This window comes from Poecilia reticulata, chromosome 3 (genome assembly GCF_904066995.2).
Source record: "Poecilia reticulata chromosome 3, P_reticulata-male-v2, whole genome shotgun sequence".
In the NCBI taxonomy this organism is placed as follows: Eukaryota; Metazoa; Chordata; class Actinopteri; order Cyprinodontiformes; family Poeciliidae; genus Poecilia; species Poecilia reticulata.
The window spans coordinates 33,957,071-34,020,957 of NC_088832.1; the positions used below are offsets into that span (position 1 = coordinate 33,957,071).

Sequence of the window (63,887 nt, forward strand, 5' to 3'; positions counted from 1 at the left end):
CGAGCGGCTGCACACCGGAGAGAGACCCCATCGCTGCTCAATCTGTGGCAAAGGTGAAGATGTCACTCTGAACACGATCAAACAAATTCTGCATGCAGACAAAAATCATCTCATATCTTCTTCCTTGTTTTTCTGAGGCCAGATTGATTTTCCTTCCTCTTTCAGAAAGAACAGTTTTTTTATTTTTTTATTCTGGTTGTCATGACTCCAAACTAAAAGTAAAGAGAGTTTCAAGCTTTTGAAAAAAATAAGAGATTTCCAACAGAAGCTAAAAAACGATCCACATTGTTGCTGTAGCTTCATTGTTGAGGTGAATATTGATTATCAGCAGGAATCTTTGAAGATCTAGGAGTTTAAGATGACATGAATCCAGCAAAAGAACATTTAAATGTGACTATCAGACGCCTCTGATGAATTTAAACCTTCAGTTAATGTTCATCCTGCATCCATCATCTGTTTCCACCCAGCCTGAAACACAGCAGCCAGGAGGATGAATAGTTTTGAGCTCAACTGCATTTCAGTTTTAATACTGAGGATTAACAGTGGATTAACACACTCCTGCTAATCTGCTAATCCATTAACAGCAAAACTAATTTATCGTTTAGCGCTTTTGCTAACTTTGCTAACATTTGTCGCGCTTAGCTTCCCTGCAATATTTTTAAAAATCCAAAAGCTAATTTACATCATTGCACCGTTCCAGACAGTGGTGGGCACATTTCTGCTAATCCACTAATAGCAGCCATTTTTTGTGTAGCGCTTTTGCTAACTTTGAAAAAGAACACTTAGCTCCCCCAAATAATTTTTTTCCAGATAAATGCTAAACCACAAGTTTACTTGATTGTTTTGTAAACTTTCAGTTGAATAAAGTTCAACATCTGTCTTGAAGTTTTGGTTATCGGCATTTATGTTCATGCTCTTATTTTGAAGTGATTGTTTACGCAGCAGTTCCGCTTCCTCTCCCTGTGGTTTATTTTTAATTTTTTTCAAATTGCACGCCACACTTTCCAGATTTTTCTTTGTAAAAAAAAAAGTTAAAACCACGAATCATTCTTAAGACAACGCTGTAGTTCAATCACATAACCAATAAAATACGATGAAGATTGTGGTTGAAACGTGACGAAATGTACTCAGTGGCGCCCTCTGCAGGTTGTTCTGTGTCATTTAGATTAGTTTTATTACCAAACCATTTGTTTTTGGTTTTCATGACTGCAGGCCTCAGGTTGACGTTTGCACACAGACAACTAGATTTATAAGCACAAAAATATTGTGCTTATAAAAAATGTGTGAAAAGAAAACATGTGAACGACCTTCAGAAAGTTTGCAGCACTACTGATCAGCACTGATTTAGCGTAAAATACAAAGAAATTAGATGCAACTTGAAACTTCCTCACTGTTATTTATTGTAAAGATGTTATGTAGTCTATATCTTAGAGCTTTCAGAGACATTTGCATACATTTTATACCTCAAATTTGTCCTTTCATCACGGAGTTAGAGGAGTTTCAGGGCGGAAAAACTGCAGCTGAGGCGAAGCAGCGATACATGAGTTGATGATAAAGCCAGTTGGGGGCGTGAAGCACAAACCGGCACAATTCCCCGACCTCTTCCTCCTCCAAGCAAGCGCAGCCGTTTATCTCGCCCAGCAGGCTGCAGACGCTCTGTCCTGCATGCATGATTGGAAAGCACAAGCTGCTGATGACGCCGCACATGTTCACAGATTCTGTTCATCAAACGGTCATCAGTAAAAGAAAAACTTGTCTGCTGACTTCACTGGTTTCATTAACAATAAAGTCGGAAGCAAACAAGATATTTTCTGCCTAACGTGCAGAAAAAGCTGGAGAAAATAGATATTTCTGGTCGACTGTGGAGAAATATATATATTTGCTTTTCTTTCCCTCATACGTGCGTTTTTGTCAGTGACGATATCAAGCAATCAAATAAGAATATTGTCCTGTTCAGTATTAGCTGCTGTAGCTAGTAAAAGAAATAAATGGATGAGAAAATGCTTGTAGAGAACAAATCAGTTCCTTTTTTAATAAGATTTTATTACTTAAATACTGGGCTGCGCAGTGGCGCAGTTGGTAGAGATGTTGCCTTGCAGCAAGGAGGTTCTGGGTTCGATTCCCGGTCTTTCTGCATGGAGTCTACATGTTCTCCCTGTGCATGGTGGGCTTTCTCCAGGTACTCCGGTTTCCTCCCACAGTCCAGAAACATGACTGTTAGGTTAATTGGCCTCTCCAAATTGGTGTGAGTGTGTGTGTGCATGGTTGTGTGTCTCTGTGTTGCTCTGCGACAGACTGGCGACCTGTCCAGGTGACCCCTCCCCTCACCCGGCACGTTAGCTGGAGAGGAACCAGCACCTCCTGACCCCACTGAGGGACCAGGGTGCAAAGAAGATGGATGGATACTAAATGATTCAAACAGCAATTTTAGTCTCAAGCTTGAGGTTTAAAAAAAACTTTTCAAGTGCAGAAAACATGAGAAATAACATATTAAACATTTAAAAATTATTAAGGCATTGAGGAATTAGTAAACATTGTCTTTTATATTAAACTAAATTTATTAAGATTAGGTTAGACTAACCAGTTAATCAGTTAATCAAATATTAAAATAATTGTTAGTTGTGGTTCTACATGGCAACAACTTTTTCACCCCACTGCGTTTGTTTCCTCCTCAGGCTACACCATGGCGACCAAACTGAGGAGACACATGAGGTCTTCCCACCTGAAGGAGAAACCGTACAGTTGCTCCTGCGGCGCCTCGTACACCTTGAAGCAGAGTCTGCTTCGGCACGAGGCTCAGCACCGGCCCAAGACAGAGGAACCGAGCAAAGCAGGTCCAGAGGAACCGGTGGCTTCGGGCTGCGGCCACCTGAAACCGGCCCGAGGAAGACCGAGGAAGACTGGGCTTCATCTGGAGACCAGAGGAAAGGATGAGGCACGGGAAAAAGATGAGAACATGGTGAAAACATCAGAGGCTGCAGGCGACGTCCAGCACACCGTCATTTACGTCCACACAGACGAGCTGCCTGCAGGGACGCAGCCGGAGCTGGTGGAGGTGGTGCTGCCTGACGGCGCGGAGCAATGCATTCTGGTCCAGGGGCAGCAGCAGCTGGGGGAGCTGCTGATCCTGCAGGAGCCGGACGGACTCTGCAGCGTGGCGGAGACCGTGGAGATAGACACGGTTTAACCCGAAGCCGACGATCAATCAGGTGATTGATTAATGAGATCCACCTTCCATCAGCCGACCTCGTCTGCATTTAAACTCGCTTATTAGGGAAAATTGTCTTTGAACAACCTTCGTACAACAGATGTGAATGAATTAAAGCCGATTAACTGCTGATAATTCTCAAAAATACTCACAGTTTTCATTAGCCAATGGAACCATCCATTTTCTTTACACCCTTGTCCCTCAGTGGGGTCAGGAGGTGCTGGTGCCTCCAGCTAACATTCTGGGCGAGAGGCGGGGTCACCTGGACAGGTCGCCAGTCTGTCGCAGGGCAACACAGAGACACACAGGACAAACAACCACACACACTCACACCTAGGGAGAATTTGGAGAGGCCAATTAACCTGACAGTCATGTTTTTAGACTGTGGGAGGAAACCGGACAGAACCCAGAGAAAACCCACCATGCACAGGGAGAACATGCAAACCTCATGCAGAAAGACTGGGACCGGGAATCGAACCCAGAACCTTCTTGCTGCAAGGCAACAGCTCTACCAACTGCTCCACTGTGCAGTTCCCAACAAAACCAATAAAAAACAATTTGCTTTCCTGGACTGAGTCTGAAAACGGGTCTTTATGTTTGTAAAGGTTGCAAAGTGTTTTAAAACATCAGACAGTCAACAATTAATAAACCAGCAAAAAACTTTACATGTCGTCAAGTTATCAAATTAATCAATATACATCAAATATATTGATCAGTGTTCCAGTTATTATGAATCACAGGAACTCTATCAGGTGGGGTTTTAGCCTTGATTTCAGCCGGTGTTTCGACTGTTTTGCAGTTTTCTGGAAGTTTGTTCCAGATTAATGGAGCATATCTTGATATTTCCGGGAATCTTTTAATCCTGGAAATGTAGTTCAGGTGGTAAAAGGTCGACTTTGTAGATGAATTTATGTGTTTCTGGAGGTTTAGGTCTGAGTTTTAAAACTTTTATATGTAATTTATTTCTAACTGAAACAAAGTCAGAAGTCCAAACATTTTGTCAGATGTGCCAAATAATAAAAATAGAACATTTTTATTACTTTTAATAATACTTATGTCTATTTTTAACAACAAAACCAGGATTTGGGTGACTGTTTCTTTTTAAAACAATAGTTGTGTTTTGTTGTGGTTTTTATTATTTTATTAATAAAATGCAAATTTCAGTGAACTCTCATCTAAAAGATTATGAAAATTTGTCAAAAAGAGCTAAATGCATGATTATCAATAGATAAAAACTTTTCGTTGTTTCCAAGACTTTTACGTTTTTGTTCATAGATGTTTTCCATCCAATCAGACTGAGTTTGATCTAGTTTGCAAAGAGGAAAAGAATAAAAGCTTCAGTCTGTAGATGTTTGAAGGAGGTGGAGACAAAGTTCAACTGGGCTGAACATAAATATTTGTATAAAATAAAATAAAAATACTCAGACATTTGTGGTTTCATTGTAAAAACTTGGCAGTGAATAGTTTCAATGCTGTATGTTTGGTTTGTTTTTAAATAAACCTTTAATTGCTTTATGTAGCTCTCAGAAACTTTCTGTCAAAAATAAACGGGCCTAAAATAAATGTAAAAAGACATCAGTTCACATCTCCTCACCTCCGAAAAGCCAAGCAGATGAAAATCTTTTATCAGATGTAAATTACACAACTTCTGCATCAAAGTCTTTTCTGTAAATGTGGAAACGGCTCGTCGTGATCTGCAGCCTCTTCCTGCTGCACTACGACAAACACTCAGAGAAATCTCTCCAGCCTGAAGGACTCCTGACTGCAGGGAGAAACCTGTAATTAAATGCCAGTCTCGTTCAGGAGGACCTTGTTTCCAACTGCAATGGATTTCATGTGTTGCATAATAAAGAGTCCAGCGAGTGTTATTCCTGTTGCACAAAAACGCGTGAGTAGGAGTTGAGAAAAGAATCGCTCAAGGATATTGTTCTTTGAAAATAAAACAAGAAATGGAAATCAAAAGAAGATGCACACATTGGGTCTCTGTCGGGTTTCAAGGCATTCGCCGTGTAATTCTGGTTTCTCTGTTTGGAGACTGAAGCTGCAACTCATCTCTCCAGTTTCGGCTCTCGCGGGAAATATCGTCAGTAAAACTAAGCAGCAGCCAGGCAGAACGTAAAATCATTAAAAGGATCATTTCAATTCAAGCCGTTCTGGAACCAACTAATAGAAAACTGCAAAACAGCTGAAACACAGAGTTCCTTTAAATCAGTGGTCCCCAAGCTACGGCCCGTGGGCCAGATCCGGCCCGCCGCCACATTTGATCTGGCCCCCTGAACAATACCAGAGAGCATTCAGATTTTTTTTCATATTCATATTTTCCGGTTTATATGGGGATTTTTCTTCAACCACCAGGGGGCTCTTTAGCAGGAGGTGTGTCCTGTAAACTGTGGGTGTTTTGTTTTGCATGGCGCATTGCTGCCATCTGTTGGACTTTTAGGGAACTGCTTGACTTTTATGTTATTTAATCAGTACGGTTGTTTGCTAGCGGTAGAGCAGATGAACACGTGTTTGTTATGAACGCCGCATTCCAGGTTTCCCTCAATGAAATATAAACTAGTCAGTCCCAGTGACCGTTTCACTAACGGTTTTTGCCGTAAATCAGGGTTCTTAAAAAATTGAAATGTATGAATCTAAAATAAAGGCATAACAATGTTTAAATTTGTTTAAAACATATAAGTTGGCCTTTAATTGCAGGTGTTAAATTGCGATGCAGCAGGAGCATCGAATCTTGTTTGTTGTATTTCTATCGTCATTCAGTCAAAACTCTGAACTTGGTGAATTTTCACTCCTGTGAAAACTGGCAGCTGTCGTACATGTTGAGAAATTTCTTCCTCTCTGTGTTGAATAATTCACTTCCACCAGTTTGGATCTGGCCTTTTAGCAGCGATTCATGTACAAGTGTGTCAAATCCTGCCAACAACGCCAACATCTCTCAGGGGAAAGAAACAAACTTTTTGTTTGAGCTGAAAATGCAAGTTTGCCTGTTTATTTGTTTTTAAAAAAGCATTTTAAGTAGAAATGTCTCTTTCTAACTGTGTCTGAGATGGAGCTCTTGGGTTTTTTGCACGTTGTCTGATGATTTCTTTCTCACAGTTGTGAACAATCTTTAACCTTTTCACCTCCCAGACTGATCAGAAACATTTTTCCGTCGTCTTTCCATCCTGCCATCACAAATGTCTCAGACTTTCCAGCCATGCAATAACGTTTCAGCCTTTAGAGGATGAATGTGAAAAGTTGTATGTCAACAGCAATAATCCAGTGCAGCTCTCATCTAGAAAAAGCTATTCTACAAAACGGCCTTGCTTTTACAGCGGTAACTCCAGCTGTGAGGTTAACAGCTGAATAAAAACTCGTAACCAGTTCTGCATCATCACCTCAGAAAGCAGCCTGACAGAAACCACCGATGGCTGAAGGGCGAATCGTTGGTGCAAAACAAGCAGGTTTCACCGGCTACCAGGTGTCTGACGCACCAGAAAACATTCAGTGTTGTTGTGTTTGTCTAAAGGAAGAAGCATTTCATCCAATCAGGAGGTTTTTAGTCTGATTAGCTCATGGTTCACCTCAACAGAAGGAAATAAAACCCAAAAATATCCTAATTATCACCCTGATTGGGTGATTTACCCACAAAAATTAAATTTTTTCACAAATTACAAAAAATTATAGTTTTATAGTAATCAGTATTTTTGAAATTTATAATGTTTGCTGATGTCAAAATGGTTTAATGTTTTTAATATGGTTGAACTAATATAAACAGTAGAAAAAACTATTAGAAAAAAGTACCTTGACTTTGATAAGTTAAATGAAAAAAATTATATTTTCAGATAGTTGAATCTACAATAACATGAAGTTGCATATAAATGGAGTTGAAAACAAAACAATTATTAAACTAAATTTTTAGGCATAACTTTCACATTGAATATATTAGAAATTTTGCAAAAACAATTGGAATATTGCTTAAAATAAAAGATTTAATAAATGTAAAAAGCTTGACTGTTACATAATTATCCTTTGTTATCCCCTAAATACAAATAAAACAACTATTGAGAGAATAATTAAATTACAAAATAAAGATATTAGGTTTATTAATAAAGTGGAATATGACGTAAAGCACAAATAAAATTTTCCTGACTGAGTCAACTAAAACTTTTTATTCAAGGTGATACTTTAAAATTTAAAAATACTGGAAATAATGTATGAAGCATTGAACAAAGTTTTCCTTCTGGAGTTCAGAAAATATTGAAGATAAGAGAGAATAACATTCATTTTGAACAGCTGATGTTTAGCTTTAAAATCTTAGGAGTTTAGATTTAATGGAAGAATAATTAATTCCGCTTCAACAGTGCAGTGGGCGTTAACAGATTTTTGATGGTTAATTGATTAATTTTCCTTTTATTTCCAAAGTTTTTAACATATTTATCCAACATTTTAGTTAAATAAAATAAACCTTTGCACAGAAAGCAAAGTTTTGCCTCCAGAGTTGCTCTGTAAAAACCTCCTGCGGCTGAAAGCCTTGTGTGGGAGTGGAGGCTGTTAAAGCTGCAAACTAAAAGCTGCAGAGCTTCAAATAGTTGGAGAGCTTCGGTTATTTTCCTCCAATAACCACGCAATCACGTCCTCTCCACAAAGCGGAGGGTCAGTTTGTGAAGGCTGCGGCCGTCACTTTATGCATTTGTAACCACCTGTAATACCTTCATGGAACAAAAGTCCAGAAGAGTCAAGAGGTGTCAGGCTTCACGCCTCGTACTCAGTTTGCCAGCAGAAACATCGTCAGAATGGGACGAGTCCTCCGTTTCTCAGAGGAAATTTGATTCAGGGTTTTAAAGGGGCGTCATGGTTGGCAGCCCTGTTGCTTTTCTGAAAATTAAAGGTTTTACCTTCACTTTTAAATGCATTTTTACTGCAGGTTTTTGAACATTTTTTTCCATTTTTGAGTGTATTTACCATGTTTTCTGCTGATTACTATCAGAAAGACCCAACTGAGTGCAGGTCAGCCAGTGGCAACTCAAATGGGGGACTAAAGAGGGCCGTGGCCCCTCTTGAAAAATGCTGGTCATTCCCAAGAATCATGTTCGGTTCATATCAATCAATCAATCAAATTTTATTTGTATAGCACATTTCAGCAGCAAGGCATTTCAAAGTGCTTCACATAATTAAGATAAAAACAGCATGTGACAGTGCATAAACAGAAAGACAAAGAGAATTTAAAAAAAGAAGTAAAAGAAAGAAAAACATTAAAACCCGCACCCCTTGACTTCAGTTAAACATCTCACACCTCAGAGTTTTAGTTAAAACGCCATTTAACAAGGATTCTCACACCTCAGAGTTTTAGTTAAAACGCCATTTAACAAGGATTCTCACACCCCTAGAAATATATTCGTTTAATTGGGACGCTTTCCGGGGGGGCTTTACATAGACAGTGTGAAAGAGAAATAAAAAGAAGTTAATAACTAGATGAAAAGTAAAGATTAAAAACATCAAAGACATCAAAGTTGTACTCTAATCAATCAATAATTAAAATAAATACAAAGACATACAGAGTAATGTTCTTCAATCAAGACATAAATATAAAACCCAAATAAATACATACATGTGCATGTATAGACACACTGCCTGTCATTGTTTACATACTGAAATTTTGCACATGCACACAACGCATATTATATCATACATCCATTTTATTGAGTAAATGAAACCTGGAGATGTAGGTATTATTAATTTAGCGCAGTGCGCCGCAGCAAAGGGAGGAATACCGCATTGAAGAACAACTCACTTGTATTCTTTTTTCTCGCGCTTTGCGTCGGTTATGCTACACGCAGACTCGTTACCATAGCAACTGACTGACATCAGTTCCACTAACATATCAGGATTCAACACCCTAAAATAACACAAACATTTACCACATAAAGAAAAGAACATTCAGTCCATCACAGTTTTATCTTTTTAGGTTTGATGTTTTATTTTACTATTATTAATTAAGTGGTCGCGGTGGTAGATTAGCTAGCGCTGCTAATAGCCAAGCTAACACAGCGGTGGTTGATTAGCTAATTTAAACCTCTGCTCTACTGACGATCTGTCACAGTTGGTGTGATGGTTATTTTATTTTATTAACTAAACTGAAGCACATCTACATGTTAAGGTTGTCATAGTCAAACTAGCATAAATGATCAACTTCCCTCTTCCTTTCTATTTTTTAAAAACTTCTTCCTGACTTTGTTATATAGTTGTCGTAGTGTTAACAAGTAGTATCAAAGGACTGTTTTTGTTTTATGTGTACATTTAAGATTTAGCGCATTATGTTGATAACTTGACAGCTGAAACCAACGCCAGCCATCATCGGCTAGCAGTTTGTTTTTATTGATCCCCAAGGACAAATTGGGGAAATTTTGCAAATATACAAATATATCCACAAGTGATTTATAACACAAGCGCTGAATATTCTTAGCAATTTTCTCGTATATATATTATTTTGATCTTTGAAATAAAAACGTGTCGGTGTTAATTAATCTCAGTTTTCTGTTTGTTTATAGTCAATGCTGTTTTTTCCAACAGCATTTTCCAAATGCTGTTGGAAAAAAATAGAAAAGCTTTTTAGCAACAACAAAATGGATGTTTGACTTTAGCCTGGATCCTGTACGCTAACTTCCCAACATAATTTGTCTAATTTATTATTTATGACTGGGAGCCAAAAGTCTTTGCGCTCCACTAAAACTTAATATTCTCACAAGATCACATCAGCAACATGTTGCCAAAGAGTTCAGACAATAAGTGCGTGTCATTCCCACCGGCCATGTTCAATCCGCTTTAATCCAACTTCAGTCTGTTTGCCTAATCAAAGTCCAGTTAGGTTGGGGAGGTGTGAATGCAATCGGACTATGGTCCACCTACAGACCTCGGTCTGCGTACATTTGAGGTAAACTTTGATGTGAATGCAATTTTGATTCCAAATAAAACCAAGTTAATCCAGTTAGGTGGGAAAACATCCTGAAACCCCAAGAGACCCAAAGACGGAGCAAAGTGACACAAGGTCAGATTTGACTTAAGGAAAGGTCAGACTTGACTCATGTAAAGGTCAGATTTGACTCATGTAAAGGTCAGATTTGACTCATGTAAAGGTCAGATTTGACATAAGCAAAGGTCAGACTTGACTCAAGTAAAGGTCAGATTTGACTTATGTAAAGGTCAGATTTGACTCATGTAAAGGTCAGATTTGACTCATGTAAAGGTCAGACTTGACTTAAGGAAAGGTCAGACTTGACTCAAGTAAAGGTCAGATTTGACTCATGTAAAGGTCAGATTTGACTCATGTAAAGGTCAGATTTGACTCATGTAAAGGTCAGACTTGACTTAAGGAAAGGTCAGACTTGACTTAAGGAAAGGTCAGACTTGACTCAAGTAAAGGTCAGATTTGACTCATGTAAAGGTCAGATTTGACTCATGTAAAGGTCAGACTTGACTTAAGGAAAGGTCAGACTTGACTTAAGGAAAGGTCAGACTTGACTCAAGTAAAGGTCAGATTTGACTTATGTAAAGGTCAGATTTGACTCATGTAAAGGTCAGATTTGACTCATGTAAAGGTCAGACTTGACTTAAGGAAAGGTCAGACTTGACTCAAGTAAAGGTCAGATTTGACTCATGTAAAGGTCAGATTTGACTCATGTAAAGGTCAGATTTGACTCATGTAAAGGTCAGACTTGACTTAAGGAAAGGTCAGACTTGACTTAAGGAAAGGTCAGACTTGACTTAAGGAAAGGTCAGATTTGACTCATGTAAAGGTCAGACTTGACTCATGTAAAGGTCAGATTTGACTCATGTAAAGGTCAGACTTGACTTAAGGAAAGGTCAGATTTGACTCATGTAAAGGTCAGACTTGACTCATGTAAAGGTCAGATTTGACTCCTGTAAAGGTCAGATTTGACTCATGTAAAGGTCAGATTTGACTCATGTAAAGGTCAGACTTGACTTAAGGAAAGGTCAGACTTGACTTAAGGAAAGGTCAGACTTGACTCAAGTAAAGGTCAGATTTGACTCATGTAAAGGTCAGATTTGACTCATGTAAAGGTCAGACTTGACTTAAGGAAAGGTCAGACTTGACTTAAGGAAAGGTCAGACTTGACTCAAGTAAAGGTCAGATTTGACTTATGTAAAGGTCAGATTTGACTCATGTAAAGGTCAGATTTGACTCATGTAAAGGTCAGACTTGACTTAAGGAAAGGTCAGACTTGACTCAAGTAAAGGTCAGATTTGACTTATGTAAAGGTCAGATTTGACTCATGTAAAGGTCAGATTTGACTCATGTAAAGGTCAGACTTGACTTAAGGAAAGGTCAGACTTGACTTAAGGAAAGGTCAGACTTGACTTAAGGAAAGGTCAGATTTGACTCATGTAAAGGTCAGACTTGACTCATGTAAAGGTCAGATTTGACTCATGTAAAGGTCAGACTTGACTTAAGGAAAGGTCAGATTTGACTCATGTAAAGGTCAGACTTGACTCATGTAAAGGTCAGATTTGACTCCTGTAAAGGTCAGATTTGACTCATGTAAAGGTCAGATTTGACTCATGTAAAGATCAGACTTGACTTAAGGAAAGGTCAGATTTGACTCATGTAAAGGTCAGATTTGACTTAAGGAAAGGCCAGATTAGACTCATGTAAAGGTCAGATTTCACTAACGTAAAGGTCAGATTTGACTTAAGTAAAGGTCAGACTTGACTTAAGGAAAGTCAGACTTGACTTAAGGAAAGGTCAGATTTGACTCATGTAAAGGTCAGATTTGACTCATGTAAAGGTCAGATTTGACTTAAGGAAAGGTCAGATTTGATTCACGTAAAGGTCAGATTTGACTTAAGGAAAGGTCAGACTTGATTTAAGGAAAGGTCAGACTTGACTTAAGGAAAGGTCAGACTTGACTTAAGGAAAGGTCAGATTTGACTCATGTAAAGGTCAGACTTGACTTAAGGAAAGGTCAGATTTGACTCATGTAAAGGTCAGATTTGACTCACGTAAAGGTCAGATTTGACTTAAGGAAAGGTCTGGCTTTACTCAGGGTGTTTTCACACCCAGGTAGAATCAGTTCGATTGGGGACCAAAATTTTAACATCTGTTTCATCTCCAGCTGCTGTGGTTCTCTTTCTCTGCTCTGAGTCAAAACAACCTGTTCCCCTCCTGGCCTGTGGGGGCGCTGCAGCCACAGAACCCCCACATGAAAACCTCTAAAGAAGACACTGAGCACAACTTCCTTTCTTCACAAAATGTAAACAAAAATTGAGTGGCGTCAGACTTTAGTGGTTGGAGGATTTCTCTCTTATCTCTGGTAAAAGACCACGAGTCATTTCTCCAGCTAGTGCTAGCCTAGCATGTTTGTTTTGGTTGCCTTTACCCAGAATGCCCTGCTACATTTCCTACTTTTAGAGCAGTGTCCGGTCTGCTTGGCGTTCACATATGCATTCAAACCAAGACCGAGGTTTGGAGACCAGTTTGATTAGCATTCACCCCTCCCCAACCGATCCGAACTTTCTAAACAAGCGGACTGGAGTTGGATGAAAGCGGACTGAACCGGTTTGGTGTGAATGATCCATCCTCAGTCTGTAAACAGCCTCTGCTGTCGGCTGCATTTAGTGAAGAATGAGTTGAATAAAACTCTTGTTTCCTGCTCCAGGTCGAGACGACCGTCGGCTCCTTTGCTTTTTAATAACCTTTGTTCCCGTTGCAGGATTAGTTTCTCCATCTTTGGCTCCTGGACCCAAAAAAAGCTGCTTCTGTGAGGAGCCTCATTTTCTCAGCTGACAGCTGCAGAGAAACGTTCTTGGCTGTTTTTCTGTTTATCTCGTTAATACTTCCTCTCTTCTGTCAACGTGTTTCCCTGCTTCCCCTCCTCCTCCGTCAGAGTTGGAGAAATGACTCACCCATGGACCCCAACTGCATCTTCCCAGCTTGTTAACTGGATAAAATAAACATCTGTGTTTTGCAGGTTCTCTTTTCAGGTCGACCAGGATTCAGGCTGCAGCTTCGGGGGATTCAGCGGCTCAGACGATGCTTCGCCGCAGACGGAGGGTTTCATTACCGCTGCTGAACACTTCCCTGCAGAGGTGAGGCCAAATGGCCTCTTTAATTCTCACCTCAGCAGTTTCTGCTCCTAATCCTCTCTTCCCACCGATCAGGAGAAACAGCCTGGCGCCTCACAATAATGCATTCAGCCTCCGAATTACTGCAATTTCAGAAAACATCTCCAACAGGACGACCTGGGTTCAGAGTCTCACTGCTGGAAAAACATCAATAATACCTTCACTCTCTGACCGGAGGCCACCAGGGGTGTTCAGAGTGCGGCGCGGGGGCCATTTGTGGTCCTGGACTGATTTTGTGTGGTCCAAGTGCAATTCAGGAAAAACACAAATCTGACCCGACAGAAGTGGAAGTTATGGAGCCTCAATGGGAATATAGGTGATATTCAAATTTTCTTTTGTGATACCTCGTAATAAATTTTGCATTTCCTTGCAAAATTCACTTCAAATTAATGCAGAATTATAATGTCTTAAGACCAGCTTTCACCAACTCAATTTTAATAATTTTTAAGACCCTTTTAAGACAATTGTTAAAGACCTGTGTCTCAACAGAAATGTAAAAAGGAATATTGCAAAATACACGAGTTTTCTGCTGGTTTTACCAACTCAGACATGAAACTTTTAAAACCTTCACTTTCTGGAGATTCTTAGAAATAATTTATTTAAATGTAACAAAAACTTTGGACACAACTAGTTTAAGTTGTTAAGCTGAACTCATTTTCACAACATTTTGTTTTTCCAGCACCTCACTGGTTTAGATCAGTTCAGTTAATTCCTGTTCTGTTTTAATCAATCAATCAATCAATCAATCAATCAATCAATCAATCAATCAATCAATCAATCAATCAATCAATCAATCAATCAATCAATCAATCAATCAATCAATCAATCAATAAAATTTTATTTGTATAGCACATTTCAGCAGCAAGACATTTCAAGGTGCTTTACATAATTAAAAATCAAAATAAAAAAACATGTGGCATTGAATAAACAGTAAGAAAGAGAGAAGAGAAGAAAGGAAAAAGATAAAAACATCGATAAAAACATGGAAGACATCAAAACCGGCACTCTAACCCTAATTTAGCCATAAGCAACCCTAAACAGGTGAGTTTTAAGTTGAGATTTAAAGGCTCTCAGTGTTTCAGCTGTTATACAGTTTTCTGGAAGTTTGTTCCAAATCTGTGGTGCATAGAAACTGAATGCTGCTTCTCCTCGTCTGGTTCTGGTTCTGGGGATGCAGAGCAGAACCAGAACCAGAACCAGAAGATCTGAGGGGTCTGGACGGTTGGTACAGTAATAACAGATCTTTAATGTATTGTGGTGCTAAACCGTTCAGTGATTTATAAACTAACATCAGTATTTTAAAGTCTATTCTCTGAGCTACAGGGAGCCAGAGGAGGGACTTTAAACCTGGTGTTATGTCTCCATCTTCCTGGTTTTAGTCAGAACAGCTGCAGCAGCTTCTGGATCAGCTGCAGCAGCTTCTGGATCAGCTGCAGCAGCTTCTGGATCAGCTGCAGCAGCTTCTGGATCAGCTGCAGCTGTTTGATTGATTTATTAGTCAGACCTGTGAGACGCTGTTGCATCAATGCGGCTAAAGATAAACGCAGGATGAGTTTCTCTAGATCGCGTTGAGACATCAGTCCTCTAATCCTGGAGATGTTCTTCAGGTGATAGAAGGCCGACTTTGTGACTGTCTTAATGTGGCTCTGAAGGTTCAGGTCAGAGGTCATCACTACTCCCAGGCTTCAGGCTGATCGCTGGTTTTCAGTTGTAATAACTGAAGCTGTGCGTTGATTCTGGTTCGCTCCTCTTTAGGTCCAAAGATAATAACTTCAGTTTTGTTTCTGTTCAGCTGGAGAAAGTTTTGGCTCATCCACACATTGATCTGGGGTCAAAGGTCACCTGGTGACATCGTGACGTAGAGCTGTGTGTCATCCGCGTAGTTATGGTAGCTGATCTTATTTCCTGTTATAACCTGAGCCAGTGGGAGAATATAAATATTGAAAAGAAGGGGTCCAAGGATTGAACCTTGGGGTTCCCCACATATGACCTTTGACCTCTCTGATGAGAAGTTTCCAATTGAAACAAACAAATCATTTTCTTTCTTTTCAATCATAACTCTTCTTCTCCTCAGTTTTTCTATGAACGTCTTGTGCTGCCTTCAGGAGGACGGGACATCGGAGTATCATCGATTAAATTTCACCCACATGGTATTTACAGTGTCAACCACATTCCTCTTAGTGTCAGAATAGATGGGGCAGAAACACGGAGCTGCACCAAGAAGTGAACAGAAACAATGAAGAGTAGAAGAGTCACCATCAATACAGTTCCAGTCATGCAGATTTACAATTGATATAACCTCAAAAATAAAAAGGAAAACAGTCGATTCTACAATTTAACATTTTTATTCACCAATCAAATGTTACATTTCCACTTCTGATTAAAATTCACATAAAACCACCATGAGGCAGAACTAATGAGGAAAAACGCTTCAAATGTTATTAGATATGAGTTTTAATTTGATGAACAGGTCATGTCCAAGCTCTCCTCTCCAGCAGCTGGACTTCACCTGCAGTCACTCAGATTCATCTTCATCATCTTCATCAGAGCAACAATCAACAGGACAGATGATCAGAGGAGCAGAGTTTTTACCTCCATAATTAGGACATGGACAGAAGTACGGGTAGAGTTTCTCCTTGAAGCAGCAGCCAGTAAAGGAGTAGATCAGAGCTGCAGCATCTACATCATAGAAGGAGACCAGACCCTCCTCATAATCCACAAACACCCCGACCTTCTGAGGAGGATGGAGACGGAGACGGATTGCAGGGTCAGCAAGAGCTTCATACTCATTTCCATTTCTCAACCAAATAGTCCAGAAACCTTTCCGAGGCCTCAGTGTGATGTCTCCCTTCCTGTTGATGGATTCTGTGGCCACTCCTAAATCCCATTCAGTCTTTTCTTTAACCTGAACCTCAAAGTAAAATCTGCCTGAAGAGAAACTCTGCTGTCCTAAAACACAAACACACTGATTAAATCTCTCTGGATTGTCTGGAAGTTTCTTCTTCTGATCTCCATGTCTCACCTGTTTTCCATCATCAGACAGGATGAGACTAGCATGAGCCGTATGAGGATCCAGAGTCACATCAACAGCAAACTGCTGGATCCTCTTCATCTCAGCCTCCATCATCCTCTTCATCATCTCCTGCAGCTCAGCCACAGCTCTCACCACAGTCCCCCCATAGTATGGTGGATGAACTCTGACCTCTGTCCAGGTCTTGGTGGGTGGAGCATCTTTCAGGGAGGAGAAGCTTTGGAGGAGGTGGAGGGGATCTTCATCCTGTGAGAGCTGCTTCACCTCAGAGCTCCTCTTCTTCAGCTCAGAGATCTCCTGCTCCAGATCTCTGATGAAGCCTTCAGCCTGTTTCACTGTAGCTTCCTGTTTGTCTTGGATCTCCTTGATGAGCTCCTTCAGGCCTCTCTCAGCAGACTCCTTCAGAGCCGTGAAGACCTGAACACCTCCAGCTTTCTCTCTGTCTGCAGCATCTCTACTGATCTTCACCGACTCTCTGATCTCCTGGATCTTCAGTCGTCTCTTCTGGATCATTTCCTGAACTTGAGCCTCCGTCTTCCTCAGCTCTGCCTTCTTTCCTTCAGATTCTTCTCTCAGAGAAACAAACTCGTGGTTCTTGTGGTCTAAAACAGGACAGAACAAGCAGACGCATGTCTGGTCGGTCCTACAGAACAGCTCCAGAGGTTTATCGTGCTGCAGACACATCCTGTCCTCCAGGTTCTCCACCGGCTCCATCAGCTGATGCTTCTTCAGACGTGGAGCGGTCAGGTGAGGCTCCAGGTGAGTCTGGCAGTAGGAGAGCAGACACACCATGCAGGACTTCAGGGCCTTCAGTTTGGGTCCAGTGCAGACGTCACAGGGAACTTCTCCTGGTTTGGCAGCTTGTTGCTCTGAGCTGCTGCTGGCTTCCTGCTGAGCTTCACCTCTGAACTGATCAACCATCTCTTTTAATAAAGTGTTGACTCTCAGCTGAGGCCTGGAGGCGAAATGCTCGTTGCACAGAGGACACCTGTAGGGAACATTTGCATCCCAGAGCTGAGTGATGCAGGTTTTGCAGAAGTTGTGTCCACATGGTGTGGAGACTGGATCAGTGAACACATCCAGACAGATGGAGCAGAGAAACTGATCTTTAGACTGCAGGTTTCTGCCAGAAGACATTTCTGGACTCTGAGGACAGAGCAGAGAAAACTTCAGTTAAAACAAGTTGATTAAGGGGCAGTTTGAGTGTTTTAGAGACATGAAGGGCCATTTTATAGCACACAGCAAATTCAGAAGTGTCAGATTTCCAGTGCAAGTGTTGAATGTTAAGAATACAGTGTCAATTCAACAACATGAGTGTTGGAGAATGTTAGATTCCCCAAAGTGTTCCAAAGAGTTAATCCTGTCCAGTGTTCATTTCTAACTCTGCACTCAGCCTGGTGTTGATTTAGATAGATTATATAGTCGGGTGCCCCATAATTGACTCATGGTTGCTAAAAACTTTACCTGACTGACTGATTTTAGTGACATAGTGGGTGTAAAATATTGAATAAAATGTTGTGCCACATGACTGGCTTTATTTTCACTCTTATATTTGACTTTATGACACACAAAACTACAAATTAACCGGCCTTATTTTCTCCAGGTGCATTGTGGGTAAAGCTGGTAACCAATGTCATCATCAGTCACTTGGCAGCAAATAGCAAACTAGCTAGAGCTACGGAACGTTAACATGTTTTGAATTTGTGTTGTTTCATCGTTAGTGACCAGTAGCCGCGTGTTTCTGTTCTTCTCTTGGTTTGTTGAACTTTATGTCAGATGGACTTCAAAATGACGGCGTCGCTCTCTGTGGTGGTGGTGAAACTTGTTAGCTCCGCTGTTGCGGGCATGTCTATGTTGTAAAGTTAAATTATCATGAGCTTCATTATTTGGCCAGGTCATTAGCCCCCCCCCCTGCCAGTAGCCATGGCCCCGGTCATTAGCCCCGCCCCCTGCCAGTAGCCACGGCCCCGGACATTAGCCCCGCCCCCTGCCAGTAGCCACGGCCCCGGTCATTAGCCCCGCCCCCTGCCAGTAGCCACGGCCCCGGTCATTAGCCCCGCCCCCTGCCAGTAGCCACGGCCCAGGTCATTAGCCCCGCCCCCTGCCAGTAGCCATGGCCCCGGTCATTAGCCCCGCCCCCTGCCAGTAGCCACGGCCCAGGTCATTAGCCCCGCCCCCTGCCAGTAGCCGCGGCCCCGGTCATTAGCCCCGCCACCTGCCAGTAGCCACGGCCCAGGTCATTAGCCCCGCCCCCTGCCAGTAGCCATGGCCCCGGTCATTAGCCCCGCCCCCTGCCAGTAGCCACGGCCCCGGTCATCAGCCCCGCCCCCTGCCAGTAGCCATGGCCCCGGTCATTAGCCCCGCCCCTGCCAGTAGCCACGGCCCAGGTCATTAGCCCCGTCCCCTGCCAGTAGCCACGGCCCCGGTCATTAGCCCCGCCCCCTGCCAGTAGCCACGGCCCAGGTCATTAGCCCCGCCCCCTGCCAGTAGCCATGGCCCCGGTCATTAGCCCCGCCCCCTGCCAGTAGCCACGGCCCCGGTCATCAGCCCCGCCCCCTGCCAGTAGCCATGGCCCCGGTCATTAGCCCCGCCCCCTGCCAGTAGCCACGGCCCAGGTCATTAGCCCCGCCCCCTGCCAGTAGCCATGGCCCCGGTCATTAGCCCCGCCCCCTGCCAGTAGCCACGGCCCAGGTCATTAGCCCCGCCCCCTGCCAGTAGCCACGGCCCAGGTCATTAGCCCCGCATCCTGCCAGTAGCCATGGCCCCGGTCATTATCCCCGCCCCCTGCCAGTAGCCATGGCCCCGGTCATTAGCCCCGCCCCCTGCCAGTAGCCACGGCCCCGGTCATTAGCCCCGCCCCCTGCCAGTAGTCCCGCTCCCGGTCATTAGCCCCGCCCCCTGCCAGTAGCCGCGGCCCCGGTCATTAGCCCCGCCCCCCGGCCGACGCCGTCTTGTTCCGCTACTGCGTCACATGTTTGCCTGAGGAGCAGAGGCAGCGGTATGGCGTCTTGTCTGGAGCTCATTATAACAAGGTAAGTTCCATGTTAAAATGATCATGTTTTTGACCATTTCTTATGGAGGCATTATTTTTCCGTTTACACGAGTATTGATTTATATACACAGTTTGCTTAACGTACATTTATTTGTTTGGACTGTTTATTGTCTTAACCTAACATTGAAACTGTCAGGAAAATCTGGAGGCCATTTTAATTAGCATTATTTAGCTGCGGGGGCATTTTCTTTAAGTTTTTGGCTGTAGACTGCAAAACAGGGGAGTGGCTGTGCTGGACCGTTGGCTTGGTCTAAGCCACAGGTGTAAAATTCCAGTCCTGGAGGACCACTGTCCTGCAACAGTTAGATGTGCCGCTGCTGCACCACACCTGAATACAATGATTAGGTGATTAGCAGGACTCTGGAGAACATATCTACACAGTGAGGAGGAAATTCAGCCATTTGACTCTGGTGTTTTGTACCTGCCTAAATGTTTTTTCTTTGTTAGTGTGTCATGTTGGTGACTGGAGACTGTTATGATGACTTCAACACATTTCTTCAGACAAGTTGGCACGACTTTTAATGCTGTCCACATTTTTTTCTATAAGCTGACTAATTCTTTAGTAATTATTTCTGACTTTTTTATGCTTTATCTTGTAAACCAGGTGGGCAGAGTAATTTGAATGAATATGACGGTGACACACACAGGTGAGTCTGATTAGTTTTGCTCACACTACTTTTTAAAATATGCATTTACTATCCTAATGTTTCTGCTATATTTCTTGTTTTTCCTTCCAGGCTGGAAGTCTTCCTCCTTCATGTTGGTGAAAACAAGAGCAGCACCAAAGACACTTCACCATCAGTGATCACAAGACCACCCATGGCCGCTTCCAATGAACTTTCAAAGCACACTTCACCTTCAGTGCAAAGTACTATGAATTTATGACCTTTGTTGTATATTGCTGTCAGTGCTGTTTGATGTTTTGAAATAAAAGATTGTATTCTGCAAATGGTGCTGGTGTTTTTGTAGCATCTCATGTCTTAAAATGAATTTGGAGATTATTGATGGCCAGTAGTTTCCTGGGGGAACAAAGGTTTTATTTGCTCTAGTGGCTTTTATTTGGTAGTAAATTGACAAAAAAAAGTGGATAATGAGAAAACCGGGAAGCAAACCCACAACAGCTGCATTGAAAACCAGAGCCTTCATATGTAGGCTGTGCTTAACCCCTGCACCACCACAGCACATCCTGCCAGTAATATTTCAAAACTCAGATTTCTATGTTCTATTCTTTACACTGTTCTGTGTTAGATTAACACATTTATAGTGTTAACTTTTGACAATATACACTAGTTTTTGGGTAAATTAACACAAGTGAATTTGATTTCAACTACTGTGAGTGTTGATTCAACTCTATCACAAATAACACTTTCAAAAGTGTAACTTCTACACCATCCAGTGTGGATCTATATAGACACCTTAAAAGTGTAAAATTTAACTCTGTAGGAGTTGATGGAACACTTCCAAATTTGCTGTGCAGTCAAGAGTAACACTTATTTGGAGGTTTGTGCATAAAACTGACATCAACATGAAGGAGTTTTCATGAATGTTTGATCATCTTCATGAAGTGACATTCATTAAATGATACTTTTAATCAAAGACGACACTATATTGGACTTTTAATGCAAGTTTTAATGTAACTGCATTAAAACGTCATTATTTACAGAATGACACTTCATGACAGCATTCATGAAGACTCCATGTTTATGACAGCATCATGTCTGTCCTCACCCGTTCAAATAGTGTTACACAATCCCGTAACTGTTACTTTAAGTTGTTATAAAAATTATATTAGTCAATATTGACTTTTAACGAGCTCAGCAGTTCCACCAGGTGTTTGCTAATTACTGCTGGCTAGTCTGAAGGAGCCGAGTGGGGGAGTCGTAGGGTTGTGCTGCTCTGTGAACCAGGAGTTTGGACTCTTCATCTCTGAAGAGGAGCTGTGTCTGGGAGGCGGGGCTAAGGCCATCAAGGTGTTTTCCACAGCTGAACGGCTGCTGCTTCCATTGGTGGGTCTCAGAGAGCCAATCACAGACAGGCTGGCATTAGGTTGATTTATTTTCTAAATAAATCATAAACTTAATCAGGCCTAAACTGAGCAAAGCAGAACAGAAGGAAACAAACCTGGGAACTGGAATAACTGGTGAAACTGGTTGGTGGAATAACCCAGTTTGGTTAAACGGGTTTGATTACTGGGACAAAGTAGCTGAACTGAGGAAGTGGAACAACAGTAGGAACAAGTCTGACAATCTAAGAAAGTAAATAGATGTAAATGAGAAACGTAGCACTAAATAAAACATCAACACAGCAACACTTGGAATGAACAGCAAACATTAAACGGCACAAATGAAACTAATAAGAATGAAAATGGAAACTAAAACACTGATATAAGAACAAGGCAGGAATAATCCAAAGGAAAATAACTAATAATCAGGGCTGAAGAATCAACTATGAAACTCGACATGAACTGACAAAACCTGATGAGGAAGGAGTGAAAGAAACTGACAGAAAATAAAAAGAGTTAAATTAGAATAAACTAAAACAGAAACTGTTCAGAAATGAGAATATCAGAATAATTTATAATAATAGATCTGAGAATATCAGAATAATTTATAATAATAGATCTACCAGGAAGAACTAATGATGCAAAAACTATGAACTATCATCTGTTTCACTTCAGATAATCTGAGTCCACAAGAAAAGTCTTCAGTTTTATTTTTTCTGTTAGTAGAAACCCAGTAAATCAGTTTTCAGCTGAACTCACCAGTATTGGTCTGTTGAAGAGAAGAAAATTATGAACTTAGTTTGAAAGAAACACGAAGGTTTTTCTCCGCAGCAGCTCAGGCTTTGGCCAACTTTCACTTTAATTTCTGGAGAACAGCGTTTTAACCTCATGACTCATGTTGCTCCACCTTTAAAGTGAGTCACTTTACAGGTGGAGCATATTTATGCTGTTCGTTAAGCTGAAAATGAATTAGAGGAGTTTGAGCTCTGCTGTAGTTCTAAGAGCGGAGAAAAGCACCAAGCCGCCAAATAAACAGAACTAAACTGATCAATAACATTTAGGACTTAGAGCCTCCCACTACAGACTCACACAACGTACAAGATGTTTGACACAAAGAGATTTTCTCCAAAATGTTGTTAATAGTAAAGAGGGTTAGATAATAAAACATCTAAAAACTATTATTTTCCTTTATTTTACTTAAAGGAAAACTTTAAGACAGTTCGTTCAGCTGCTGGAGCTGCTGCATCGATTCAAACTCTAAAAGGGAATCAAACTTAAAACTCTGAACTAAGAACTTCTGATCATATAACATTTAACCACATTACTGATAACTGCTGTGAGTCCTTAACATTAATGTGATCAGGCAGGATGTAATCCTATGTATGTAAATATATTATAGTTATAAAGGTTTTCTGAAACAAGCAGCCCTTCGTCTTCCTCTGTACCCGTGAAGCTCCCAGGCCAGACGGTTGGTACAGCAATAACAGATCTTTAATGTATTGTGGTGCTAAACCGTTCAGTGATTTATAAACTAACATCAGTATTTTAAAGTCTATTCTCTGAGCTACAGGGAGCCAGAGGAGGGACTTTAAACCTGGTGTTATGTCTCCATCTTCCTGGTTTTAGTCAGAACAGCAGCAGCAGCTTCTGGATCGGCTGCAGCAGCTTCTGGATCGGCTGCAGCAGCTTCTGGATCGGCTGCAGCAGCTTCTGGATCAGCTGCAGCTGTTTGATTGGTTTATTAGTCAGACCTGTGAGACGATGTTGCAGGAATCAATGCTGCTAAAGATAAACGCAGGATGAGTTTCTCTAGATCGTGCTGAGACTTCAGTCCTCTAATCCTGGAGATGTTCTTCAGGTGATAGAAGGCCGACTTTGTGACTGTCTTAATGTGGTTCTGACGGTTCAGGTCAGAGGTCATCACTACTCCCAGGTTTCGGGCTGATCGCTGGTTTTAGTTGTAATAACTGAAGCTGTGCGTTGATTCTGGTTCGCTCCTCTTTAGGTCCAAAGATAATAACTTCAGTTTGGTTTCTGTTCAGCTGGAGAAAGTTTTGGCTCATCCACACATTGATCTGGGGTCAAAGGTCACCTGGTGACATTGTGATGTAGAGCTGTGTATCATCCGTGTAGTTATGGTAGCTGATCTTATTTCCTGTTATAACCTGAGCCAGTGGGAGCATATAAATATTGAAAAGAAGGGGTCCTAGGATTGAACCTTGGGGTTCCCCACATGTGACCTTTGACCTCTCTGATGAGAAGTTTCCGATTGAAACAAATAAATCCCTGTTCTTTATGTAAGATTCAAACCAGTGGAGCACTGGATCAGAGAGTCCGACCCAACTCTCCAGTCGATTCAGTAAAATGTCCTGATCAACACTGAGGTCCAACAGAACCAGCACTGTGGTTCTGTATTTATGTGGATGTCATTGAACACTTTGACTAGGCCATCTCCGTGCTGTGGTGAGCATAAAACCAGACTGGAAGGAGTCAAAGCGATTCATTATTGTTAGGAAGTTATTTAATTGTTTAAAAACAGCTTTTTCAATCATTTTGCTGATGAGTCAGAGGTCAGAGGTCAGAGGTCGGCCTGTAATTCTGCAGTAGTGATTTGTACAGATTGTTCTGTTTTATCAGTGGTTTGATAACGGCTGTTTTCAAAGCCTGGGGGAAAAACACCTGAAGAGAGCGATGAGTTTACTATTTGGATCAGATCATTAATGACAGGCAGGACTTTCTTAAAGAAATGAGTGGGTAGGACATCCAGACAGCAGGAACTGGAGCTTCACTGACTTATAATTTCTTCTAGGGTTTTATCATTTAGTAGTTGAAATTTTCTCATTTTTCCTGCATTTGTTTTGTTTGGGCTCAGCATTGGTACTGACTTTGGAGTGGATGTGCAGATTAATCCTCTGATCTTTTGAATTTTCTCTGAAAAGAAACTGGAGAACTTGTCATTCGTGTTTCTGTTTGTATCAGGGGTTTGGAATCTCAGGAGTTTGGAATCTCAGGGGTTTGGAATCTCAGGGGTTTGGAATCTCAGGGGTTTGGAATCTCAGGGGTTTGGAATCTCAGGGGTTTGGAATCTCAGGGGTTTGGAATCTCAGGGGTTTGGAATCTCAGGGGTTTGGAATCTCAGGGGTTTGGAATCTCAGGGGTTTGGAATCTCAGGGGTTTGGAATCTCAGGGGTTTGGAATCTCAGGGGTTTGGAATCTCAGGGGTTTGGAATCTCAGAGGTTTGGAATCTCAGGGGTTTGGAATCTCAGGGGTTTGGAATCTCAGGGGTTTGGAATCTCAGGGGTTTGGAATCTCAGGGGTTTGGAATCTCAGGGGTTTGGTATCTCAGGGGTTTGGTATCTCAGGGGTTTGGTATCTCAGGGGTTTGGAATCTCAGGGGTTTGGAATCTCAGGGGTTTGGAATCTCAGGGGTTTGGAATCTCAGGGGTTTGGAATCTCAGGGGTTTGGAATCTCAGAGGTTTGGAATCTCAGGGGTTTGGAATCTCAGAGGTTTGGAATCTCAGGGGTTTGGAATCTCAGGGGTTTGGAATCTCAGGGGTTTGGAATCTCAGGGGTTTGGAATCTCAGGGGTTTGGAATCTCAGGGGTTTGGAATCTCAGGGGTTTGGAATCTCAGGGGTTTGGAATCTCAGGGGTTTGGAATCTCAGGGGTTTGGAATCTCAGGGGTTTGGAATCTCAAAATTTGGTTCGGTTCCGATTGTTGGGGCCACGGTTTGATTTAAAACATCTAAAATGTTCGACTGGAAATGGGTGAAAAGGGGCGAAACCTTCCAGTTCTCTGCAGAGCGATCCGATTTGACTGATTAAGGCTTTTTAACAGCGTTGTGCCACTACACTGTGTAGTGAGGCGTTTTTATTATTTACCACCACATATAAAAAGTCCAGCAACTCCAAATGTTCACAGGGATCTTTCTAAGTTTCCTGAGTCCTCTGGGCTTCACAGGCTGCAGAAAAAGTTGCATCACTTCTTTTCTTTCTCCTTGGAAGGTCTGATTCATCTGCCCCCCGGAGCCCCTTCCTCAAATATCAGATTCTCTGAGAATTTTCTGCACAGTTAATAATACATGCATGAAGAAAAACTGAAAATCCAGACTCGGGTTTGTTTGCCAAAAAACTTCTCAATTCCCGACGTTTTGCTCTAAAAATGAACCAGATTGCTGTTGGATGTATTTTAGGATATTGAACCTCTGATAATGACAGTTTGTCAGCATCAAAAAGAAGAAAAAGCAGCAAAAATAGGAATATGAATTTGATTAGAGTTGATCAGCCGTCTAAATAAAAAGCAACACCTCAGTCGTAAGAGCAATTACCTGCTCACAGGTTCACCTTAACGAGGCAATTATTGGTAATAAATCAGAGCGGCGTGTCATTCAGCTACTGCACAAGAGAAACAAACTGGAGATGCTAAACTAATCTCACCAGAACATCAACAACCTGCCATAAATTATTCATGACTGCGAGTGTTTTGAAGCGAGATCGATCATATTCCTGCACGTCGTCCAGGAGCGATTAGGAGCAGATGACTGAGCCACGACTCTCGCAAAACGCATCTGGAAAAAGTCTGCAGCTTCTTGTGTTTCACAGCAGAGAGGAGAGGCGGGTCGGCACCGAACAGCATGCAGGAGCTAAAAATACGCCTCTTTCTAAGGATTTTACTGAGTTTGGATGAAAACTGGAGCAGAGGGAGTTTATTGTTTCCACATCTGTCCGTCTCACTTCACAGTATTTACACTTTTGGTCCAACTTTGGACCCGATTGAAGGATTAAATGATTACATTAACATCCTAAACGTTGATAGTTTCTGTACTTTAAATGTTTAAGACCAGTAACAAGACAAAGTAAAGAAAGTCACAATAAATAAACTGCATGGGTTGGTGACAGAAGTGACCCGATGGCTCGCCAGAATGTGCTTCAGCCAACTAAATTTGCACTTTCCCATAATGGACATAATAAAGCTAGCTAGCTTTATCAGCAGCTAGCTCTATTAGCAGATAGCTCTATTAGCAGCTACCTTTATTAGCAGCTAGCTCTATTAGCAGCTACCTTTATCAGCAGCTAGCTCTATTAGCAGCTAGCTCTATTAGCAGCTACCTTTATTAGCAGCTACCTTTATTAGCAGCTAGCTCTATTAGCAGGTAGCTCTATTAGCAGCTAGCTCTATTAGCAGCTACCTTTATCAGCAGCTAGCTCTATTAGCAGATAGCTCTATTAGCAGCTACCTTTATTAGCAGCTAGCTCTATTAGCAGCTACCTTTATCAGCAGCTAGCTCTATTAGCAGCTAGCTCTATTAGCAGCTACCTTTATCAGCAGCTAGCTCTATTAGCAGCTACCTTTATTAGCAGCTAGCTCTGTTAGCAGGTAGCTCTATTAGCAGCTAGCTCTATTAGCAGCTAGCTCTATTAGCAGCTACCTTTATTAGCAGCTACCTTTATTAGCAGCTAGCTCTATTAGCAGGTAGCTCTATTAGCAGCTAGCTCTATTAGCAGCTACCTTTATCAGCAGCTAGCTCTATTAGCAGATAGCTCTATTAGCAGCTACCTTTATTAGCAGCTAGCTCTATTAGCAGCTACCTTTATCAGCAGCTAGCTCTATTAGCAGCTAGCTCTATTAGCAGCTACCTTTATCAGCAGCTAGCTCTATTAGCAGCTACCTTTATTAGCAGCTAGCTCTGTTAGCAGGTAGCTCTATTAGCAGCTAGCTCTATTAGCAGCTACCTTTATCAGCAGCTAGCTCTATTAGCAGCTACCTTTATCAGCAGCTAGCTCGATTAGCAGCTTCCTCCAGTCACAGAACGTGATCAATCTTTGGCACCTTTAAGGATTTGGGGTTTTATTTTTTACATTTGTGACAGATTTTTTTTTTAAATAAACATTTTCATATAAGCCAACAAGAGAGATCATTTTTTTCAAACCAATCAAGTTTATTTGTGTAGCACATTTCAGGAACAAGGCAGTTCAAAACGCTTCACATCATAAAAACATCAGTCAGTCACTCATTATGAAACCAGAAACAAACATTATATTGTGTCAAATGTCATCATCAAGTACAAATAAATACACATTAAAATGTTTGTCAATGTTCCAGTTGTTATGGAAACTCCAACTCAGTGTTTCGGCTGTTTTTCAGTTTTCTGGAAGTTTGTTCCAGATTAGAGGAGCGTAAGTTTCTCTAGATCTTGCTGAGAGATGAGTCCTCTGATCCTGGAAATGTTCTCCAGGTGAGAGAAGGCCGGGTTTGTGACTGTCTTTATGTAGCTCTGAAGGTTCAGGTCAGAGGTCAAACTGATCTCTAGTTTCTATCTGTCATAACTGAAGCTGCGCGTGGACTCTAGATCTATAACTCTAGAGCTATAACTCTAGACCTATAACTATAGAGGTATAACTCCAGAGCTATAACTCTACATCTATAACTCTAGACCTATAACTATAGAGGTATAACTCGATCTATAACTCTAGAGCTATAACTCCAGAGCTATAACTCTACATCTATAACTATAGAGCTATAACTCTAGACCTATAACTATAGATCTATAACGCTGGAGCTATAACTCTAGATTTATAACTCTAGATCTCTAACTCTAGACCCATAACTCTAGAGCTATAACTCTAGATCTATAACTCTAGAGCTATAATTCTATAGCTATAACTCTAGACCCATAACTCTAGAGCTATAACTCTAGATCTATACCTCTAGTCCTATAACTCTAGATCTATAACTCTAGAGCTATAATTCTATAGCTATAACTCTAGACCCATAACTCTAGAGCTATAACTCTAGATCTATACCTCTAGTCCTATAACTCTAGACCTATAACTCTAGATCTATACCTCTAGTCCTATAACTCTAGATCTATAACTCTAGAGGTATAATTCTATAGCTATAACTCTAGACCCATAACTCTAGAGCTATAACTCTAGATCTATACCTCTAGTCCTATAACTCTAGACCTATAACTCTAGATCTATACCTCTAGTCCTATAACTCTAGACCTATAACTCTAGATCTATACCTTTAGTCCTATAACTCTAGACCATTAACTCTAGATCTATACCTCTAGTCCTATAACTCTAGAGCTATAACTCTATAGCTATAACTCTAGATCTACAACTCGAGCTATAACTCTAGATCTATAACTCTAGTTCTATATGCTATAACTCTAGATCTATAACTCTAGATCTATAAGTCCAGATTTTAGGTCCAAAGATAAAACCTTCAGTTTCTGTTCAGAAAGTTTTGGCGCCTCCACACATTGATCTGTTTATGGGAGACTTTGTAACGCAGAGCTGTGTATCACCTGCGTTGTTATGGTAACTAATCCTGTGTTTCTTATAATCTGAGCCATCAGGAGCATATAGAAACTGGAGCGGTCCTGGTGTTGAACCTTGCGGTACTCCATTTCTGTCCGCTCCGATGAGAAGTCCTGCTGGAAAACAGAAACGCGACATAAACTGGATGGACATTTTCCCAAAACTCTTTAGTAAACATTGATTCCACTTTGTGTTCAAATTCCTCCGTTTCCTCTGGAAATACCAGATTAATCTTCCAGCAGCGGGAGCCGTAGTTCAATACACACTGAAAAAACACAAAACCAAATCAAGTACGTTTTGTCAAGTTTCTGGTGTAAATCTCTTAGAACACCTGAAATAAGAAAACGTAACTTACCAGTAACTTATGGAAGTTTAAGAAAAAAACTCCTGATATTGATGAAAAAGTGCCAGTTAGATTGGCAGATTATTTAACTTAAAACATTTTCCCCTTGTTACAAGTGAAATAATCTGAACAGTCATCGATATTAAGACATTATTTACCTAAAAGAAGCTCCTATGTGTTGCTGAAAAGTTGTTTGTAAGCTGTTTTGTCATTTCACGTGCTCTACGATGTTTGTAGTAGGAACTAGATAGAAATACTTGGTAAGATTTTGGGTTTTTGCAGTGTGGAGCCTTACGATTAGGACCCAGTCCAGCTAAAATATAAAAGTCACAAACATTACATAACATTTTGAACTACAGATTTGTTGCAAAGCAGCTTTTCAACCTAATGAAAATATATTACCAGTGACTTAAACACAGTTGTGCCATTAAAACACTGAAAAACTGCGAAAGCCTGCAGTTATTTCTGATCTGTATTTATAACTGTTGGTTTTGTCCTATTCAAAGCACGATGAGATATTTGCAGTAGAAACTTTGTGAGGTTTTGTGTTTTTGCAGTGCGCTCACCTCGGTTAGATGAATGGGAATTGACTGAGGATCAAATCGAAAGTCAAAGTGATTTTTTCTCTCATCCTGCTGTTCTGAGTTTCATTCTTTTGTTTTCATTCATCCGTTCATCTCATCCTTTCTCTTTTCCCAAATTCCAACCCTCTCATCGTTTCCATCCTCTTCCTCCTCTCTCAAATCCCTCTTGTCTTCTCCTTCAAAGATCTGCTGCTCGCTCGCGCTCCTCTTCACGGATCCCTCGCTCTTTCCTTTCATCCCTCCTGTTAGTCTCTCCTCCTCCTCCTCTTCCTCCTCCTCTTCCTCCAGCAGAACAGAATCAGTGCAGCAGCAGCAGCAGCAGCAGAGTCACTTCGCTCTGCAGCAACCAAAGTGGGGACCTCTTCTTCTTCCTCTTCTTCTTCTTCTCCTTTTTAAATCTAATTTTCAGTCATTTCTGATCCACTTTTTTCCAGTTGTGCTGATTTTCCTGAGCAGCTGCAGCAGCATGACGGTTCCTGTCCTTGCGGCTCCGGCGTGCGGACGCACGCTCTGCTTCTCTTTGCTTCTCGTTGGAAATAACTGGGCCACCGTTTCTGTCAGCTTCCATGGATGTGATAGTTTTTAAAAAAGTGTTTGATGATGCTCCACCTGAAGATTGGCCTCAAGCAGCCGCATTTCGACCGCCGCCGATGAGGTCGAGCGTCTAAAACCTGCAGGATTTTGGTTTTTATTTCATTTTCTGTCAGAATCTTGAATTTTTTTCTCCATCAAATGAACTGGAGGCTGAAGGATGGACTTCGCAGACGACTCAAACTCGTCCGTCAACCAGACGTCGTCCTCCTCCCTGGCGAAGTCGCCTCCGTTTCCTCCTCACTCGCAGGCGGCGTCGGTGTGCATCGTGCTGGTGGTGGCGGTCATCATCCTGGGGACGGTGGTGGGGAACGTTCTGGTGGTGGTGGCCGTGTTCACCAGCCGAGCCCTGCGGGCCCCGCAGAACCTCTTCCTGGTGTCGCTGGCGTCGGCGGACATCTTGGTGGCCACGCTGGTCATCCCCTTCTCGCTGGCCAATGAGGTGACGGGTTTACTAACACTTTAAGTTGAAAATATAACAATAAAACTAAGAATGTGTTTTATTGGATGGTTTCCATTTTTTTTACACTTAAAAATGTGAACATTTGGGTTTCAGAGCGCGTTTCCTTGCAGGATATTGAGTTCAGTTTGTAAATTTACAGCAAACGTCCAGTGGAAGAAAGTAAAATATAACTTTGATTGTGAGAATGTGTAGTCGAACTCTACAAACCTCAGTCTGGGTTCGGTTTGGATTCACATGTAAACGCCAAGCAGACCAGAGACCGCTTCAAAAGCAGGAAGCGAACTACAGCGCAGGGCATTCTGGGTAAATACAACCAAAGCTAACATCCTGGCCCAGTGCTAGTGGGAGAAATGGTTTGTGGATTTTAGCCAAAGGCAAAAGAGAAATCCTAAAATCCGATGCCACTCTACTGTTGTTTGCATTTTGTGAAGAAGGAAGTTGCTCTCAGTGTCTTCAGGGGTTTTAGTGTCGTTTCCTTCAGTGGTTCTTGGTGCAGCGCCCCCACAGGCCAGGAGGGGAACAGGTTCCTCTAAGGGTTTGGTTGGTTTAACTCAGAGACAAAGAGAACCACAGCAGCTGGAGCTGGAGCAGATGCTTCAGTTCTGATCCCAAATTGAACAGAGTCGGATCGGGTAGATTTCTGAACATGCATGCAATACTTTTCCCTTTTTTTTTGACCTGATAATTCAGAAGTAGAAATTTCTACTGCTTTCAAAACATGAAATCTGCACAACAGAAGCAGCAGCAGTAGCAGGTTCAGATGCTGTTTGGAGAACTCTGCTCGTTTAGGATTTCCCTTTGGGGGAACAAACACGCTCCCTACCGGAAACAGCCGGGTGCCCAGAGGGAACGTCCTGATTTGAACGCAATTTGGCGAGCTTCATGCAGATCAGCGACGGCTGTGTGAAGGTTTTCACTCCGGAAGGAGCTGCAGGGCTCAGACCGACCACCAGAGGGCAGTGGCGGTTCCATCACAAGCTAAAGGTCCGAGTTATCAGGCTGGAGATCAGACCCACAGGATCGATTATTGAAGCATTATTTATAGAAACATGGCTGCAATTTTCACAGCAAAGCATCAAGAAAGAAAAGGGGCCAAAAAGGGGAAAGGGAATTTATTGTCGATGATGCTTCTGATAATGATTATATATATATATACACTTAATTGATGATTATATATATATATATATATATATATATATATATATATATATATATATATATATATATATATAATCATTATCAGAAGCATCATCGACAATAAATTCCCTTTCCCCTTTTTGGCCCCTTTTCTTTCTTGAAAAGGGGCAATATATATATATATATATATATATATATATATATATATATATATATATATATATATATATATATATATGTGGTGCCGTTTGTAAAGTTGGGAGAAAGAAAAGGAGGTTCATTTTTTAAAGTCATATTTCCACCATATTATTCATTCATTTATAAATGTCACATTTTCAGAGTAAATATTTTATCAGCAAACTAAATGTTTAGCTTCCAAACTAAATATTATGCTCTTTGGTAGATAAATATTTTGTTTGTAAACTTTATATTTAGTTAGCTCTGAGCTAGCTAAATATTTACTATTCAGATTGGAGCTAAATATGTTATTTCTTAAATAAATGTTTACTCTAAGTATTTAGTTAGCTCAGCGCTAAATGTTTAGCTCCCTAAGAAAATATTTAGTTTGGAGTTATAGATATTTGCTCGCTAAATAAATATTTACTCTTAATATTTAGCTAGCTCTGAGCTAACTAAATATTTAGCTTAGAACTAAACGTTTTGCTCACAAACTCAATATTTAGCCGTTAGCTAGCTGAATATTTTGTTTGTAAACTCAACTCTGCAATGTTTTGCAGTTCTATTTTATATGAATTTACTCTGTTTAGATACAATTAGCTTGAAGTACTGATTGATATAAACGACTGAAAACGGAGAATCACTCAAATCCCACGACAACTGAACATAAAAACAGCGGTAATAAAAAATAACTGAATAAGTTAAGTAGAAGCGGTAGGTATTCACTGCCTCTCCTGGAATCAGGTGGAGGATGTTTTCATGATGCATGAGTTTCTGCTGCTGGAGGAGCTCCGGGGGAATATGGATGGGGTTGTGCATCGATGAGGGAGGGGGCAAAAGAAGCACTTTTTGATGAATAAAACATGATGACACATATATATATGAAGCTTAAGAGTCTCCATGGAGTTTTGGAGAGATAAAAAAATACATGGAAATACTTCTATGAAGACAGAAATAGCCTGTTCTGTCCTGTTTCCTAACCTTCCTCTGAATACTCACCAGTATCTGTTGAGGCACAAAATTTTAGACATATAAGTCCATATTTAATTAGGGCTGTAGTGATACAATAATCTCACCATACGATACACGATATTCTGCTCACGATACGATATATATTGCGATATTCAGCAAACAATACAATTCAATACACTTTTGCGATTTTCTGAAAGATTTCAGAGGGACAGAGTGATTTTGGTGACATTTTGTGACCGTTATAGAGTTGGATTGAATTAATTTAACTGAAAACTGATTAAAAGCACCAACTACACAATACCTGGCTCTGGTTGGACACAGACTCAAAGTCGACAGCTGGACAAAATGAATCAAAGAAGTGGTGAGAAAACATGTTTCTTTCAGTTGAAACAGTACAAACTGTAGCTTACATGAATGTGTAAAGTAAATAAAGTAAATAAAGTTCACCAAGTACCTGCTCTGAATAGTTTGATAACTTTTTAACACTTAACATCTGAAGGAATCACTCTAAGCCTGATGGCCTGATCACTCTCACGGTGAAGCAAGCAGTGAGTGAGCAAGGTGACAGTTGGATGTTACGATACTCACGGATGAATATTGATTTTTTTTCTAGGAAAGAAAATATCGATATTTATCGCAAAATCGATATTATTACACAGCCCTAATTTAAAGATATGTCATAAAAACACTAAAACTTGAATTACATGTCCCCGTTTTTTGCCTGTTCCCTGCAGGTTTTGTCCAGCAACTCTGACTTCCTCCCAAAGCTCAAAAGCAAACTTGCTACTTCATTTGCAATCGTGGGTCCAACTCAAGATCGTCTCATTAGCCGTATTGGACTGGCAACATGATGACCTTTGACCCCTTTGAGACTCTCTGTAACCCTAATCATGACTGTTATCACAGGACAAAGAAGCTTCTGTGCTACCAGCTAAAATAAATAACTTTTGAGCTAGAAAAGTCTATTTATAATTCATTCATATAAATAAACTTATAAATAATAATATAAGTCATTAATATAAATTATAAAGGAAATATTTAGTTGGCAGAGATGGGCACCACTAACTAAACAGTTAGTTGAGCTAATCCTAAAGCATTAATTATAACTGTTAGTTCTGCTAATGCTAAATGCAACATGGTGTTTAGTGAAAGCTAAATATGCTAAACACCATATTGCTAACTTGTACCAAGTTGAGCTAAATATTTAGTTAGCAAGAGAAAAGCTAACTTCTACCAAGTAGCCAACAGGACATCAGTAGATTTTTAACTGTTTTCTGGAGTTATACAAAAATATTCTGGAAGGACAAATATCATTCATCAAAAAAAAAATAAAATTACTTTTTTATTATTTTCAGTTACATATAGAACCATTAAAATCAAGTTTTAGACCATTCCTGTGTTGATTTCTTTTTTAACCATTTCTTATTTTCAATAGTTGATTGTACTTCAGAGCCATTTTTTGTTTGGATGTATAGATTTTATTTTTCACCCTGAATTGGCCAGTATGGGGATTGAACCCATGACCTTGGCGTTACCAGCACTACGCTCCGACCTGCTGAGCTAACCTACCTTACAAACTGTTGAGTTTCCATGGATTTAAGAAGAACCTACATGATTTTACAACAATATTTGATAAATGTTTTTCAAAATCAATAAATGAAAAGGTTTAACTTGATTATCTGAAACAATTTATATTTCAACTGGCCAGTAAGGGGATTGAACCCATGACCTTGGCGTTATTAGCACCATGCTCTGACCAGCTGAGCTTACCAGCCATGTACAATGCTGTCTTCTCATTGAGGTGGTGAGAGGTCAGCATGGTGTAGTGGTCTGTGCTCTGAATCCAGGCATCTGAGTGCAAGTCTCACTAGAAACTTGATGTGTTGCATCTGACATCTTCAAATGTGGAACCTCAAACTGAAACAAAGAAGAGAAGTTCAGTTTCTGTAGTGTAGTGGTTATCACGTTTGCTTAACACGCAAAAGGTCTCTGGTTCGAAACCAGACAGAAACAGATTTTGTACGTTGTGCTTCTAACAGGGACAACAAGTGTTTTCTTGACTAATCATATGCCAATCGACTTCAATGCAGTCATCTTTGAAATCGAGGCTACTTTCCTTAAAGTGCCACTTGGTGGTTCTATGGTGTAATGGTTAGCACTCTGGACTTTGAATCCAGCGATCTGAGTTCGAGTCTCAGTAGAACCATTGGTCTCTGTTCCTGGCATCTTCAATATGTTTTTTGTTCCCAGGCTTAGTTTATAGACTTAATGTGAAATTAGGAACAAGTCTGGCAGTTTGTTCACCAAGTTCCTGTGCTCTCTGAGAGGATCTACTGTATAAGTATCTGACATTGTTCCATGCCCGTCATTGACGTTAGTCTCTAACAACTTTTGGATCCTCTACCAGGAACAGTGGAAATGGCATGAGTTTCTGTAGTGTAGTGGTTATCATGTTTGCTTAACACGCAAAAGATCTCTGTTTCGAAACCAGACAGAAACAGATTTTGTACGTTGTGCTTCTAACAGGGACAACAAGTGTTTTCGTGACGGTTCAAACACCAATCGACTTCAATGCAGTCATCTTTGAAATCAAGGCCACTTTACTCAAGTTTTCACTTGGTGGTTCTATGGTGTAATGGTTAGCACTCTGGACTTTGAATCCAGCAATCTGAGTTCAAGTCTCAGTAGAACCATTGGTCTCTGTTCCTGACATCTTCAATATGTTTTTTGCTCCCAGGCTTAGTTTATAGACTTAATGTGAAATTAGGAACATGTCTGACAGTTTGTTCACCAAGTTCCTGTGCTCTCTGAGAGGATCTATGGTATAAGTATCTGACATTGTTCCATGCCCGTCGTTGACGTTAGTCTCTAACAACTTTTGGATCCTCTACCAGGAACAGTGGAAATGCCATGAGTTTCTGTAGTGTAGTGGTTATCACGTTTGCTTAACACGCTAAAAGGTCTCTGGTTCGAAACCAGACAGAAACAGATTTTGTACGGGACAACAAGTGTTTTCTTGACTAATCATACGCCAATCGACTTCAATGCAGGCATCTTTGAAATTGAGGCTACTTTCCTTAAAGTGCCACTTGGTGGTTCTATGGTGTAATGGTTAGCACTCTGGACTTTGAATCCAGCGATCTGAGTTCAAGTCTCAGTAGAACCATTGGTCTCTGTTCCTGACATCTTCAATACATTTTTTGCTCCCAGGCTTAGTTTATAGACTTAATGTGAAATTAGGAACAAGTCTGACAGTTTGTTCACCAAGTTCCTGTGCTCTCTGAGAGGATCTACGGTATAAGTATCTGACATTGTTCCATGCCCGTCATTGACGTTAGTCTCTAACAACTTTTGGATCCTCTACCAGGAACAGTGGAAATGGCATGAGTTTCTGTAGTGTAGTGGTTATCACGTTTGCTTAACACGCAAAAGATCTCTGTTTCGAAACCAGACAGAAACAGATTTTGTACGTTGTGCTTCTAACAGGGACAACAAGTGTTTTCGTGACGGTTCAAACACCAATCGACTTCAATGCAGTCATCTTTGAAATCAAGGCCACTTTACTCAAGTTTTCACGTGGTGGTTCTATGGTGTAATGGTTAGCACTCTGGACTTTGAATCCAGCGATCTGAGTTCAAGTCTCGGTAGAACCATTGGTCTCTGTTCCTGACATCTTCAATACGTTTTTTGCTCCCAGGCTTAGTTTATAGACTTAATGTGAAATTAGGAACAAGTCTGACAGTTTGTTCACCAAGTTCCTGTGCTCTCTGAGAGGATCTATGGTATAAGTATCTGACATTGTTCCATGCTCGTCATTGACGTTAGTCTCTAACAACTTTTGGATCCTCTACCAGGAACAGTGGAAATGGCATGAGTTTCTGTAGTGTAGTGGTTATCACGTTTGCTTAACACGCAAAAGGTCTCTGGTTCGAAACCAGACAGAAACAGATTTTGTACGTTGTGCTTCTAACAGGGACAACAAGTGTTTTCGTGACGGTTCATATGCCAATCGACTTCAATGCAGGCATCTTTGAAATCTAGGCTACTTAAAATGCCGCTTGGCGGGTCTACGGTGTAATGTTTAGCACTCTGGACTCTGAATCCAGTGATCTGAGTTCAAATCTCAGTAGAACCATTGGTCTCTGTTCATGACTTCTTCAATAGCTTTGTTTTTTTCACCTACTGGACTCAAACATGCTAAAAATATTCATATTTTTAGCATATTTGAATCTATTTGTGAGCCTTTCTCTCTCTGTGTGGAGCTGCTGGTGCTTCATCCCCCACTTCATCCCATCAGTGTCAGCCGGCTGCTTTTCACCGGCTGGTAATAATTGCGATCAATCGGAGGCTGACCCTTATTCCCTTATTCCCACATGCCTCGGTTGTGTTTCCTCGTCTCTGCAGGGAGCAGCTAACAGCTTTATTGTTGAGGTTTTTTCATGAAACAGTCGGCTTTGTTGTCTGGATTCTTCTTGGTTTTTTTGGTCTTCATTGTTAATCATCTTATAATTAAGTGTTTTCCAGTTGATGGACTGATGGAATTATAATGAGGCGACTCATTGTTTAAAGAGCGAGAGAGAGGAAATGGAAGAAAAAAAAACACAAAAACAACAATATGTGTGACGTTTGAGTCCAAACTGAGTCCAATTTTATAGGAAAAATATGTTTTTTAATGAAATATTTCAACAAAACACCCAGGAAAAGGATTTAGAATAGCATTTAGTTTCAGCTTACATCTTAAATATTAAGAGGACCTATAAGTGGTTTCACTGCTTGGATCATTTTGTAGCTAAATTATTTATGAAATGATTAATTAATAGAGTCTTCTTTAGTTTATCTCCAGATTGATTTCACATAATGAGTCGGTTGTGCAGAAGATGGATCAGAGGAGCAGTTTAGTCTGTTATGCTAATTTAACTGAAAACGTTAATGTCAGGTTCTGGGAACTGATCATCACCTTTATCAGAGTTTTAACCGACCAAATGTTCTGGTTTAACTGACGTTTTGAACGTTGCTCTTCCTCTGCCTCGACTGGCGCTCCTGCTGACTCTAACAGAAACCTGAGTTAATAGGTTTCAGAATTAAATCCATAACAGACACATGCTGGCAGCATCAATACCCCCTTACTTCCATTGATATAGATAGAAATTCAAGCAAATATAGTGTGTCTTGGTGGAATACTTTGAGAATATGGATGTTGTTGCGGTTTCCTGTTGGACCGGTGTGACTCCACTCGCGTTCAGTAAAAACAGAATCGGTTCTGTGTGTACATGCTTTCATTAATAATGAGTGTGGATTTACTATGGCACCAGGGCAGAGCAGAGTGGGACCAGATGGAGTAAATTAGGAGTAAGAATTTAGTGGAGCTTTTGCACCACTAAAAGCTCCACTAAGCTTTTAGTGGTGCAAGCCCCTTGGTAAGGGGCTTTTTGTGGTGCCCCTTACCAAGGGGCTGGTCAGAACCAGCCCCTTGTTCTACCTTTTGATTCCTGCTGATCCTTTGCAACTTGGCCACTAAATCACTCCAGGCGCCATGATGGATGTCGGAAATGTGGGAGGAGTACTGAACAGACAGACTGACACCGTTTCCCAAAGTTTTTTTTTCCAGTTTATTCATGGCCTCTACTTGTTTGAATCAAACTAATGTGTCTGTAACTCTCCTGGTTGGGGCTCACAGTCGGCGGGATTTACAAAGTTGGAAACAGCTAGCTTAGAAACCGACCCGATCCCTCCTGACGTGTTGATCAAATTACCGACCGTCATAAACAGTATTTCCCCTTAAACCGGAGCAGCTTTAAAAACGTACAAAAGACGAGATGCCAACCAGTTTTTTCCATACATGCTAGGCTATGTGACGGTGCGGCACTGTCTCCATGGTTACTAATGTTAGAGAGAAGTACCTTCTCCAAAATGCGATATTTTATATCATCTTTCCAATTATACTTATGTTAATATTCTTACCTTGCAAAAAGTGCAAATCCATGATCACACTGAGGGCTGCTAGTCATGATTGAAGGCTGCTGTCCATCGCCGCCGGATCTTTCCTCATTAAGTCATAAGAAAAAGTGACAAGTTTGGTTTCCATCCTATAACCATGTTTACTGTGAAATCAACTAAAGAGAAGCGATATTTGGTTACAGACGACTGTCTTTGACTAGCTTTAAAGGAGTCGAGGTTGTTTTGACGTCCGTCGTGGCGGAGTTCTGGGGAACGTGATCTCATCAAGGGTCAATCAAGGGTCTTTCATCCAGCATATGGTTGAGAAACGATACGCTTTATGGAAGGATGGACATACTGTATGTTACCCAGTCGCTAATGTTTACCCAAGATGCAATGCTTTCCAGAATTGACATTCCCTATGTGAACAGGAAAGCGCCAAGCCAAACACCGTCTTTAACATTCCTCTGGCTCCAACTTTAGTTGCTTGGAAGAGTGGCCAATGCCACAGCCAAACTACAGCCAGACTAAAATTCTAAAACATTGCAGAAAATTTACATAATTGTTCATAGCTTCTCCTTGTGTTCACTGATTGGCTCAGTAAGTGGGAGAAATCCCAGATAGAGCACTGAATAGAGATTAACATCGAGCGACATTGCATTGATAGGCAATGGCCAGGCCAGCAAGGCAGAGGAATATTACAAAGTCAAGATGTCAAGACCTACCAAAGATGATCCTGAAACTGAAGTGTGAGAACAGTTCTGCAACCCGATCACTGCAACTTTTCTCAAACTTTAATTAAGAATCCACACAAGTTCCACTCTGACTGCTTTCTTGTCCTTTTTTAGATCATGGGGTACTGGTACTTTGGCTCCACCTGGTGCTCCTTCTACCTGGCTCTGGACGTCCTCTTCTGCACCTCCTCCATCGTCCACCTTTGCGCCATCAGCCTCGACCGCTACTGGTCCGTCACCAAAGCCGTCAGCTACAACCGCAAGCGGACCCCCAAGCGGATCAAAGTGATGATCAGCATCGTGTGGCTCATATCCATCGTGATTTCCTCGCCGCCACTCCTCATGTCACAGAAAGACAGCGATTTAGAGGGGGAAGACAGGAGCGAGGTGAGCCGGCAGGAGTGCCTCATCAACAACCAGACGTGGTACATCCTCTCATCCTGCATGGTGTCCTTCTTTGCCCCCGGCGTCATCATGATCCTCGTCTACTGTAAGATCTACCGCGTGGCCAAGCAGAGGGCCTCCACCGTGTTTGTGGCAAAGAACGTGATGGAGAGGCAGCCGTCGCAGTCCGAGACCTGCTTCGTGGGCGGTGGCGGTACCTGCCAACGGAAGGGCAAGGCCCAGTATGAACTGGAGAGTCCCCAACCCGGACACCGACGCAGCTCTTCCAACGTCGACAGCAACAGCAGCAACCACAGAAGAGGAGAGCTGGACGATATCGACTTGGAGGAGAGGAATCCGGACCCAGAAGTAAAGGAGTCTTTTTCCTCATCCCTGAGGTTCCCCCGGAGAGTTGGTGGAAGAGTGAAAACAGACGATGTAGACGGTACAACAAACAGACTCAAACTGCCCCCGCCGCCACCGTCCTGTGCCTCCATCTCCTGGGCCTCGTCCGACCAGTGCTCCCAGAACTTCCTGCTGCCGTCGCCGCTGCCCGTACGCAGCAGGCAAATGTCACTGTCCAAGAACAAGGTGGCGCAGATGAGGGAGAAGCGGTTCACCTTTGTCCTGGCGGTGGTGATGGGCGTCTTCGTGCTGTGCTGGTTCCCGTTCTTCTTCACCTACAGTCTGCACGCGATCTGCCGAGAGAGCTGCACCATCCCGGAAACGCTCTTCGACCTGTTCTTCTGGATCGGATACTGCAACAGCTGCCTGAACCCCATCATCTACACCATCTTCAACCGGGACTTCCGCAGGGCCTTCAAGAAGATCCTGTTCCACGACCATAAAAGGACATGAGTGTCTGAGCGCGCGCAGCTTCGGTTCCTGTTCTGCACTGTGCTGTCAAAGCGACATTAAAGGGCTTGTCACACAGCTGGCTGCTGCTTCTTATTCCAGGGTTCCTTCAAAGTTTGGGAAAGTTTAGGATTTCCTGGTTTTTAGGCCTGAATCAGTCAAAAGTTAATCTCAATGATCTTCATCCATCGCTCCATCCAACCGTCTGTCATCCATCCATCCATCTGTCATCCATCCATCCATCTGTCCATCCATCCATTTGTCCATCCTTCCATCCATCCATCCATCCATCCATCCATCCATCCATCCAACTAACCATCCATCCTTCCATCCATCCATCCATCCATCCATCCATCCATCCATCCATCCATCCAACTAACCATCCATCCATCCATCCATCCAACTAACCATCCATCTATCCATCCATCCATCCATCCATCCAACTAACCATCCATTCATCCATCCATCCATCCATCCTTCCATCCATCCATCCATCCTTCCATCCATCCATCCATCCATCCATCCAACTATCCATCCATCCATCGTCCATTTGTCCATGCATCCATCCATTCATCCATCCAACTATCCATCCATCCATCCATCCATCCATCCATCCGTCCATTTGTCCATCCATCCATCCATCCATCCATCCATCCATTCATCCATCCTTCCATCCTTCCATCCATCCAACTATCCATCCATCCATCCATCCATCCATTCATCCATCCTTCCATCCTTCCATCCATCCAACTATCCATCCATCCATCCATCCATCCATCCATCCATCCTTCCATCCATCCAACTATCCATCCATCCATCCATCCGTCCGTCCATTTGTCCATCCATCCATCCATCCATCCATTCATCCATCCTTCCATCCATCCATCCATCCAACTATCCATCCATCCATCCATCCGTCCGTCCATTTGTCCATCCATCCATCCATTCATCCATCCAACTATCCATCCATCCATCCATCCATCCATCCATCCATTTGTCCATCCATCCATCCATTCATCCTTCCATCCATCCATCCATCCATCCATCCATCCATTTGTCCATCCATCCATCCATCCATTCATCCTTCCATCCATCCAACTATCCATCCATCCATCCATTCATCCATCCATCCATCCATCCATCCATCCATCCATCTATAGTAACTCCATCATTCATCTACCTATCAATCTAATCTAATCTAATCTAATCTAATCTGATCTGATCTAATCTAATCTAATCTAATCTAATCTAATCTAATCTAATCTAATCTAATCTAATCTAATCTAATCTAATCTAATCTAATCTAATCTAATCTAATCTAATCTAATCTAATCTAATCTAATCTAATCTAATCTAATCTAATCTAATCTAATCTAATCCACCAGAGGAAGGTAACAGAGTCCAATGTGTTTCATCTTTTGTTTTCTTGCTGCAGCATCATTCCTGTGTTTCTCAGTGAAGCTGAATAGTAATCAGACGGAATCGGCTGCAGGGCGTAAACTCTGTCCCTGCAGATTATCTGGATTTCTGCAGCCTGATCTGTAATCCATATATTGACTCAATCCGGGGAGGAACCACAGGGAGATCAAACCAACGGCTCTGTGAATAAAATCACCAACTCTTTCTGAAAGTGATTACACATCAGCAGCAGCGGCTCAAACTTTCATCCAGAGGAGCTGCCACAATGAAACTTTCTGGTTTTTCCCTCTGAAACAATGTTCTGTTGACACCACCAGCTGGAGGGCAAACACATTAAAAATTCATGCACAGCGAACAGACAGGCTCAGCTGCTGCAAAAATGGAAAGTTACAGCGAGAAAAGACAAAAAAAAACAACCCAAACAGGGTCTGGGTGAATACAGTGAAGCAGGAGATAATTATCTTCTGAAGGATGAAACAAGCGGAGCAGCATGACTCAAAGCTTGCATCACTGGAGAGAAACGGCGAGGTGAGCCAACCGCGGATTGGATCATCGGTTCAGGCGCAAACACATCAGGTAGTTCACAGATCCAAGAGTTTGCATCTTTTAAAACACATTTTAAGTGTCTGCAGCTGCAAAGACAGAGATAAATAGAAATATATACTGGTTGCTAAGCAACGCTAAGTTTTACAAATAACTCACCCATCCCTCTTTGGATCCTACTTCATTTATAAAGTGTAATTTAGTTGGAACTTTCTATATATTTTTAAGATTGCATGTTATTTACTCAGCAGGAACTGGGACAATATATGATCAGGACCGTTTACACTGTAAAAACATCAAATCTCACCAAGTGTTTTTGGTCTAGATTCTAATAATTTTAGTCAGTAATTCCTTAATATTGATGAAAAAGTAACAGTTCCGTCATAACAAGACATTTTTTTCTCGTGTTAAGTGAAATAATCTGCCAATGGAACAAATTTTTCCATCAATATTAAGGAATTATTGACTTTCTGAAAAGTTATGTAAAGTTACTTGCAAATTAGTTTTTTTTATTTCAAGTGTACCGAGATATTTACACTAGAAATTAGACCAAAAATACTTAGGATTTGTATATTTGAGGTGCAGACTTTAAGTGTCTGCAGCATGCAGAGAGCAATAAGTCTTAAATATATAATGGTTGCTAAGCAACGCTAAGTTTTACAAATAACTCACCCATCCCTCTTTTCTTTGGATTCTACTTCTTTTTCTTTTTTAAAGTGACGCCGAGTAGAAAATATTCCACATTTTTAAGATCGCACACTCATTGCTGTGACCACACTGCAAAAAACACAAAATGTTACCAAGTAATCTAGTTTATGATGCAAACATCTTAATTCACCTGAAATAAAACAAAACTAGTTTACAAGCAACTTTTCAGCAAAGAAATAGGAGCTTGTTTTAATGAAAACGTGTGATAAATGATTTATTTAAAAGAAGCTTATATGTAGGAAACGGAACTGCTGCATACACTGTCTTCGCCTTTTCAAATTAAAAGCATGAATATAAATGTATAACTGCTTGAAGGATTGTTGAACTTCAACACAGATGTTGAAGTTTATTCAACTGAACAAAGCAGCCAAATAATTTAGAATTTATCTGTAAAAATTATTTAAGGGGAAGCTAAACGTTTAGCCAAAAGCGCTAAACGTGATATTAGCGCTGCTATTAGCACATTAGCGGAATATAAATCTCATTAGAAGCATTTTCTGTTAGAGGTTTTCCTTCTAGTTCAGGACACAAACATTTAAAACTGCTACTATAAAATCTTTCATTATTTTATAGTGAGAACAATTAATAAATTAAATACATATAAAGTTTTCTAATATTTTAATACAGAGGTTCTTTCCTCTTCAGTATTTTCTGGCTAATTTAACCATTAATCCATCAGATAAACAGGAAAAATAATTTCTGGTCTTTTATTTTCCAACAGTGAGTTTTAAATGGAGACGTTTTCAGCCATGGAGGCTCTGGTGTCTCAGCAGGAGCGCGGATGTTTTCCAAAGCTGGCAGCTCGTTAGGCTGAAAGACCAAACGAGGAGCACAATGACTCTTCTGCTGCCAGGTGGAACCACGCAGCCCGGCCCGGCCCGGCCCGGCCCGGCCCGGGGCTCTGTCCTCCCACTGATGCAATTCTTCACAGCGGCGGCTGGACCAGCGCCAGGCAGCCGCTGCAAACGGAATAACGTACCGCTCAGATGTTGGAGTACGAGCTGGAATATGAGGGAACGCCACCAGTTATCCAGGCTTAAACCATGAGGCATAAATATCAGATGTACAGTTTAGAAACTGACACAATTTTAGATTAATCTCCAAAAGTTTCAAGGAAAAAAGAAAATCTATGAGCTCCAAAAATCAAAAATTGTCTTGAAGAAAATCTGAATCCCCCAATTTACTAGTAAAATCTAAGAAAATTCTGAGCTGCTAGAGTGAAAATTTGCTTATTGACACTCAGAAATGTTTAGATTAATTTAAAAAAAAAAGAATCTAGGAAACATAAGGAACATTCTGGTCTCCGAAAGTCAAATATTTCCTTACGAACACCTGGTATCATTGAGATTAAGCTCAGAAATCTACTAGAAAAACAAGGTAAATTCTTAGCTTCAATAATCAAAAATGTGAAAAGAAAAAACAAGAAATATTTTAGATATATTTTAGAAATTTTCTATAAAAAAATATAGAAATTTCCAGAGTTGCAGAAGTTGAAAATGTGCAAGAAAAAAAAAACTGGAATTCTTAGATTAATCTCACAAATTTACTGAAAGAAAAAGTTTCGAAATTTGAACATTTTCAATAATACTCAGAAATTTCCACTTTTTTTTTTTGTTGCAAACTTCTGGGATTAATCTAAAAAAAAATTCTAGCAAAATTTTGACTTCTCGTAGCTTTATTCTTGCATTGTCATAATTTTATTCTGATTATTATAACTTTATTCTCATATGAGTTAATTCTCTTAATTTTATTTTGTTATTTTTTCTTCGTAAGGCCCTAATAATTCATTGTAAACTCCAGCCTGCAGGGGGCAGTGTTTCTTACTTTTACAACACAGCTGACTCAGCCGTCCTCCTTATCCAGTTGTTTGTGATAAAAGCCCCATTTAATATCATACATAAACACAAACATTGCAAATTATATTGCAAATATCACAAAAGTAGCTGAAAGACAATCACAAAAGAATCATGAAATAATGGAGGGAACGACCAGTGTGAAAAGATGTTCAATATTATTTAATTTTAAAATATTTTAACAGTTTGTTAATGTGTTTTATGGATACATTCTGGGATAACCGGCCCTTAAAGAACACTGATGATCTCAGTGTGGGTCTAAGCTAAAATGAGTCTGACAGCGTTAAAAGGTCGCGACCCCTCAGTGCATTAGTGACTCCAATCAGCCTGTTTGACCGTAAATCATCCTCAAAATGGCAGCTGAGGCTTTATGACGCCGCGCTGAGGTCAGACGTGAGTCCAGCTTCAGGCAGCAGAAAAACGATGCAACAGTCCGTCCATCCATCCATCCATCCATCCGTCCATCCATCCATCCATCCATCCATCCATCCATCCATCCATCCATCCATCCACCCATCCATCCATCCATCTATCCGCCCGCCCGTCCGTCCGCCTGTCCGCCCGTCCGTCCGTCCACCCATCCATCCATCCATCCATCCATCCATCCATCCATCCATCCATCCATCCACCCATCCATCCATCCATCTATCCGTCCGCCCGCCCGTCCGTCCATCCATCCATCCATCCATCCATCCATCCATCCATCCATCCATCCATCCGCCCGTCCGTCCGTCCGCCTGTCCGTCCGTCCGTCCGTCCGTCCGTCCGTCCATCCATCCATCCATCCACCCATCCATCCATCCATCTATCCGTCCGCCCGCCCGCCCGTCCGTCCACCCATCCATCCATCCATCCATCCATCCATCCATCCATCCACCCATCCATCTATCCATCCGTCCGCCCGCCCGCCCGTCCGTCCACCCATCCATCCATCCATCCATCCATCCATCCATCCATCCATCCATCTGCATTTTCCTCCTCATTCAAAATCTTTTCACAGCACAAACTTACACTGAAAAAATGTAACAGCATAATTTGGGTTATTTAAACTGAACAAGATGAGGTTCATTTTTCACCATGTTCTTCATTCAATTATAAATGTTACAGTTTAAAACTAAATATTTAGTTAGAAAGCTAAATATTTACTTTGAAGCAAAATGTTGAATTATTTACATCATATAGAAATTTAGCTTGCTAACTAAACATTTAGCTCCAAACTAAATATTTAGTTTAGTTAGCGTAATATAGTCACTTTATACAGTTAGCAGGTTAAATATTTAAGCTTCAACCTAACTAAATGTTTGGTTTGAACATTAATATTTATTTTATTTTCACTAGTTTACTTAATTAGTTAGTTTGAAGCTAAATATTTAGTTAACAACCTAACTAAATATTTAGTTTGGACCTAAATACTTTGCTTATAATAATTTAGTTTAGTTTAGTTTAGTTTAGCCAGTTTACTTAGTTAGCAAGCTAAATATTTAACTTAAATCAGAATATTTAATTAGTAAGCTAAATATTAACTAATTATTTTGCTCCAAACTAAATATTTAGTAAGTTTTTTTAGAAAGCACAAGGACGTGAGGTTCATGTACTTCTGCTCATTAGTGTTTAGTCTTAATGCAACTTAAAATAAAATCTCTCTCTCTGATGTCTGGAGTGAAATAAACTTTTAAAATATGAAAGTTTCTAGGATCATAAGTTGGATGTAAGTTCACTTTGTGCTGCAGCAGCAGCTGCAGCATCGTCGTTGTTTTTAAGACGGAGATGAAGCAGCTGCAGCCGCAGCAGCTCCAGCAGCAGCAGAAGCAGCAGCAGCAGCAGCAGCAGCAGCAGCAGCAGCAGCAGCAGCAGCAGCAGCAGCAGCAGCAGCAGCAGCAGCAGCAGCAGCAGCAGCAGCAGCAGCAGCAGCAGCAGCAGCAGCAGCAGCAGCAGCAGCAGCAGCAGCAGCAGCAGCAGCAGCAGCAGCAGCAGCAGCAGCAGCAGCAGCAGCAGCAGCAGCAGCAGCAGCAGCAGCAGAAGCAGCAGCAGCAGCAGCAGCAGCAGCAGCAGCAGCAGCAGCAGCAGCAGCAGCAGCAGCAGCAGCAGCAGCAGCAGCAGCAGCAGCAGCAGAAGCAGCAGCAGCAGCAGCAGAAGCAGCAGCAGCAGCAGCAGCAGCAGCAGCAGAAGCAGCCGCAGCAGCAGAAGCAGCAGCAGCAGCAGCAGCAGCAGAAGCAGCAGCAGCAGCAGCAGCAGCAGCCGCAGCAGCTCCAGCAGCAGAAGCAGCAGCAGCAGCAGCAGAAGCAGCAGCAGCAGCAGCAGCTCCAGCAGCAGCTCCAGCAGCAGCAGCAGCAGCAGCAGCAGCAGCAGCAGCAGCATCGTCGTTGTTTTTAAGACGGTGATGAAGCAGCCGCAGCAGCAGAAGCAGCACAGAGCAGAGAACCTGCTGGTTCTTCTGAAATGGAAATAAAACAAGAAAACTATTAAAACCTCCAATAAAACTAATATCTGGTCATCTAAATAAAGGCATTTTCTGTCTTTATGTGCCAAAGTGACTCATTTATTCTGTGTAACATCAGACTGTCTTATTTCTGGTTGTTTTTTCTTAACAAAACATTCCAACCTTGAAATTATCACGTATTTTCCAGAAACAAAAGACAATTAGTTTCCTTAAGTGTCAACAACACGATCCAGCTTTACAGAAACAATGAAAGGTAGAAATGAAAAATATTTCTTTTTTATTTCTACCTGTCTTTGTTTCTCTAAAGCTGGATCGTGTTGTTGACACACTAAGAAAATAGTTTTTGGAAAATACTTGATAATTTCAAGGTTGGAATGTTTTGTTAAGAAACTGACCACTTTGTCAAACTCAAATGTTTAAATGTTTTATATTTAAAATGTCATTTTTGGAGCTAATATTATATATGTTTTGTCCTTTGTAAGGACGTTTTTATAGGAAAATGAATAAGTATAAGTTGTATCATCCAGCTGCTGTTTAGTCTTGTCTAATTATATTTAGACCATCAGCTAATGATGACCTTGTAGCTCCTTTCTATGCTTCCAGTGTTTAAACAGCGTTTAAACTTTGTGCAGCCATCAGGGTGAGAGCAGAGCTCATCTGCACAACCTGCAGAGGAAATCATCAAGCGTTTATGTGAAGCTGCAGACCATGAACCGTGTTTCCATTAAATGAAGAGAATATGAAGAAGCGTTAAAATACTTCAGTCGGAAACGGACCCAAATGCAAAGAGGAGTTGTGGTGAGATGGAATATTTTAATAAAATAAAATAACTTTTAGAGCAAATAGATATAAAGTAGCTTCAATTTTGATCAAAACTCAGGGAAATGCTTCTTATATTTAGTCAAAGCTCTTTCTGAATAGCTTCCACTCAGGGAACGGTGGGGAAGGTAAGATACTGCCAGCTCGTAACTATTCAGCACAACCCCCACTTTTAATAATCATTTCAGGTTAAGTTTTGTTACAATCTTCTCTAATTTTCTGTTTTTGTTAATAAATAATTGTTGGGATTTGAGAAGAAGTCCTGATCAGCTGTCACTGGACTTTTCTGGGATCTATAGCAGGAAAAACAGGAAGCGTGTTTGTTTTTTCAGGTTGAACACAAAACTCCCGGTTATAATTGTATCATGTTAAACTCAGCAGCCAGAGAAGTCTTTACCCCCCGCTGAGCTCTGAGCAATCTGATTTAAAGTTGAGTTGAATTTATCACAGGCGTCATGTAATCTGATAAAGATTGATGGAAAAACCTTTAATTACTTTGTGCTGGGAGATAAACTAAAATAATTAGTGGAGGCAGGAACCGTCCTGCTGTCTGCTCAGATAAAGCTTGAATTGTTCAGCAGATTTTGTGAAAGAGTATGGTTTTAAAAAAACTGACTCCATAGAAGAAGTTAATAATGACGTTAAACTAGAAGCACTGGATGCAACCTGACCGCCTCGCCTCCTGCAGCCGCCCTCCTGCTAACCTTCGTTTCGCTTATTTCACATCGTTACCAGGTGAAAAGTCGCGCCTCAGGCGGTGAGGACACAAGTCAGTATGGATCTCAGCATGAAATTTATTTGTTGCTTTCAAACAAAACAGAACTGAAACTGTGCAGATTCAAAAATATGTGGTAATATCTCAAACTCTAGCTGAACGCCATGTAAGCAGAGCGAAGATGAAGGAATAAATTGGCACTGTTGTTATTCCGTAAAGTGCACCAGTCCCTCCTGGAGTCTGGTTTTTACTGCAAATAACTTATTACACTTTGAATAAGACAAAGATTTTCAGCACGACATAGGATCTTGTTTTAGTTGTGGGTTATTTCACTTGTAACGTGGGAAGAACAAGTGAAATAATCTGCTAGTGAAACTTGTTTTTTACAGTGTGAAAACTTTAATAAAAGATAAAAAGACAAGGAAGCAGTTTGTCTAAGACATTGCCTTATGCAATTATATTTCTAAAGGAAGTGTTAATAATTTTGTTTTATTTTGATAATTGTCTTTAAATTAAGGCCACCTACAGAAAATAAAAACTAAATTATGAGAATAAAGTCATAATGCTACACTTCTATCCAGTCCATTAAATGTTTATTGCTGTAATTTTACTTGTAACTTGGCGCATTTAATAAACTTAACATTGAAAACATGAAAGTAATATTACAACTTCATTCTCTTAATATTATGACTTTATTCTGGTATGACTACATTTTTGTAATATTACTGTTTATTAATTTTATTCTTGCTCTATTACAGTTTTATTCTTGTATAAGTACGACTTTATTCTCATTTTGTTATCTTTATGATTTCATATTCCTAAATTTTTCCCATGTTATATACATTTTCATATCGTTACGACTTTCTTCTCATAATATGACTTCATTTTTGTAATATTATACCTTTATTCTCATAATTGTATTAGTTTTTTTTAGCATGGCTCTAATCCTAACTTCTGTCACAGTGTGTCATGGATGATTCACCATCTTGTTTTGTGATTTACTCACCTGAGTCCCATGTCAATAATCGCCTCTTCATCAGTTACGAGCTGGTTAGTTTCCCTCAGTCACTCTCAGATCTTCCATGCTCCAATTCAGTTTAAAAAGTTTGAATTTTCTCGATTAGTTCAGTAAACAGGTATAAAGAGCGTCATTTTTCTTCATAACTCAGCTCAAGTAAAATCAGGAAACAGCAAGAAGTGAAAAATCTGAGCGGATCAAACAGATTAGGACTGCAGAGCAGAGGATAACTAAACTGGGAAATATTCATTTCTGCAATGCACACACCAGCAGGACACTTAATTAAGCAGGGTAAACACTTTTTTTTAAATATTCATGCACTCAGTTGAGAATGAGGTTTTATTTCTGTTTTCCCTCGGCTCTATTCCAGCCACACTTTTTCCAGGAAAACATGGATATGTGCTGAGACTTTGCAGCATTTTCCTCCATATTTCACTCAACTTGCAGGTCGTGTTCGCATGCATCATATTAACCCTTGAGTCCCTCCACGGCCTCAGCAGGCTAATCAAAGTGACCCAGATGTCTTTGTCAGCCTGGCTGCTTCCTGCAGGTCTTCCAGAGAGTCCAAGCTGTCCCCAGATCAGTCCAAGCTGTCCCCAGATCAGTCCAAACTGTCCCCAGATCAGCATGAGAAAGTCCCGCCGTGTTTTCGGCTCTCTGCCAAGCTGGACACGCCTCAGTCAGACAGACGTAACCACCAGATGCTCAAATCACCTCCTCTGAGTGTCTTAGTAGATGTTTTTGTTGTTTTTACCAGCAGCCTGCGCTAATCGCAGAGCTGTTGGTTTTATTAACTGCTTTAGCATTTATGCTAACTTCGAAAACGGTTAGCACATTTAGCTTCTCCGAAATACTTTTTTCCCCAGATAAATGCTACAGGTCTAATTTCCTTGAATGTTTTATAAACTTTCAGTTAAATAAAGTTTAGCATTTGTATTGAAATGTTGTTTATCGACTGTTAAGAAATCTTCAAGTTAATAGAGGTTCGTGTTCATGCTCTTATTTTGAAGGGCGTGAAGACTCTTTCCTCACGTTAGCTTCTTTTTGATAACTCATTTCATACCTTTATTATCGCATTATTTCAACTTTACTCTCAAATTATTAGGAATTTATTCTCATTATATTACGAAATTTTTCTAATATTATTTCAATTTTATTTTCACAATAAATGACTTTTTTCTTGCATTATTATGACTTTATTCTTGTAATATGATGACTTTATCCCCATAATTTTATTATTCACATGTTTTTTATTTGTCTTAGAATGACTCTAATTTATAACAAATTATAATGGTACTTGAAAGTTTTAGCCTTTCAAGAGCTGATATAATTTGAATTGGAGTTAGAATTTTACCATTAGCTTGGTTTAGCGCTTTAGCATTAGCGGAACACTGTGTTTATGATGAGTGCTGTAGGATTAGCGCAACTAGCTTTTTAGCTAGCAGTTCCCGAGTTTTCAGGAGTTTTCTGTGATTTTGCTGCCACCAGCTGTCAGGGTTTAAACAAGAATATATGTTTTATTTGGCTTAATCTTTTTTGTGAGCATTTTAAAGACTCTACTTGTTTTGTGTTTGCTCTGACTCGTCCACATCCTCACACTTGTTACCAGTGAGTGTGAATGAATATGCAGGATGAGTCTGCAAGATGCAAATCCCTAATGAAGTTATCCAAATGGCTGCTCCGGGCGGCTAATTCTGTTTACGTTCAGCCAGACTGAAAACGAGCGTCTGAACTGATTAATGTAAACATCAGTTTGCTCAGGAGAGCCCACTCTGTCTTCCACAGTGCTGAGGGTGGGTGTCTGTGGGAGTCGTTTCTCCACAGTATTCCTCCAAACAAAAGCCAAGGACAGCATCCACATGCAAACTGCAGCATAAAACCAACACCTGTGCATTTCCAACAGCACAAAATAAAACTCATAATTCATATTTTCTGTGGTGACAAAAGCTACAGAGAGGCATCTAAAAGAAAGGTTTTAAAAGCAGGACAAACAGGAGGCAAATTTATGACATTTTCAGTATTTTCTCTCCCCTTTTCCTTCCCCCTAAATGCTAATCTGGTTTTAACACCACAGTGGAGGAGCAGGAGGTGGGATGAGGCAAAAACATGTAGCTGTTGAGAAATCTGAATCAAAAAATGACTATAAAGGTAAGAAAACTGGTTGATTTGTGTCTATTTTAATAAATAATAGATGGCAGTTTGAGCAGGATTAAAGAGGTTTCTGTGGATGTTTTGATGCAGTGAAAATGGGTCAGTGTGAATTCAAGCTGTGAATTCAAGATGACAGCCAGTGAGGCACAGGGAAGAGACTTCAGAGCCACCTTTCTTATTTAATACTCAATAAGGGTTTAAAACCAACAAGATGGCCACTTATTACAAATCACAAATCATTTTTTCAAAGTCACGTCTCTAATGACATCTAGGTCACAGCCGTCGCTTTAGATTAGAAACCCAAACTGTTAACTGTTCGCCCTCAGGTCTAAATTACCATCTAAACATTTAAATAATATATTTACATCTGTTCCTTTTCAAGTATTATGAGCCATAGACTTTTAGGGTTTTTTCACACCAGATTTGGTTTAATTGGGGACTAAAATTGCAAAAATTTGCTACATTTTCTGAGTCAAACCAACCAAACCCTTTGATCAACCTGTTCCCCTCCTCACCAGTAGGGGCGCTGCACCAAGAACCACTGAAGGAAACAACATAAACACCAGTGAAGAGAACACTGAGCTCAACGTCCTTCTTCACAAAATGTAAACAAAGTGGAGTAGCGTCAGATTTTAGCGTTCGTAGGATTTCTCTTTTGTCTGTTTTTCTCCCGCTAGAGCTAACATGTTTGTTTAGGTTGTATTTATCCAGAACGTCCTGAAAAAATTCAGGAATTATGAGATTAATCTCAGAAATGTTCTAGAAAAAAAAGAATTTTCTAAACTCCAAGAGTCATAAAATTGCCGCCACCCCAAAAAAGTCCAAAAGTTGCAAATCTGAAAGCAAAAGAAAATAAAACGCTAAAATTTTGAGATCCGTGTCAGAAATGTTCTAAAAATGTTCTTAAAATTTATGATTTTGAAAAGTCCAAGCTTAACCTTTTTTTTCTCTAAAATGTCTGAGCTCAAGCTAAGATTTAATCTGAGTTTTTTTTTTTTGCATGCAAATTTTTTCCAGAACATTTTCGAATTTCCAAAATCAGAAATTTTCTTGGTTTTTTTCTAGAAATTTTTTATATTTATCCTCATGACTTGAGTTTTTCGCAGAAATTTACTCCTACTTCTTTTTTTTTTATCAATAGTGGCTCTAATCCACCTTTGTATTCTTGAGTTCCTTCAGATTAAATGAGATTTAGAAACTTCCCTGTTGATAGAAAACAAACCTTTTTGCTATTTGAGATTTTGTACCGACCAGGAAAAGCAAAGTCCAGCAGCATTAAGCTCTATAATTTACACATCGTTTTATAGATTCTGCAATCAAAACGCTGCAAAATATTGATTCCAATTAGTTTCAGTGTCACACTGAAGATCCATACTGAGAAAACATCTGCTGGTCATAAACTTTCTCAGCTTTTTAGAGCAAAATGCTTTAAAACATGTCAGCCATGTTGTTCCAGAAGGGAACTGTAAAGAAATGAAACCTTTACCTCATTTAAAACCAACAAATGAGAACGAATTCATATGATGCTGTGAGATGATGGAGGGCAGCACATGTTACTGTTTTACAGGCAGGTATCATTATGAAACTGAAATGTCAGGATTATGAAAAGCAGAAACATCAGATCCTTCCTGAAACTAAAACATGAGCGTCTGCCGAGGGTAAAAGCAAAATATTCCTAATTTAAGGTCATAATAGAGGATTAATGAGGAGGAGTCTAATTATAACATGACCTGAGTTAGATTTAATGCCTTCTAAGTAGTTTTTTATTACAAAAGACGGATATTTTATGACAGAGGAAACTCTCAGTGAGACAATCTGCTTGGGATTAAAAAAATATACACAATAAACGTGACTCACATGCATAGAGTTAGAGTTTATGTTTCAGAACCACAGAGACGCTAATATACCAGTGTTAGCAAAACTTAATATGAGAGAGAAACTGAACAATTATCTCCACTGGAAAACAGTACAGAAAATATACCGTAACATATTAACAGCAGTATTTTTTGTTTAGTTAGACTATTATAGAGAAAAAAAATTATGTTTATTTCAATGTCATATTTTCACCATGTTAGTAATATATTTATAAATGCCATATTAACAAACTGAATATTTATCTCCAAATAAATATTTAGTTCAAAATTTATTGTTTATTTTTATTTAAGTTTTTATGTAAAAATAAATAAATGAATCAAAATGTTACTTAAGCAACAAATGAAGCAAGATGTCAGCAGAAACCAACTTTTATTTTGATAGTCCACTTAGGTAGATCACATAGTTTTCTAATTACAACTAAAATACCTGTTGTGACATTTATTTCTCACATTTCTGGTTCAAGCAGGAATCCAGACTTTTACCTTTAAGGTTTGCTTTGTGGAAAAAAAACATTTTTGGTCAAATTCGTGGGATATTTGATGAACATTAACAGGTTTATAAGTCACATTTATTCCTGCCAAACTAAATGCCTGTAATTTCATATAATTGCTACCAAGTTCCATGTGTTACGGAGTGAATCATGTTGCATTTTGCAGTAAGTAAAACAACAATAAACAGAGATAATATTCATCAAACCGACAAATAAAAACATGAAACCAGCATCCTGGTGGAGCATTAAAATGCTCTGTAGCTTTTCTGCACCTGGTAACTTTGATCTTTTATTTCTATATTATTTTAAAAGCATGTTTTTGCTCTTTCAAAATAAAGGAATTTCCATTCACTCAGAAAACGCAGATACTAAAAAAAAACACAGCAAACCGTGAAATTTAAAGAGGATTCAGTTTGTTTGTGCTGCCTCCTTCTCAGTCATTCATGAATGAACAAATGAATGAGTGAATCACTCTCAGCTATAATTACTAGATACTGTTAAGGGATTTTGCTTTGATCAGGCTGTTTGTCTCCATCAGGAAATCGACTGTGATAAATAACAAAGTATTTCATCTCTTTATTGTATTTGGAGCTATTAAAAAGATTAGTAGCGGACAGAAAAGAAGAGATAATCCCACAGGATCATTTACATACATTATTACTGCAAACAGAATAATTTCCCCTTGAGTATCAACTTGACCGTGAATCAATTTCTTTGACATCTTTATGACTTATTTTGTATTTGTATGCATTTAAAGCCACCGTTATGCCTTCATTGTGCTGCATGTTTTTGATGTTTTGAGACAGAAATATTTAGTTTTGCTTTCCCTGGTGGAAAATGTCGAATCCGCAGCAGCCCACCAGCATCGCTGAGAGAGAGTCTGGCTCCTGGCCATGCTAAACCTCCACCTCCTCATCTGTCAGAGGTTGGGGGGGATCGGGGCCCTCGCTGCTACCGTCTCGCTCTGGAAATGGGGGAGGATGGCCGGGAGGGCGGCAGATAAAATCCAGAAGAAAACAAGATGATGGAAAAGCAGCTCAACGGGATTAGGGAGCTGACAGCGAGGATGAAGGGAGGAGACGCAGAGTGGCCTTGGTTTAAAAAAATAAAGAAATAAAAAAAAACACTTGGTGTGTACAGTTTTTACAAAGCTGAACGGCTCTGCAGCAAAGCCTTGCTGTCAGCATTCGACTCTGTTGCCATGGAGTCGCATCCTCCAGACCTTTTTACACATGTTGCTGTTACGTCTGCATCCATTCAGAGAGAAAACTCCTCTTCTACAGAGACGCGTGATCCTATAACCAGCCATTAGCTCCGTCAAGGTGACCCGTCACGCTTCACTGAACAGGTTACGACTGGTTTATCCACAAAACACGTTCTTTACTTTCTTTGCAGAAAATCATTCATTCGTGAATATATTTTAGTTTGGTTTGAGCTCCTTTCAGAATGAGCTGATTTGCAGCGTCTCGTCACTTTAAATAGAAATAAGCTGCTGCTGGCCACGACCCCAGCTGAACGCTGAGCTAGGACCAAAACAGCAGCATTTGTTTCATTTCCAGCTGCTGTGGTTCTGAGTGAAACCAACCAAACCCTCTGAAAAACCTGTTCCCCTCCTGGCCTGTGGGGGCGCTGCACCAAGAACCACTGAAGGAAACAACACAAAAACCTCTGAAGACACCGAGCACTACTTCCTTCTTCATGAAATGGAAGCAAAAGTGGAGGCGTCAGAGTTTAGTGGCAATAGGATTTCTTTTTAGTCTTTGAGTAACGATTACAAGACTTTTTTTCCTGCTAGCTCTAGGCTGTAGTTTGCTTTGTTTGTATTTACCCAGAATGCCCCGTGTTATAGTCCACTTCCTGCTTTTGGAGCGGTCTCCGGTCCGCTTGATGTTCACATATGTATTCGAACCACACCAGAGTTCACTTCAGCTGAACCCAGAGTGAGGTTTGTAGGTGGATCAGAGTTTACTTTTTTGTCTGATCACACATTGACACCTTCCCAAACAAACCAGACTTTCTAATCAACTGGAGTTGGATTAAAGTGGACTAAACAGGGCTGTGTGAATGCTCCCTTACACTCGCACCGCACGTGAAAATGACTGCAAACAGATACGCAATTATAGAACTGTACATCTTAGAAAAGCATAAGTAGCGCCTTCGGCACAGCCAATAAGAATGCAGCAAGTGGTTTCTGGATAGTAAGTAAACAAGAAAACACTTATAAACTCCAGCAGCCATTGTACAGCAGATACAGCGGTAAACGTGCTGGAGTTCCAGTTGGGTTGCTAGGTAACAGAGCTGGGCTTGGCTGGCGTTGCTAGGTAACATGGCAGTCTGCCTTAACAATCGGAAGGTTTATAAAACCGCTCATTTTCCAGACACCAAAACACATCAACTTACTGGATGTTGTTTTTAGTAAGACGGGTTGTTTTGAGAAAAGTAGAGACCCAAATGGAAAACCAGACAAAACATACAGCACAAGAGAAAATAAAGCAATTTAAACTCAAAGCATATTCATTAAGCGTACAATTAAAAAAAAAGTTTTATGTTGATTTAGTGTTCTTAGTTCTATGCATCTCTCATTTAACAGAAGAATAATGTTCTGAGTTTATTTCCATACATAGGAATGTAAAGAAGGTGGTTTTGAATGTGTATTTATTTCCCTGTGAGCTTTAATCTGAGTTTTAATATTTCAGGAAGGTCCCCACTTTCCTAAATCCTGCATTGTTTTCTCTTTTCTTTTTACACAAAATCAAATTGATTGTAATCTTCCTGCAGCACTGGCAGGTAAATTAACTTGTTTTTTTTGTTTTTATCCCCTTAAATCATGTCATTGTTTCTCATAGTTTTGCAGTGTCCAGTATTAACACAGCTGTCAGGTACTTTCAAATTAAAAACACACAGCTAATCCATCCTGAAATTATTTTCTCACTTTTAATTAATGTAAAACTTTGAACACTTTAATAAGGCTTAACAAAAGTCCCCCTCCACCTCCGACTATTTTAACAATCAGAAGTTCAGGCAGAGCTGTCTCCTTTCGTCTGAGGGCAGCAAACACAACGTCTCTGCGGTTCAGGACCTGAAGGGCACATTCATTTTTAACAAAATGCTTTTTAGTAATTTATTACAGCCATAAGCTGCAAGAGATAACAGATAAATCTTCCTATTTATTACGAAACTTTTACTCTATATGTTCAACAGATTTATCAGAAGAGCAACAGGAGACTTGTGAATAAAACATCCAACAAAATACATGTGATTTGAACATAGTTTTCTGACATGGCTGTTTATTCTGGATGAAAGAATTTGAGAATAAATAATGCGGTGTGTTTTGACAGGTGTAGTTCAGTCAAGCAGTTTGAGATTAAATGCAGATTTAAGAAACGGAAATTATCTCCGGTTTATTCCAATAAATCAGCATCTACTTGAAAAACATCACCTTTTCTATGAACTTACATTGTAAGCAGAAAATGATGATAACGTGTGAATAAGCCACGGTCAGTGGTTGCCATGGTGATTCCCGCCTTTTCTGAAACCTCAGCTACGGGTTGCCATGGTGATTCCCGCCTTTTCTGAGAACGCAGTTACCAATTGCTCTGCATGAAATGTGACATTATTACTGTTTTTTCTAGCAATAATGTGAACAAACGCCACCTGATCACACTTTCTGCAGTTGTCTTAGAAAAAACTTAAGGAAAAAATCAGCAGGCAAACAAAGAGTTTCATGTTTTCTTAAAAAAAATGTAACGTTTTCACCAGCGCGGTTTGGCCCACACAAGTGTCCCGTGGTGAATCAGAACTGGGTGTAAGGGGTCATTTAGACATTTTGCAGTCAAACCAAAAGGTCATTCTGGTTTCTAACGGATGTGTGTTGACTGATGGGACATGTGAAACTTTGTTGTTGCTGAGCTCATATCATTCTGTCGCCGCTGCTAAAATTCTTTCAATCTCAGTTTCCCCATTTCCTGTTTTTGACCTCTGAAATGTCATTTTCTGTAAATTCACACATCTCGTCTCATTTTCAGCAGTTTTAGTTCTGCTTGTGATTCAGCAAATAAAAACTTCCCCTTTTCTCTGCCTAACCCATGAAACTCCAGAAAGTTTTGTGCATCTGTCCCCAGAGCTCTTAATGCGACGAGCCTAACGATACATGTTCATCTCTGAGAAATGTTCACTGTAATGGAGGCAGTGATTTGTACATTTCTGCAGAGTTTCTCTAATTCATCTGTATTGGATGGAAATCCCATAGGCAGAAGTGGAGGAAATGGTTGTTCCAAATGAATAGTTTCCATTTATTTCCACTCAAAACAAACCCCAGACTTTCACACATGCTTGGTAAAGATGTGCAAAAAGCCTTAAAATTATTATTATAAAGTTTATTTGATAGCGACAGACACGCATCGACATAGACAAACTGAATAAGACATCATCCCATGTTTGCATCATGGTGCAATAGCAACAGCTAATTCGTAGCACTTGTCCCTAGTTGGGCTTTTTTTTTTTAAATAACTCTAAAAATTGAAGTAATAAACATTAAAATAGCACAACATAATATGTACAAACAGAAAAATGTAAAACATCAAAAATGGGTACAGTTCTGTTTTAGTTTTGTTTGATTTTTGAACGTACTAAAACTGGTTACAGACTTTAAATGAACAGGAAGTGAGTCCAAACTGCAGAGACGGAGCACTTTGAGCAAAAGTGGTTCTTCGAAAGCGAACCTTACAATTTCCATCTAAAGCCGCTCTGGTAGATCTGCTGTTGCCCTGCAGTCTCTGTATGCAGTCGCTTAATGGCGTTAGGTGCAAGTCCATTTAAACACTTAATCAATTTTAATACATTATAATTTTAAAAAATTGTAAAATCCAAAATGCCAAATTTAGCCAAAATGTGACAGTGATGGAATCTAATCGGCTTTTGATATAACACCTTTAAGGCCCGATTATACAGACTTGCTAATGGTTTGAGTATAGCAATTAAATCCATATTTGACTGCAGAAGAACAATATCCTGCTGGAGAATGTAGAAAAATCCAACCTTTAATTTGCTTACATTAACATTTCCATGTGAGTAAACAGCAGATTTATGCAGGGAACATTAGCAGCACCTGGACCGATTATTCACATCCTCCCCAAAAACAATTCATAAATAAATTAGGACGAGACTACGACTTTTAAATCAAACATGTTAGATGCAACATGCTTTCTAAACTTTCTGGTTTCCTCCACATTTACTCATCGACTACACAAATAATGTGTTTAGTTAAAATAGTTCGTGCTTAGTTTAGTAGTTAAAAAAAGTTATTTTAGTTTTTGAAAATGATATTTTCATTCAATCTCGATGTTTGTCTCTTCCAACCAAAGCATGTTCAACACATTTCTGTCATGTTAGTGATTCGTTCTCTTGTCTTTCCCATTTTGAAAAGTGTTGTGTTATAAAACATGACCGTGTTTTATAGTTGGAAAACTGTCAGTGATTAGTGAATAAATATTTATAGACACTTGGATCAACTTATAAAAGTTTAAATAAAACATGAGTTACATTAATTTTAGAGGAAACGCCGTTGCTAAAAACTAGATCTAAAAACTTTACGGCATTAATTTTGATTAATTAGCTCCATTGATTTTATTGATAGTACACATTAAAACATTTGCGTTGTATTTAGGAACCCAATGCAGTAACTATGTTTACTGTTTCACCTCAGATCATGTTTTTCACAATTTTGAGAAAAAGTCCAAATTATTTTTGGCCCTAATCCTCTTCCATAGAAAAACTGAATAACAGATTAAAAATAATAAATATAAAATTTTTGTTGATATATAATCTTCAATTAATTATAGTCCCATCACTAATTTTCTAATTGATTTGGGATTTTTTCACCCTTCAAATAAATGTTTCTAAATTTCTCACAGAGGGATTAAGCTGCTACAGAAATAGGAAATTTGTTTTAAAGCTTTTCTTTCTTACAGACGATAACTGTGAATGTAAACATTCAGGAAGTTGTAACATCTCCTCTTCACACTTGGAAATGGTGGAATGATTAAATCCCCCACAGCTTTACAATGGCCACAATAATAAGGAAGGAAGAACAGCAGACCGAAATAAAGCGCATTTATATTTAAAGGGACAATCAGAGCGAAATCCTGTCTGTCCCTGCCTCCTGCAGAATAATCTGGGAAATGCTGCTTCACATTCTAATAGAAATGAATAATTCATTCAGATTTCAGGAGGAGAGATGTGAAAAGTTGTGGAAATTAAAACGTGGCAGTGGAGGTGGATCCGGATGATCACCATCAGCCTCAGAAATGAGGCGAGTTGATTTCGTCCTCCTGGATCCGGCTGCGTTGGGGACGAGCTCTCTGCAGGACGATTTGTACAAAACACACTCACAGCTCAGACATAAGAGGAAAAACACGACACTGTTGATTTCACGGCCAAAACACACACTTTAAAAAATCACTTCAAAACACGCTGCCCAATTTAACGGAGTCAGGAGTTGGTAAACAACCTGAGTGGGAATTTCAAGGAGCTCCTTCAGGTTCCTTCGCTCCCGGTTGGACGTCTCTTAAGGTTTTAATCCTGGTGCTGGGAAAGTTTACACACCCCATGTGGAAGGATGACACATTCTCCGAATTAACATTTACACACATAATGAACATAACAAGGCTTTTAAACACTGCAAATGATCTAAATCTATAATCCCACTTTAACTTCCTGTTTTTGATGCTTGTACAAATGATGCTTCTATATTTCTTGCATAAAAGAGAGAAGTTCATATATTTTAAATCTGGTTCTTCTTGTATTTCATTCTTTTATTTTATCTTTATAGTTTTATCTTGTTTCTGATAAAAGCAGAAAGAAATTTCTGAGCTCAAAAAGTCAAAAAAATTGCAAGAAAAAAAATTCATACATTTCTAGATTAAGCTCAGTAATTTTCTAGAAAAGAAAAAAAATGAAATTTCTGAGCTCAAAAAGTCAAAAATTTGCAAGAAAAAAAATTCATAAATTTTTAGATTAAGCTCAATTATTTTCTAGAAAAAAATTAAGAAAATTCTGAGCTCAAAAAGTCAAAAATTTACAGGAAAAAAAATCATAAATGTTTAAATTAAGCTCAGTTATTTTCTAGAAAAAAATTTAAGAAATTTCTGAGCTCAAAAAGTCAAAAAAATTGCAAGAAAAAAAATTCATACATTTCTAGATTAAGCTCAGTAATTTTCTAGAAAAGAAAAAAAATGAAATTTCTGAGCTCAAAAAGTCAAAAATTTGCAAGAAAAAAAATTCATAAATTTTTAGATTAAGCTCAATTATTTTCTAGAAAAAAATTAAGAAAATTCTGAGCTCAAAAAGTCAAAAATTTACAGGAAAAAAAATCATAAATGTTTAAATTAAGCTCAGTTATTTTCTAGAAAAAAATTTAAGAAATTTCTGAGCTCAAAAAGTCAAAAATCTGCAAGAAAAAAATTCATACATTTTTAGATTAAGCTCAGTTATTTTCTAGAAAAAAATTAAGAAATTTCTGAGCTCAAAAAGTTGCAAAATTAGCAGAATAAATTTTGAGATTAATCTCGAGGGGGGAGGGGGGAATATGGAAATGTATGAGTCCTAAAAGATATAAAAGTAAAATATTTATGATTTTACGAAATGTTTTTTTCCAGAAAATATGTGAAGTTTTTATTAAAATGTCTAAGGTTTCTGACTTTTCAGGATAAAGTGGCAAAACCAGCTGACCAATCACTATGGAGCTCTGCTTTGGTTGCTAGGTAACGGGCTGGGCTGGCGTTGCTAGGTAACAACGCAGCGCCAGGTTGTGATTCAACAATTGGAAGATTTTTCAAACATCTCATTTTCCAGAGAACAACATGAATTTATTGCAAAAAGAAACGTCTGGTGATGTTTTTTAAGCGTTTTTAAAAGCAGTTGAGACCCAAACAGAAGAACAGAAACGTACAAAACCTGATTTTCTCACAAAGCGATGATGACCCATTTAAAAATCAAATGGCTCTAATCAAGTTTTCCATCCCGTGTGAAACTGCAGCTCCAGCTGCACACAGCAATGATCACCAGCTGAAGTTCATGGGGTTTAGTTTTGCGTTCATTTTGCCTCAATCCCCAAAATTCATTTGGCGTGAAAACAATAAACATTTGCATCTCAACAGGTTCTTCAAATCGCCTCCAGTGTCTGGGTGAAATTAAAGTGCCAGAAAAACAAACAGCATGGTTGATACTTGATTGGATATTTTCACATTATGCATAATTAAGATAGAAAATTTGCGTCTCCAATGATTTAAAAACACAAAAAAGTTCATTCTGAACATTTTCTCCTGGTTTTGATCAAGAATTCAATATGAAAAAGATTTCAGTCATTGAGAAATGATGACTGAAATCTTGTGCACACACACACTCACACCTAGGGGCAATTTGGAGAGGCCAATTAACCTGACAGTCATGCTTCTGGACTGTGGGAGGAAACCGGAGTACCTGGAGAAAACCCACCATGCACAGGGAGAACATGGAGACTCCATGCAGAAGGACCGGGAATCGAACCCAGAACCTTCATGCTGCAGGGCAACAGCTCTACCAACTGCGCCACTGTGCAGCCCCCCAAAATTTCAAATTTCCTCTTAACTTTATATTTTGGTCCATCTGATGACGTAATGTTTAAATAGTCTGATTCTCCTCTCAAGTTAAATCAAAGCTTAAAGTTCTTGGTTTTCACGTTTTTCAAAGTCCCACAAAAAAACGCCGTCAGAACTACAAAAAGGTAACATAAACCTAAATCAGTTCACAATAAATGGCATATTTACATAAATACAAGATAGAAATAAACAAAACTGTACCTCATTAGCCGCATTGACTCCAGAGAAATAAAGCTTAATTTCTTACAGCTGCCCATGTGGCTCCAAGTGCGCCAGCCAATGCTTCCCCGGGCAACACAT

At 40.0% G+C, this 63,887-nt stretch overlaps 3 protein-coding genes and 10 non-coding genes across 13 annotated transcripts in view; 11 read left to right on the forward strand and 2 right to left on the reverse strand.

Moving 5' to 3' along the window:
* znf408 (zinc finger protein 408) overlaps positions 1-3,779 on the forward strand; it is a 17,183-nt gene extending 13,404 nt beyond the window's left edge. Inside the window, exons 8-9 of the mRNA XM_008406057.2 lie at positions 1-53; positions 2,676-3,779. The exon at positions 1-53 is cut by the window's left edge and continues 181 nt beyond it. Coding sequence (XP_008404279.1) covers positions 1-53; positions 2,676-3,187 — 565 coding nt within the window. The 3' untranslated portion in view covers positions 3,188-3,779. The remainder of the gene's footprint in view (positions 54-2,675) is intronic.
* Positions 3,780-15,581: 11,802 nt separating this feature from the next.
* On the reverse strand, positions 15,582-22,307 carry LOC103462979 (E3 ubiquitin-protein ligase TRIM21-like). Its single transcript, XM_008406058.3, has 2 exons — positions 22,175-22,307; positions 15,582-17,507 (listed from the first exon to the last, which is right to left on the reverse strand). Exon 2 carries the CDS (start codon positions 17,496-17,498, stop codon positions 15,846-15,848), a length of 1,653 nt encoding a protein of 550 aa, XP_008404280.2. The 5' UTR covers positions 17,499-17,507; positions 22,175-22,307; the 3' UTR covers positions 15,582-15,845.
* A 7,676-nt stretch (positions 22,308-29,983) lies between these two features.
* On the forward strand, positions 29,984-41,002 carry LOC103462980 (alpha-2Db adrenergic receptor-like). The gene is made up of 2 exons (XM_008406059.3): positions 29,984-30,703; positions 39,796-41,002. The coding sequence occupies exons 1-2, from the start codon at positions 30,422-30,424 to the stop codon at positions 40,921-40,923; spliced, it is 1,410 nt and encodes a 469-aa protein (XP_008404281.1). The 5' UTR covers positions 29,984-30,421; the 3' UTR covers positions 40,924-41,002.
* On the reverse strand, positions 34,712-34,785 carry trnai-aau (transfer RNA isoleucine (anticodon AAU)). The gene has a single exon. It is a non-coding gene; the product is annotated as a tRNA-Ile (tRNA).
* Positions 34,951-35,023, forward strand: trnav-aac (transfer RNA valine (anticodon AAC)). Its single transcript has one exon. It is a non-coding gene; the product is annotated as a tRNA-Val (tRNA).
* trnaq-uug (transfer RNA glutamine (anticodon UUG)) lies at positions 35,145-35,216 on the forward strand. Its single transcript has one exon. It is a non-coding gene; the product is annotated as a tRNA-Gln (tRNA).
* Positions 35,438-35,510, forward strand: trnav-aac (transfer RNA valine (anticodon AAC)). The gene has a single exon. It is a non-coding gene; the product is annotated as a tRNA-Val (tRNA).
* trnaq-uug (transfer RNA glutamine (anticodon UUG)) lies at positions 35,632-35,703 on the forward strand. Its single transcript has one exon. It is a non-coding gene; the product is annotated as a tRNA-Gln (tRNA).
* trnav-aac (transfer RNA valine (anticodon AAC)) lies at positions 35,925-35,998 on the forward strand. Its single transcript has one exon. It is a non-coding gene; the product is annotated as a tRNA-Val (tRNA).
* Positions 36,105-36,176, forward strand: trnaq-uug (transfer RNA glutamine (anticodon UUG)). The gene has a single exon. It is a non-coding gene; the product is annotated as a tRNA-Gln (tRNA).
* trnav-aac (transfer RNA valine (anticodon AAC)) lies at positions 36,398-36,470 on the forward strand. Its single transcript has one exon. It is a non-coding gene; the product is annotated as a tRNA-Val (tRNA).
* On the forward strand, positions 36,592-36,663 carry trnaq-uug (transfer RNA glutamine (anticodon UUG)). Its single transcript has one exon. It is a non-coding gene; the product is annotated as a tRNA-Gln (tRNA).
* trnav-aac (transfer RNA valine (anticodon AAC)) lies at positions 36,885-36,957 on the forward strand. The gene has a single exon. It is a non-coding gene; the product is annotated as a tRNA-Val (tRNA).
* Positions 41,003-63,887: the final 22,885 nt, after the last annotated feature.

Coding starts and splice junctions, on each gene's coding strand:
- LOC103462980 (XM_008406059.3), top strand. CDS start 30,422: ATGGACTTCGCAGACGACTCAAACTCGTCCGTCAACCAGACGTCGTCC. Junction 30,704..39,795: donor CCTTCTCGCTGGCCAATGAG/GTGACGGGTTTA, acceptor GTCCTTTTTTAG/ATCATGGGGTACTGGTACTT.
- LOC103462979 (XM_008406058.3), bottom strand. CDS start 17,498: ATGTCTTCTGGCAGAAACCTGCAGTCTAAAGATCAGTTTCTCTGCTCC.